Raw genomic sequence first — 60,948 nt, forward strand, 5'->3', positions numbered from 1 at the left:
TTGTTGGCGACCATTTCAGTTTTTGTTTTCTCTTCTTTCAATTTTTGTTTTTGTTATTTATCATACATAAATATATGCATAGTAATTATGTAGTCCTAATTTTAGATGTTATATTAGTTTTAGCTTTCAGCTTATTGCTCAATACCACAAACTAACGCCTGGCCCTAACTGTAAGCCGCCTTTTGCTGTTTAGTTTTCTGTGTTTTTCTCTACTCCATTCCTCACCCACCCCCCGCGTTTTTTAATGGCGTTCATATGATTAGTTCATTTTAATAAAAGTTTTTTTTATGCTTCAGAAATAATAAAACATTATTAAGTTAGAAATTGAAAGCTGCAGCTAGTTTAGCTAGTTTATGATTTTTTTTTATAGTACGATTTCAGTTTGTTTGAATAATAGTCATAAATTGACTTCTTGGTACATAAATAAATTTTTATCTTAAGATTAACAAACATTTGGATGCTTTTGATATGATTTACTTGTTGTAAGTTTTATTTACTGAAACATTTCTTAACGGAGTTCATGTCCCTCCTATGATATATAGGAAAGGGATCCACTTTCTCCAAATAACTCTTTTAGAGTTATTTTTCATCCTCGTCATTCATTTTCTTTGGATGGGTTGTAATAAGTAACTCTACAAGAAAATGAATAATGACAATGAGGAATAATGCTAAAAGAGTTAGTCTTGGAGTAAGTGGATTCCGCCTTATATATATATATATATATATATATATATATATGAGGCTGCTGCCAGTTGTGATAAATCAAATCTGAGATGTTGTTTTTATATTTAAAAGTCATTCAGATCATTGTACTGTTAGAGCCCTTTAGTTGTCTCATAAAATTAAATACACAAAGTTTTGCTTTTTTGGGTAACCATCTAATGGCTAAAGTAGCTACCTTAGTTTTGCTTTATTTTATTTTTTTCAATCAAATTAGGGTAAGGGGATCAAGTAAGATAGGATACCCTCCACATTCAAAGAGTATTTACAAAAGATTGATATTATATCTCAAGGAGTCCTCTGGTTTCTGACAAAAAATAAAATCTTCCCTGTTTGACCGAAATAATTTAAGAGGGAATTTTCAGTTAATTATCACTAAGTTTATTGTTGTAGTGAATATTAGTGTTGCAATTGCAAATTGGATCTCTGGTGCTTTTTTTCCCCCTTTCTTTTTCCTATTATGTAGGTTAAGTCTTACCTCCTAAGCTTTAGAGGAGTTAACTGGGAACTGTGTTTCTCTCAAACATGATTAGAAAGCTTCATCTGCAACTTACAGGCTTGAAATAGATGTTTTGGGCCTCTGAAGATTTGATTAATTGTTATTTGTTATTTTTAAGATGTTTTGATTAATTTATTGGCCACGTTCTCTACCTACTTGTCATTTTGAATTTAATAATTCATCGGATCCTGAATTTCCAACTTGTGGGATGGACATGGACCCACATGCCTATCTGTTTTGGATTTGAGTGAGAAATGAGCTGTCATTAACAAAAAAAATCATGATATTCAGAGATCCTTTGAATCTGAATTAACACTAAGTTCCATCTCATGCATCACGAGGTCAAAGTTACGTATGAAGAATAACTTATTATACAATTACAAGTTGATATTCCTAGTTGAATTGTGCTATCACTTTTAGGAGGTCCCTACATCTTACGTACATTTCCCTTTGTACAGATTCATCCAGTTCTTATTGTTATTGGCTTACTAGTTCATGGGGGTGAAGGTAATTCACAAGGAACTGCTTTATGAATCAATTCCATTCGATTTTGTTGACCTACTAAATACTAAATTGTTTCTCTGATTTTTCTCATGCGTGAAAAAACATGCAGCTATTATAAGTTACAAAGCTTTTCCCCTAAAGAAGGAAGTGAAGAAATTGATACACCTTGTTTTCCATGCCATCGCATTAATACTTGGAATAGTTGGAATTTATACTGCCTTCAAGTTTCACAATGAAAGTGGGATTGCCAATCTCTACAGCTTGCATTCATGGCTTGGAATTGGGGTTATTGTCCTTTATGGCATTCAGGTAAACAAACCACTGTATAAGACTAAACTAAACTATCCTATAAATGTAGTATACCTTGAAGACATGATATGATTATGGTTAAGTTTATAATTTCAGTTTAAGCACCAGATATAGAGTCTATGGTGCAAGCTATAGATTGAAAATGTGGACTTTGCTTATCTCCAAATGAAATTCAATTATCTACTAACATTGTGTTGGTTCCCTGAAGTGGATATATGGGTTTGTGATCTTTTTCTTCCCTGGTGGGACTCCAGACATTAGACGCGCCTCACTTCCTTGGCACGCGCTATTTGGGCTGTTTGTATTTGTCTTGGCTGTGGGCACTGCTGCTCTTGGGTTTCTGGAGAAGCTCACTTTCCTTGAGAACTCAGGATTGGACAAATATGGTTCTGAGGCTTTGCTTGTCAACTTCACTGCCATTATCACAATCTTATTTGGTGCCTTTGTTGTGTTATCTGCTCTAGCTGATGCTCCCCCAGCCCCTGCAGCAGATGACTATGAAGCCATATAGACACTTGTAAGTTTGTATCATATTTTTATTTTATGGAATAATCTCATGTCTGCTATAAAAGTTTGTATTGGGAGTTGGAGGAAGGAAATAATTTGTTGTTTGTATTCTTGGATCTAAAGCTTGTATTTAATCATCAATTTCAATATATTAACCCTAAAATGTGAAATTAGTCATTGGGTTATATCAGTTTTTCTTTTTGTTTTGAACTTTTCCTTGATCAGCAGTTGAGATTAGCTCATATAATTTGTGTGACAGTACATTGAAAATTCAGTGTATCTTGTAATTTTATTCCTTTGTGAAGATATGTACACATCATATATTTTCACGTTTATTATTATTATTATTATTATTATTATTATTATTATAGATGCTAACGAGGATGGGAAATGGCCACTGGTATAAAAGGATATTGAGTCACAAACAAAGAGTGAATTTTTGGCAATTTTTTAGGAGGAATACTTGAATGAATTGAATATATACTAGAATAATGGAGATTAAAAAACTGTGCCGGTAAAAAACTGTATGATTAATTATAGTTTTTTTAGAAGATAATTAATTATAGTTTAAAGGAATTATAATATTACTTGTACCAATTAGATACATTCTCGAAACTTATAATAAACCTCAGAAGTTTTTTTTTTGTTGTTGTTGAAATGGACCTCAAAAGTTAAACATATTTAAGTTGGAAAATTTTGGAATGAGTGATTTTAAGTTTCTTAAGATTTAAGAAGCATGCTAGTAAAAACAAAACAAGATGAATGGAGTTGTTTTGCTTTGTCCAAAGGGCAAATATTTAGTTCCTAAAGTAGGCATTCGATAATAATTTAGTTCTTTCACTTTTAAGTCAGTAATTTAGTCTATAAATGTGACATGTTACAACAAATTAGAAAAACTGTCAACTATTTTATAATTTGGTCCTTAAAGTATCATCCTTAATATCAGAGTAGTTCTGAAATTATACTATTTTCTGATAAATTAGTTCATGATTTTATAATAAATACTTGGATTAATTTGTTACAATATTTGAATATTTATAAACTAAATTGATGATTTAAAAAATATAGACTAAATTGACAATGAATACATAATTCAAAAACTAAATAAGCTAGCCATAACTGTAGTATGAGTCCAGAAAGGTTGCAACTGAACCTTGTCTCCAACTAGATTCATGGAGTAGTTAAATTGTTACAAATGGAAATTGTTTAAAACTCCAAAATTAATTTTGATAATTCCCAATCACTTAAAAGAAATGTACTTGTAAATAGAAAAATAATACTAAGTAAGAAGGGAAATCTTATAATGATGGATTACTATCTTCTGCAATTTCCAGCAGAAGTCGTAGTTAACTTAATACCATATTGGTTTTAGAAAACCACAAATAGTCTACTTATTGATTTAATAAATGCTTGTTAAATTATATAATTCTTACCCATTCATTTTTTTTTATAAATTTTAAGATGGAATACAAGTGACCCATGAGGCCATGACCTATTTATCGACGCTATCCATTATTTATTCTCATCTGGCATCATTGCCCATGGAAGGTGGCTATGAGCCTACGTTGACGATGGCTCCACCTCCATTCGACCAGTAGCTTGTAGGTGACATTTTCTCATACCAATAAGAACGTGCCATTCAATTACAATCTTTTAGAAATGGTCGAGTTACAGTAGAGATTTTGTGTGCACTATCACTATATGATAACATAACATATATTATTATCTTAGCTATTTGAAAATTCTTTTCCTTCACAGTAACTTAAACGCGAAGTTTTTATGAATTTTTTGAGAGTACTAAACTCAGTATGATAAAAATATAATTCGTAAATAATATAATCATGCAGCCAAATAAATTAAATGACTGATATTAATCAATAAATTTAAAATTAAAATTAACCATTGATAATTACTTCAAATTTTCAGTTCGTTTGTTGACAATCAATTCGATTCAAATCGAACTGTTTTGTCTATTTAAAATTGAATGGCTACATGATTATGTATTCAAGAATTTGTACGAATTATGAATTTATTATTTTTGGTATATTTATAATTCTTTGAGAAATTGTAATATTAATTTTAACTTATAATTTGAATTTGTATTTTGAACTATGTTTGATGTGAGATTAATTTGTGTATTTTGCAATTTATTTTAATATTTTAAGCTCTTGGAAAACTGAAAATCAATTCGATTTAAATAGAAATAAACTGGATTCAATAGAATAATGATGGTAAGAACCAAATAATTAGTTTAACCTTTTAAATAACAATAAAAAATAATAGTATTTACCATTTAGTATGATACTTTTATGCAGTAAAAAAAGTATGATATTTTTATTATATATATTGGTTATGGAAAATGTTAATAATAATTTTAAATATAATATTTAAATGCAGTTTTATTTATTAAATGCAAGTTAGGTGATGCAAATCCCACTCTCTATTTAACAAATCACACATAATTTTATTTTATAATAAAAATATATTTAAAAATGTATTAGAGCATGTTACTAGTTGGCTAGTTGCCCCTTTTCCTATTAGAAAATTTTAGCTCAAAATAGATTATCATTTAGGGATGGATTCGCGGGCAATTTCATGATTCCAACACAAGGGACATGCACGTACACTTGATTGCGACTATTCTTACCATCAATTTTACATTTTGTGTTGTTTTGATCGACCAAACGTTGTCCCACTGTCATGTCTTCTATCTCTTTTTTAGTATGAGGCCATAACACCACTCTCTGCACTAGTTTTCGTGGGTTAGCACCCGTGTAATCCACTTTATATTTATTTCAACGATTTTATAAAGGAAGGAAAAAAACTTAATTTTAACTCTTACCCCAATTCGAAAGTGAAATTAATTGACATAATACTTCATAACACTTCTTTTGAGGTGAAAAAACGGGCAAAAAGCTGTATACATAAGTTACACAACGTGCGAATAGACGCTGTTTTCAATTAGGCTTGAGGCCCAATTCATATCTCAACTTAAAACTTTTTTTCTTCTTCTTAATTATCAATTTATTCTTCACACTATTTTAAATGGTTCAATTAGATCTTAAAATTTTAAAAATAAATCAATTTTTTCCTCTAATTTTTTAATTTTTTTAATTTGATTCTCAAGTTCTTAAAAATAAATTAATTTAGTTTTCAAATTTTTTAAATATAAATCAATTTGATTATCAATTTTTTTAATACTTGAAAATCAAATTAAATCATAAAATTGATTTATTTTTAAAAACTTTTGGTATCAACTGCTTCAACAATCATCTGCTGAAAGGGTCAAAGCCAAGATGAAACTTCAGCTTTCTGAAACTGATAAGGCAAACTTCATAAATACATTTTCACCATATATTATGAAATAAATTACTTTTCTTGTTGTTTATAACATTGATCTCAGTAGCACCGATATTAAATGTTCTAACAAATTCTTCTGTAGTAAACTAGTTTAAGAATAATTTTCAAAAAATTATCATGTTAATCTATACATGGAAAACTTAGTTTTTGGCATGAATGGTTGGCTAGCCTTCTCTGATGTTCTTGTAGTGTATAATCATTTGATAATAGAAACTGGTCAACGTACGTTGCTACTATCTACTAATGATATATATGAATAAGGGTATGTATTACGAACCAAAATTTTAACATTTAATACTTGAAGTGTTGATATAAAATTTGCTATATATCTAGCCTGCCAAATGAGATGGTTTATCCAAATGGACCATTAGTAGAAGACCAAAAAAGAAGGAAGGGAAAAATTACACTTGGTTATCAAACTCTCAAGTTAACTCTTACGAGTTTACAAATTCACTTATTCTCTGTGAGTTGACTCTTGAGTAAATTATTTTTTTAGAGGCAAATTCATTCTATAAATTTTAAGTAAACCCGATAGACTTGAGTTTACTATCTATCGAGTCAACAAGTTAACAAGTTAAAAAATTAGATCAAAATGTAAGTTTTTTTTTTTGTTTGTTTAACATTCAACATATATTCATTTAGTGTGTTATTCTCAAATACAAAATTCTTACCTTTAATCATATCAAACCCCTATTCTTTAATAACATTAAATCCTCAATGAGAATGATCTATCACTACTATAACGTCTGCAAGTTATTATCTAATAATGATGTATTATTACTAGACTTGGTTATTTAAATATTTTGAACTTTATGATTTACTATTTTATTTTATTATATTGTTGAAATATTTAATTAGTATGTTATTTATAAATATTTTATTATTATTTTTATATGAAATAGACTCTTACAAATTTACGAGTTGAATCCATGAGTCAAGTCTATAAAACTTTTACAAATTTACGTAAATTGTCGAGTCATAGTGATAACCTTGGTGCCCAAAGCATCTATTGCAATCAACTCCATAGGAGGAACATCTATCTCTGTGAGAATAACACCTGAACTTCGCAAAGAAATCCTTTATCTTCACCACCCTTTGAGTCACGCAACCACCCTCCAAACCCAGCTTGCCCAGGGTTGCCTTGGCAACTACCACCACATGCAAGAATATTTGGTTCCCCGTAGCCTTACTTTGACTATTCACACACATTGTCAATAAATATATTAATGATAGGAGAAAAAAATTAACTAATTATAATTTTTCAGACAAATATTGACAAGTGTCATTAAGACATTAATTAAGAAATTAAAAAGAAATTTTTTTTAATGAAACGAGTGCAAAATTATGTTGTCATAATTTTTTTATGTTTTTCTATAATTTTTACAATAAATATTTCATTCTTTTAATTTCTTAATTAATATTTTAAACACATTAGACTAGTTAGAAGAACCAATTTTTTTATATACTATAGATATCTCAAGTATCATTTGCAATTTGAAGTAGACAATGTTGTTCAATTTGAGATGGAAATAATATACGATATATTATTTTAGTATTTATATAATATGAAAATGGAAATGTCATTTAAGATTTGTGTAAGTATAATATCATGCATAGTGAATATAAAACTCAAGCGTGCAATATAACACAAAATATAAAATATTTTAATAATTAAAGTTATTTTAAAAATATTTATTTTATATCAACTTTTAAATAATTTGAAAATAAAATTATCAAGCTCATGCACCATTTATATTAAAAAAGAGTATTTAATTTTTAAGAAATTATTATTTCATCAATGGTCCCGGATCTTTTAATTTCCATACTCAACAATCATATTGAAGATTGCTTTTTATAAAGAGTATCATCCGTAATAATAACATCAATTACTTTTTCTTGATCTGAGTGTACCGTTTTTATTCCTATCAACTAGATCCGTTTGAAAATGTTTGGTTTATTTGAATCATTAAATTATTCAGTTAGTAATCACTTTAAAAGGGTATAAATTAAATTGCAGATCATAATATTAAATGAAATTAAAAGGGAATAAAGTAAGTTGCAGATAAAAAAAGGAAAAAAATCAAAACAAGTACCAAAGTCTAGAAAGGATATACGAATTCGAATTGATTAAAATTGAAGTAATCCAAAAATAATAAAAAAGAATAGGTGGTCTTAAGATCCGTTGAAAGAAGTGACTCAGGTTAAGGTATTTAATGTATTTGTTACATGGTTACAAATTCGTTATGCTTACGTGCACGCAATAGTTAATTATAATATTGTTATTTTTCTCTCACGTATATAGAAAAAAGACTCATAATAATTCGTATAAAACTGCTACTTGGTACAAAAAATGACAAAATTAACCAAATTGTGCGTGACCATACATTAATGGGTTGGAATAAAATTAAATTTCAATCAAATGATTTCATATGTCCAATTCGTATCGCCTATCTTTACCTTAATCCATATAACAACAGTAAATCAATCCTTTTTTCTTTCTTATTTTTATACTTTAGGTTCTCTCAATGTTCTATTGCTCTAATCTTGACTCGATCATCTTCAAACTCAAAAATCAAAATAGCCTCCTAACCTCAGATTTTTTTTTAAATAACAGTATGGTATATGGATTATGGAAAGCTAATTGTTTTACAAGTTGAGCAAGAAATTAACAAATGTACTAGTTGATATGATTGATAATTGATTGCAAGAGATAATGAGCATCTTTACGAGTTAGGTCCCACATAAAGATTCCTTTGCCATCAAGAAACAAAAGACGAAAGAATCTCCGCGAAGCACAGTAAAAAAATATCTCGATGTAGAAATGAATTTTTGGAACATGATGAAGCTCAAGGGTACTGAAATACTGAATGCAGTGCCAACTTTGTCATAAACACGCAGGCTGAATATTAATTAATAATACGACACACTGCAAATATCAAACACCAACAGGTTTAGAGATGGAAGAAAAACCTCCACCGGCGTGTAAAATTAAAATTTGTTGTGGAACAAAATTAAAATCACTAAAACATTTAATAGATAGTAAGTTTTTAATACATATCAAATATTTTATTTTTCATTATTAAGTTATTAAGTAGGTGTATTGTTGGGGAAAGGATGATGAAGTTTAATAGCTTTAATATTTGCTTTTTTTGTACAATATTTGTTTATTTGAATTAATGCTTATATTTATTATATTTTTAAATTAAAGATACCAGATACAAAAAATAAAAATATATTTTCATTTTTAATTTAAAAGTAACTAAAGTCAAAACAAAATAATATTTTATATTTTTTGACAGAAATAATAATAATATTTTATAATTAATAAATTTGAATATATTATTCCATTTATTATTTTTTAAAATAAATCTATTTATTTAATTAAATTGATTTGTTATATTATGAATTTTATTTTAGTAAATCATAATATCAGATGTAAAAAATAAAATAAAATAAAATTTGCTTTTAAAAAATAAATATTGTTCAGTAAAAAAAGTATTGTTTGGAGACTTTTTTCCTAGTTTAATTGATATTGTTTAGTGGATCATTGGAAAAGTTTTATTATTGTAATTAATGTATTTTATTTTCAATAATTATTTAATGTGCTTCTCAAATTGGAGATACTATTTAATCATCTAATGAGTTATTGAGAAATCGTTATTTTTATAATTAATGTTTTATTTTTAACATTAAAGTATTTAATGCTAATGAATTCAATGATTGAAAATTCTTTAGAAACATGTATTTAACCTTTCACAAAAGATGTGACTCTGTTTTCATATTTTAAATATTACTACTTTAATTAGAAATAATTTTTCATGTAAATTTTGTAATATTAATTTTTTTTACCAATGGACAGTTAGATAAGAAAAGTGTGAGTATTATAAATATGTTCATTTTTAATAATTCTTTAATGGAGTATTTTAGATGCAAGACTTTTTGGTAATCAACAATTTACGGTTAATTAATGAGCCATTGAAAAATCTTCATTTTTATAACTAACGTGTGCTATTTTTAACATTAAATTGTCTAATGTTAATAAATAAAATTTAATCATTGTTACACAAAATATGTGACTGACTGTTGTCATATTTAAAATATTAAAATACTAATAAAAATATTTATACTTTAATTAGAAATATTTTATTGTTATGTAGTATTTTGTAATATTTTAAATGTGTAAGACTTTCAAATGTTTAGTACTATAAAAATATTTATACATTTATTTTAAATATGTTGTTGTAATGTAGTAATGTTTTTTTTTTTTACTTATTTATGATTCAACTTTTGTTCTACAACATGTTTAATTATTTGCATTTTTTGTTCTTAAGTTTTATACCCAATAAATATTAAAAGATTTTGCATATCTCTTATGAAATATATTTTATTTTTATAATTTTTTTTAATTTCTTCAAAATCCAGTCAATGTTAATAAAAGCCTTTTATTTATACAATCATGCCTTGCATATTAGGAAGAAAGTCAAAGTATGCAAGACTTTCAATTTAAAATTCCTTGTCCATCAAACGGAGACATATTTGTGTAAAGTTCATTTATTTATAGAAATAAGTAAATTAAAATAAATTTTATTAATAATAATAACATTACACTGATAAATCAATGTAATTTTTTAATTAAAATACTACAATTAAAGTCTTTGATTCTTCAATAAAATTCTTAAATATTCTCACAAAATTTACTTTTTTCATTGATTATGAAATTAATCATCAATCTTTTTTGGTTACATATATTTTTTTTGTTACAAAATTAAGCCTCAGTCTTAAACTTAATAACCTTAATAATCCTCCCCTCTAATACAAATTAAATAGGCATAGGAGCTGTCTCCATTCGTGTGCTGTGCCAACTCATAGGAGGCCACTTGTACCTACCACAGTCACCCACTCAGCTAAGCTTTTAGAATTTGAGTTAAGTTACCTTCCTTCAACCATAATATCCCAACCAACTCTGTCCTGTTCCTCAATCTCTCTACATATCTATCTATCTTTCTATCATCACAGTATCCTTAATAAGTCAGAACTTTGTCACAACTTTTTCCCATCACTTTGTGGAAAGATATTCATTCTAAGGGAAAAATGACAGAGGAGCAATCCAAAAAGGTGGCTGAGACTGAGAGTTTTCCCTCTAATCCTGCACCTGAACCTGTTGTTGTTCCAAAGGAGGATGTGGCAGAGGAGAAATCTGTAATTCCACAACCCTCTCCCTCTCCTGCTGATGAGTCCAAAGCTCTTGTCATAGTTGAGAGTATGATACTATAATTCCCCTTTGGCTTTCTCTTATCATTAATTTAATATCTGCTACCAAAAGGGTGAGGTGATGATATTATATTATTATATATCTGGCCAGGACATGATTTCAAAAACAAAATTATAAAAAAAAAGTCATTGCTTATGTTTTATGCTTATCTGTATCTGTTTATCTTTTTCAACCATTAATTAAGGTGACCACCAGTTTTAATTTCTTTTTGAGTTACATGAAGATTTTAATATAAGTGAAATTATTTCTACCTACCAACATGTGTGTCAGGATGTGTAAGTGAATCAGTTGGTATATTCAAGGTTTTAATTTTTCTTCAGTTTTGATGAGAATATTAATTTTTAACGCCATATATTTGTTTTCCTTTGTCTTCTGGTATCTGTTCTTTTTAACAATTATAACACTCTAACTGCAAGAAGTAGTTTTCTTGTGCTGAAATTTTCCGTCGTAGTTCTATGCGAAAGAGTTGTTTGACCAAATTGATGTGTTACCATCCAACCGAAAGATAATTAAGATTCTGGCATTCAAGTAAAATCCAATTTTGTATATTTGAGACAAAAAATTCAAGGAACCATCTTCGCCTGGTCTTGTGAATCGTGATCCATTGACGATTTTAAAATCTTCGAAGTTGATATTTTTTACTTAACCACATTTGTCACCTGTATACAAGCTGCTTAACGTGGTTTAATAATCTTACAAAGTCACTTTAACTTACAAGTCACCCTGTCTCTTTAGTTCATCACAATGTACGTTCCTATTTAATCATCACAATTACTGCTGTAAAATGTAAAGGCTCAAAGATAACAATTATTGTGTTTTTTGTTGTTAAATTGGTTACTGTCAGAGACTAGTGAAGTTGCTGAAGAGAAACCGATTGAGGGGTCTGTGAACCGAGGTGTGTTTGATTGTCATTGTGACACTTGATTTTCCTTTAGGCATTTCATATGCTGACATTACATCCTAATAATTCCTATGCTTTCTCAATCTTCTTCAGATGCTGTGCTTGCAAGAGTTGCAACCGAGAAGAGGCTGTCACTAATCAAAGCATGGGAAGAAAGTGAAAAGTCCAAAGCAGATAACAAGTAAGAGCTTGCACCACCTCCATAACTATCTATGCTGGTTTAGCATTTCATGTGGACTCAGTTCTATTCATAACTATGGGGATCAATAAAAAAAAAGGGAGGCAAAGAAGCTATGCGTAATATTGTTGCATTCTCTTTTCAGCTCAATAAAAACTGGCCTGATCATTGGCAGAACAATCTCTTAGAAGCAAATATATCTGGCATTGCAAAACATCATTAACGTGATCATTGTGAAATTAAGTTTGAGAAGATATGTAAATATGGAATTCTAATTAGAAGTTTAGAACAGATGACCACTATTTGTTTTGCCCAAAACTAGTTTGATAGTTCACATCAGATATTCATATTATTTTATCAGGACATTGGGTTCTTTGATGTTATTTAACAGAGTTTTTTTTTTAAAAAAACTAATTTATTTGAGCTTGATGATCAGGTCTCACAAAAAGCTTTCAGCCATTTCAGCATGGGAAAACAGCAAGAAAGCTGCAGCGGAGGCAGAATTGAGAAAGATTGAAGTAAGAACTTATTTTATTAGTAGAATTGTAACTTGTTTAGTGAGTACTGTTTAAAATTGTGTCCAATGCTTTATTCTTTTGGGAATTGGCATGAAATTTGCTCTTATCTTTTAAATTGAAATAAACAAACATGTTTCCACCCACCAATTGAGAGATTAGATTATTAGAAAGGAAGAGAGAGAACTAATATAGTGGTAAGAATTTGGGCGTAAAAAATAGAGTTGAAAGAAAAATATGGCAAACTCAAACATGCCTTATCAAAAGCAAAATATTCTTTTCAATTTTCATGCCTGAGATAAGCTAAGCTCTAACACATTGAACTTGGCAAAGATGGGGAGGAAAAATTGACTTTTCACTGTGTTTGTGAGCAGGAACAACTGGAGAAGAAAAAAGCAGAATATGGAGAGAAATTGAAAAACAAAATAGCTACAATCCACCGAGAAGCTGAAGAAAAGAGAGCATTTATTGAGGCCCAAAAAGGGGAAGAATTCTTGAAGGCAGAGGAGACTGCTGCAAAGTACAGGGCAACTGGAACAGCCCCAACGAAACTCTTTGGTTGTTTCTAACAAGCCTGATCATTAAAAAATGCTGTACTATTATTATTATTATTTTGTATTTTCTTTGATAGTTCATGTCAGTACATCGTGTGTGGTTTGGTTGTCTTTTGCTGAGTTGTAGTTCATGTTCATTTATTATGTTTGCATAGTGATATCACTGATATGTTGGTGTGAATATAACAATTTACTTTGTGTATACACAAGAAATTGAATTATTCAATTTGGGTATTACGAATTTCTTGTAGCATTAGGCCATTACCCCCTCTGTCCCAGATGGTTAATTTATCCAAGTACTTTCTGCCTTATGGGACAATCTCATCGTTAGTACGGGTATATTTCATGACCCAACAGTACAATTTTTCAGAGGATTTAATTTTGATCTAAAGTTGACGTGTCACCACGTTAATAAATAAGTTTGCCGATAACAACTAGTCTAAAAGTTAAATTATTGTAAGAATTTATCAAATTAGGACATTACTTAGGATTAATTATTTTTCTTAAGTTTGTATTAAAGTACTAAATAATTGACTTAGTTTAAAACGTAATGTGATCTTATTAAAAGTAAAACATATTTACTCAGTTAAACAAATTTAGTTTAGACGAACTAATTGTTTAATCAAATAATTAATCAAAAAGTGTTGTAATATTCTTTAATGTTTCTCGTTAGTTATTGGCATGCCAACACTGTAATTCCTACTCATGTGGCATATTTCACCCCTGTACTTATGTGAATCAAAGAACACATCAACTTCACCCTTGTCTGTACTTTGGTGAATCAAAGAACACAGCAACAACAGCTTGGTCCATCATATACACATAAACAGAAGCAGTTGAAGGGCAAGAACAATATCATTAACTCTGAATTCATTAATGTTAACTTTTAGCTACTGCTATCAAGTGGAGGGTAAAACTTGATCTCTAAGCAACTTTTCTTCTATCTACCTTTTTTCCCTTCTAGACCAACTATTGAAAACCAGCTACATGGTGAGTGCATTTACAAAAAAGAAGAAAAGGCAAAGAAAATTTTCCTATCAGTTCAACTGAAGGAGACTATCTTAGTCACATGTACCATCAAGGAGATTTTGGAAATGATCATTCTGTCCCAAGAATCCCATATCACTATCAGGCATATGTAGAAGGTGCTTCAGTGTTGAATCAGAAGTATCAAGAAATTCATAATTGCCTGAGTCAGAACCAGCTGTGTCATCATCAAGCTTTGGTTTGTAGCTACTTGTTTGTTCATGAACCATGCTCACATCCTCCAGCTTTGGAATGCAACTACTATTTCCAGTGTTGTTTTTCACCTGCAATGACACATCTGAACAAGACTCCAATTTTGATGAGGATGAAGGTTGTGAGACAAGGCTTTGACTCACTACTCCTTCTTCCTTTCCCTTGATCATGCGAAATGACTTTCCAACCTCTGAATTCCAAAGTTGAAGAAAGTGATCAGGGCATGTTTTACTCGTTGGCCATGAATTGAGCATTGTGGATTCCATTGACAACCTTGCCTCTGCCTCAACTCTCACACTCTCCCATTGTACCATGTGACGCGTCGAAGGAGATTCAGACTTCACAATCGTTGGATCAGGAATCACACATAGCTGTTTTGCTCTTTGGGAATAACATGATCGAAGGAGACGCTTCTTCAGATGGGTATTCCAGTAGTTCTTAATCTCATTGTCTGTTCTTCCAGGTAGTTGGGATGCTATAGAAGCCCACCTAAGTGAATATAATATCACAAGTACGGATTAATGCAACCAACTATCAAAGTATGGAGGTCTAAGGTTATTTATGAAATTTGAAAGTTCTCCTTTTCCTTAAAAGTTCTAATTAGTATACAAGGAATCCTTGATGTCAAAAGGGATTGAAAGAATGACAATTAAAAAAATGAAAACACTATGCATTGAAACTAAACAATATCCATTGGTAGTGACACATTTTTTAGTATCCAACAATGGCCAAGATGAATATACTATGCAGCTTATTAGTAAAATAAGCCTTCAGGACCTAGAGGGTTTTGGTATTGCATGTGTATAGTGTACATGTTGAAAAAAAAGAGCAAATGATGCAATGTGGTACCTGTTGCCAAGCATGCCATGAAGTTGAACAATTGTACTTTCTTCTTCACTAGTAAATGGGCCACGCTTGATGCCAGGACGAAGATAGTTTATCCACCGAAGCCGACAGCTTTTTCCACATCGTAGGAGACCTAGTTGTAAAAACACATCGATTAAATGGTTTTTCGTTTAATAATTCCTCCATCTTTATAACCACGCCTTCACCTTTCTCCTTCGGACTGTGTCAATTTTTCACCCTTTTCACATAGCACGCTTCAAATCCCCCGTCCAACAAAAATTTCCAAAGGGGAAAAATCCAATTGGATCAAAATAAAGTTCTATGCATATGCCAACAAATTTGGTTACAGTAAGTATTGAATCAGAACACAATTAAATTAACAACCAAAATAAAGTACAATTGGAACTGTACTAATTACTTAAACGCCAAAAAAAGTTGTACAACATGCAGAAATTGCTGCTAGGAGAACACAACCAAAAGCAACAATCGGGGGTTTTCTTCATTATGAAAACAAGTCACATTGAGATTGGAGTTGATTCAAGAGTAAGCTCAGAGTTTTCACTAATTAATACCTAAAACCTTGAAGAAAAATGAAAACTTTAGCGATAAGTAAACAATCCCTATTCTTCTTCCCCGTCTTCAAAATTTTCCAAAAAGGCAAACATAAAAGTACTCTTAGCTTTCAAGAAATGAAAAAGCAGAGAAGAAGAAGAAGAAATAGCACCTGCATGTTTGGGAAGTGAACGCCAACTTCCATGGCCATGTTTGTGGATGTAGTCAACCAAAGATTGGTCTTCTTCAGGTGTCCAAGCTCCCCTTCTGACTCCATGTTTCTCACAACAAGGTGCTTTACCCATCTTCACCACTCATTCATTAGCATTACCACACACCCAACAATTAATAATATTTAATACTAACACAGACTTTTTTTACCTTGCAGCTGCACACACTGAAGTGATGACAGTAACAATTGGGGTCAGGGTCTATTCATCACAGCCAAAAAAAGGAAGAAGGAAAGAAGAGTGTTGCAGAAGGAAACGGGAAATTAAATGCATGTGTGTATGATAATATAATAGGACAATGGGGCGGCTTAGAGGTCCACTAGTACACATTTATATATAAGTATAAAAACATATATACCTCTGTAAAGCAAAGTGGTGTGGTTCTTAATGGCGTCATAAAAAGCAAATATATGGAGAGATCAGTGAGAGGGGATGCAGAAAACGAGGGAAGTGCAATGGAAGTGTGAGGATGAGGGAGAAACGTCATGTAACAACAAAAGCAGAAAGAGAGAGAGTGTTGAAACTTGGGTTGGAGCGGTGGAAGAAAAGACAAAGAGAGAGTGATGGCAATGGCATAATATCTAATGAATGTTCATTGGTTAAGGTGAACTGTGTTGAGTTGACGAGCTGCATTTATGTTCTGAACTGCCCCGTCAAACCTTCGTCAACGTGCCTTCTACTAGAAAATGCCTTGGCTCTTAACTTCATAACTGAAAATCAGCTCTAGTCTCATTTGAATTTCATAATTCACTCCCAAAGGATGATATTTTTGTCTACTTCTATTATATGATTTGATTACAGAATTAGTTTTTTAATTTGGATATTTTCTTTTAGTGTTTGAAATTTAAAAATATTTTTTTTAGTTTCTGAATTTTGATAATTTGTTTTTTTAATTCCTATCTATCTGACAAGTTTTTAATAATTTGTGGGTTTTTAGTGTTCTATCTTAAAATACAAATTCAAACAGCTAAAAAATAAAAGTTAATTTATAACGGCTAAAAATTATTATAAAATATTGATTTATTATGTCATAGATTAAAAATTTTTTGTCAAAATTCAAGAAAAAAAATTTAAATTTTAAGGAATAAAGAAAATACACGTCCAACTTCAAAGACCGAAACAATAATTAAATCTTATTTAAAGCTAATTTTTATACTTATTTTAAAAATTATTAAAATTGATTTCATAATATTGATTTTCTAAATTAGATCATAAGACTGATCTATTTTGAATTTGTATTTTAAAATTGTTACAAATGTTAAAAAACTATCACAAAATACTAAAACACAATCTAAACTATTAATTTATTATGTCAGAGATTAAAAAATAATTTATTAAAATTTAGGGATTAAAAAAAATTCAGATACTAATACATTAACTAATTAAGCCTATAATTAATATATAAGCTTATTCTTTTAATGATTTTAACCAATAAAAAATTGTTTAAAATAGTGTGTATGTTATTAACACTTCTATTAAAATTTATAATTTTTTTTAATTAATCATATGAGAATCTTTAATTAGAAACTACTTTGTGCGATGCACATATTAGTGTGATACAAATGTTAGTTTCAGAGCAGTAAAGATAATAAATATTTTTAAATAAGAATGTAAAAACAAAAACTAAAAAAAATTGTATTAACAACAATAAAATTTAAAAATAAAGAATATTTTTCTTGAATAAACATCCATAAAATTTTAGAATTTTTAGACATGTTCTCATTTCAATGATAAAAAAAGAAGACCTGTTCTCATTATTTTCTAACAAATTTTTTAAACCATACTGGAATGCATTATAAAAAAAGTAATGTGAATAAATACATGTCTTGAAAGATGTAGTCCAACAAAAGAAAGTATCTAAACTTAAAATTTATTAATTGTCATTGCAAATATTGGATAGATATCGAGTTAGTTTGTCTAAATTTTTAATTTTTTTTTAGAAAAGTGTTTTTTAGATAAAAGTTGTTTTTAAAAAAAAACATATCAAATTTGCTTCTTAACTTTCTTTTTAAAAATTTAAAATAAAAGAAGTTTAGAAAAATACAAAAAAGTAGAAAAGTGATAATTTTATTAAAAAGCACTTTTTTAACAAAGGAATTTAAACAAACTGATCAATTATTTATAAACATTTCATTAAATATTTTAAATATATTTTGTATTCTTAAGGCGTGGGTTAAAAATTATTTACAATCAAAATAGACTATATTATAGATATGAAAAATATATTTAAGTATTTTTTAAATAATAAATCAATAAACATTCTCAATTTTTTTTAGAAATATCTTATTTTTTATTTAAATATGATTTTGATCTTGTTTCAACTTTTGATAGTTGTTTCCAAAATTAAAATTCAGTGTATCGTTGTTTACTAAAAAATTCGTTACTCAACTCTTCGTATCAAACACATTTCAAATGTATGCACGTGGTTGCTTTTATCAGGCTTCTAAGAGAAATGTTAAGGCTTGAACATTTTTAAATAAAGTGTAATAGCAAGGGTATATTATTCTTAATTTATTTTAAAATATACATGGTATACCTTTTGTGATTGTGGATGATCGATTACCCAAATCACAATACTCATCTTGCACCAAAAAATGAAAAAAAAAACACGAAAAATAACAATTTTCCACGAGGACCATGATAATTGAAAGAACGGAGAAAGTGCTAAAGAAGGGAAATGCATGTTCTTATTAAGGGGTTTATCATATAAAGCTTTTTTGCCACCCCTTATCTTTTGTCCACCCATAATGATTCCTTTTGCACACACTAGGAATAACTTCTTTTCCAAGTTCTCTGACTCATTCCTTAACCTCACACATTCTATATAAGGGCCCTGCAATGCAAACAAATTTATTTATCTGAGTCATTAAGAAAGGAGAACAAAACCATTATCCATTATTTGAGATAAAAGAGAAATTTCCAGAGACTTGTTTAATCTCAAAGGATATGGTTAAGGTAACTATAGTTGGAAGGGTAAGCGATGGATTACCTCTAGCACAAGGATTGAGATATATGAATGAAGAGAATGGATATCTTTCATGTTACAGGCAACAAGCAGAGTTCATACTCCAAGAATTTTCAAGGGGAGCATTAACAGCTTCCAAGATGACTATTCATATTGATAATTTCTGCTTTAAGTATCCTTCCTTTTTAGTTTTTTCTCTTCTTTTAATTTATTTCAAATTCAGTTTTGTTTCTGTTATCGATGAAGTTGTTGTCATGCTTGCAATTTTCTGTTATGCCTCATATTCTTCATTTACTTGTACCCCTTTATCACAGGCTAATCTTTCAGAAAATAGAGTTTATGTTGAGTCTATTAAAATTCCATTTAAGCCATAGACTTTAAATTAATGGCACTTGCCTTTTTTTGGCTTTTTATTCCTCTCTAGTTCCTGAAGTTGCATTGCATTAAATTTGATTATGATTATACTCTTTTGGTATTAAGCTACTTGGTCGAGAATGGAGTTGTTTTCATTGTGTTGTGTGAGTTCACGTACCCAAGAAAACTGGCCTTCCATTACCTACAAGATATACAAAAGGAATTTGAGAAGTTTGATAAAACCCTCATAGGCAAAATCACAAGGCCATACAGCTTTGTCAAATTTGGTAATTCCCTTGAACCACTAGTCTGCTACAATGATATCATTGTCAAGCACTTGGTGTTAATGTTTGCTAAATAAGGAAATGGAGGTCCACTTTTTTTTTTCCCCAATATTTTCTCTTTGTGAAATTTTTGTTTTGTCATATTTCCTTGCCAAACAAGTCACAATTTCTTTGTCAGATGGTATAATTGCAAACATTAGCAGACAATACATCGATACAAGAACTCAGGCCAACCTATCAAAACTTAATGCTAACCGGAAACAAGATTTAGACATTGCCACTGAAGACATTTACAACATTTTAGAAAGGAAGAGAAATTCAGGTAAGGTAATTCCTCCTCCCCAACTGTTCATATTGATACTTTTGATTGTTTGCACTAAGAAAACAAGTTATGTAACTTTTTGGTCACACGCCCATATCTTATAATGACAGAAACAATGAGAAGCTCACCGGTTACTCTTCTGCCTGAATCCACAATATGGTGTTCCCCACGCCTTGAGGTATGCTAAAGTTGAATGCTCTAATTAATGTTACTTGTTATACATTTCATATCGACTAGTGATATGACTAAACAATCCTAACCTTGCATGCTAGTTTTATAGGATTAAGTCTAAATATCCAAATTTTAAAATGAAATCAGTCCTTGCACGAGGGAATGTGTTGGTTTTGTCAGGTTAAATCAGACCCAAACCCAATTCTACCATTAATTGTTCATTTTATTCTTTTGGAGCATAGGTGATTGCGTTGAAATGGACACCTGTTATGATCATTGTCATTACTTCTATGGCTCTTCTATGGGCTAGCTTAGCCGACTTTATTGTTTAAAGCTGGTGACTATCCCTGAGATCATGACTAAAGAAGATGGTTTAATACCATAAAACTTCAATGCGCTGCAAGGACTTAAATAATATGTCATGGTCCACTAGTATTGAATATGATACAACATTGATGTGGAGAAAAAAATAAAGATATGGAGTGGTCCATTGCTATCCCTTCCCCAGCACATAATCTAGGGAAAACAAAGAAAGAGAGATACAGAATGAAGAAGAAAAAGTCTGATTTGTCACGGAATTTCTACTCTCTACCTTGAAAGTGAAAATTTTCCTTTTGATACACTCGACTGACACGAGTTGCCTTTGATATTTTTATATGTACTAAATCATTTGTAAACATGGTAATAAATTGGTATTTGTCAAATTTATTATATAATTTATGATTATTATATATATTATTAAGTTGGTGTCCATCTTTCTCCAAAAAAAAAAAAAAGAAGTTGGTGTCTCTCTGTGTCGTCATATCTACTTGTGGTGTGTTGTTAATAAGGATGGTTTGCACAAAATTGACTTGTAGAAATTTATTTATTTATTTATTTTTCAGAAGACTTGTAGGAATGTTAGAACGAATCAATTTGTTTAACTCATCTATATGAATTGGATTTAGAAATGGAAAACTGAATCAGGCTAACCAAATTGACCCAAACTTGTTCGATAAAATATAAGGAGCGTTGCTAGGTGCACCCAGCACTAGCCACGAAAAGATAAAAATACCCCTTACAGATCAAGTTGATCCGTAAGTTAATTTTTAAGACTTACGAATCAACTTGATCCATAAGTCTTTTACAAATCAACTTGATCCGTAAGTCTTTTACGGATCAAGTTGATCCGTAAATCTTTTACGGATCAACTTAATTCGTAAGGGGAGAAATTAACAGAGACAGTTTTATCATTTTCAAAGAATGTTGGGTGCACCTAATAACACTCAAATATAAGGTTTAGATTTAATTTTTTTAACTTAAATTAAATACAGGCTCGCAATCGTATTGAACCAACTCATATTGGACTGAATAACCCATTTTACCACCTATAGTTAGGACTATTAGGTTAAATTGCATAATTGAATTCGTCAATCCCATAATAATCTCAAATCACCTAATAGTTTATTCAGACTTCACAATTATTACTTAATAGTCATGAATTTTCACCCAAAAAAAACTTTAGTCTATGAACCTTTAAAATTTTGCAACCATCAGGTATAGCAGCTATGTAGTTGTGATATTTTACAATCATATCATATTCATATACATGGCCAAATTTCTACATATTAACCCACTAGCACTTAATCAACGCCAAAAATGTTTTAAGATTTTCTGTAAAAACATTGAAGACCCCGGAAGTTGACTTCTTAGTTTGAAACGAAATTACATATATGTATGCAACGACAATGAAGTGGGTAGGAGTATAGTACATACAACTTGCAATGGAACTATTATTTTATATATATTGCTAAAGTTTGATTGTTTTCAGTATGTATAAAATTAGAAAATAATATTATTCCTTGCTGACCAGCCCTGAAACTTAGCTCTCATATGTACATTATTGCATCATTGCTCATGCTGAAATTGCTACTTAAGTCAAACCCGGGCATACAATGAATGTAACCATTTTCCACCATTTGATTTGCATACTTTAGCTGTGAATTGAACATCTCAGGGGCTGGAATGTTACTTACACATCTATTATAGTCTCCACCAAAGGGCACCTCTGACATATCATGAATTGCAGCTTCTTGAAAAGTTGAATTATGATCAAATCCATTCCTCAAACCCAAAGACTCCACTGAATTTGCAGAGTTTACATGATCCAATGAAAGCCACTCGGCAAATAACAGTTTTGGTAAGGAGCTTTGACAAGACTCTTTGGTGAAGTTATAGATCTGTTGGCCTTGAGTTGCAAGTTTTTGGATAGAATTTGAAGAGTCTATTGTATCTGAGCTTGAGCTAGCATACTTAATTTGGTTATGAGATTCCATTTCCTTAGCTTTGGCCACTCTCTTTTTCAAATATGAATGCCAATAGTTTTTAATCTCATTGTCTGTCCTTCCTGGCAAATGCTGTGATATCTGTGACCACCTAGCCAATATAATTCAAGTTGCTCTCAGCAGTCTTAATTAAAAGAGGAAGAAATTACACTGCAAATTTTATTTTACTGGAAAGTAGTGTTGAATTTCTGTTATAAAGTTTGGGATTTCAGCTGTAAATTAATGTTACCAAGTCACACACACACAAATTCTTTATGTGAATAAATTATTTTCAATGTATAAAATGTTTGATGATTACTAATTGGAATATAAGAAGGGGCACTCTGTCATTCTATAAAATGGACAAATAAAATTGGGCTAGATTTAAATTAAATATACAGAATTGAGGAATAGTAGAATAGACTTTTTTTGTTTTCAATATTCATCCCTCTTAAAAAAAAAGGATCATGCTTTCTAACTTCTAAGCCAATTCGTGGCTTGACTGACTTGTCAGTTCTTCCATCTATTTTTTCATTTTTAAAAGGACCCAGTTGCTTTTATAAAACAGAATTAAATATTAAACTACTTCCAATCCAATTACATTCCCTAGCTTAAGCCTCAGATATTGAATAGGAGACATTTTTTTTTCCTTGCATCATTTTGTACTAATGGAAACTTAATTTAACACTTAACACCTATTCCTGACAGGTCTTTATCAATATTTTACAAAGTAAATTACAAAATTTACTTATTCCGCATCAACTTGCTCATAAAATTGAAACTATTAAAATTTGATAAAGTGAAGAAAGATGTACTCTTTCTGGCTTACTTGTTGCCTAGCATGTCGTGAAGGGTGAGGATTGTCTCCTCTTCCTGTTTGCTGAACTTTCCTCTCTTTAATCCTGGCCTTAGATAGTTAATCCACCTTAATCTACAGCTCTTTCCATTCCTTTGCAAGCCTGCACATAAATGTATTTGCCCCAACAGTGTCAGGTAAAATTTTTAAAAAATTATATAAATACCTGATGGTTTGACTATAACACTTTGTTTATTACCAGCAGAATTTACTGACTCAATATGCCGGTCTGGTCTACCAAAAGGTGTAAAAATTACGCAAGCCAGAATTGTCAAATTAATTTAGCAAGGAGGATTATGAAATTCTAATAACTACCAAGTCATGCATTTCACAAGTGTTTTTAACTGTTAGTGTGAATAAAAAAAATGGATGACATTAGTTTAATTAATAGAGTATTATTTGACTGGTAATTAAAAAAATTAAAAACTGAATGAACTGAAAAAATTAAAAACCAAAAAAGTAAATGGAATTGGATTGGTTTTCAAATTCAAATTTAAAAGCCAATCGTACCTAAATCTAACAAAAATTATACTAATATTTTAGTAAGAATATTTTTATAATGTCCGTGATTACTTGAGTTTTTTTTATAACTACTTAAGAATTTTCTTATCGTGCCACAAACACCTCTTCGTAGAAGTATTATTTTCCTTATCAATACAATCTTTTCATACCCAGAATTGATTATTAATTCAAATAAAGGGAAACGAAAAGCTTATTAAGACATTTCAAATTTATAGATGTTAAAATCAGTGAAACATGCTCACATTTTCCATTTGATAACATAATCTGAGTTCAAATAAGTAGTAGGCATACTTTCAAATCAAAGAAGAGAAACCTTTTTCCAAGATGACCAATTAGATGTCTCCATTTAATAATATAACAGTATCAAGAGTATGGAATAATGTCCCTTTGTCAAGTACATATCAGGAATATGCTCACTGTGGTATGATTGAGGATTGACAAAAGGTCACAAACAGGGAAGAAGAAAGAAACCAACCTGCCTTAATGGGGACAGAACTCCAACAGCCATGACCATGTTTAAGGATGTGGTTTCTGAGCTTGTTGTCTTCTTCAGGTGACCATAACCCCTTCTTATGTTTTGCTTTTCCCTTTTCCATTGGCTGGAACCCCATTTTACTTAGCCTCACAGAATTTCACTTCAATGGTAGGCTTGGAATTGTATTGGATTCTCTACAACAGAATACACAGAGCAAACTAAGAGAAGGAAGGGAAAATATTTGGTAGGGAAACAGTGCACAAAGAGACTTATATATAAAAATAAAAGGAAATAGTCGTGCTTGTGCATTTTATTTTCCATTACTTATTCACAAAAAGCGTTGAAATAACAAAATAAATGTATAAGCCAAGAAAGTTCTATTGAATAAAAAATCTCTGTCCTGCCCCCAAAGGGTTGAAAACTTGTTCCACCTTGCAGAAGTTCACCTTTACAGATTCAAAGGGTTCCCAATTTAGAAAATGTTGGAACTTATGGGATCATCATTGCTTGCTATCAACTTGATTTAATACTAGATTATATGTCCAAAATCCCCAAAAGTTACATTTTTTTTTGGTACAATATAGATGGAGTTTGTTTTTTGCATTTAAATTGCATATTTTAAATATTTTTATGACAGTTATGAAAGTGTAATATAATGTGAAGGGCTTTAATTCGTTAAAGATAAGAAAATAGTGTGTAGTCTTCACGTACAACATAAATTAATTTAACTGATGAAACTCCCTAGCCAGGTAGACTGAATAATGGCAGTGAGGTAATAATAGCGTTTCAGCTATGGGTTGGAGCATACTATTCATTGAGCTAGTACACCTAATAGCTTATGCTTATTCAAGTCAACTTCATCTCGTGCCGACACATTCTCTACCCTTTAAGAGCAATCAACAAAGTACTTCCTAGTAATATTAAACTTGATCATTATCAATCGTCACATTGTTTTTAAGTGTAACTAGTTGTACCCCATAAACACAATAACCTGTTAAGTATATATGCTTTTTAGATTATGGATTTTGATCTTTTTTCATTTCGGGCTTTTTCATTTACCTTTTGAAATATCAGGTACTGCATAACTCATTTTCAAATATGGCCAGAAATGGTAAAGAAACCTGCTTTTGCTGATGTTGCTTGCATGTTTACCGTTCTTTTAACTGGTATCCACTTTTGAATTGAAAAAGATCCAGTTGAGTATGATTAATTTTGGGAATATATGAAAAAAAACCAAATAATATAAGCTTAAAGGAATATAAGATATGGTTAACAAAAACAAAAACTAAGAATTGGGGGGGGGAGAAAACTAATATAAAGAAGAACTCATCAAATTCTTTTATATTCTTTGATAGAGTCAATTTTTTGTTACAAACTTAATGCAGTTAAGAAACCAGTCTTTGTCCTGTTTTTGTGGCTGATGTGTGCAGTTGATGAAATAAATGGCAGCAACAGTGAATCAGGTAAGCGTGAAGAATCTACAAGCGTGTGCAAGTTGAAGTTGCTATAGGAGAAAATTGTCCTTACAAGGGCCATTACACTTGCACTTGCATTATTGCAAAAGGAACGTTTGTACAAATTTGGCAGATAATAGAAGATGATAGCGTTGATGGTGGACAACATCAGGATAAAAACAGTTAACTTGGGTGAAATTGTTGCAGCAATTTTCAGCACAGAGGATCAATTTCTGTTGCATTAGTTCATATTTCGTATGTGGGTTGTATTAACTTGTGATTGTTGTCAAGTATTGTTGATACTATAAAATATAGATTTTAGTTGATTTTAACAAATGATGTTTTCTTCTGATTTTAACATATCCCCTCTTCTATGGGATTATTTTTCATTTGACTAGTTTACCAAGTCATCGTATTATTACAATAAGTCATGAACTAAGTTTGAGAAAGTTACCGGCACCAAAAAAAAGTTTGAGAAAGTTACATTACAATAATCAATTACTTAGAGGTAGGTAAACGTTAGGATTAACTTATTCTTATGATGGCGGTAATAGAAGGTAATCCTCTCCATTCCTAAAACTCGTGTTTGGTTTAGCAAATTTTTAAAAAATTATTCGCTTCTTGAACTTTTTTAAAGTTAATTATTTCACTAAAACGAATCTGAAGCAAACATATTGCTTTCCTTGAACACTTATCTACGGAAGCTAACGATGACTTCACTTTGCTTTTGTTCAGTTCAGCTGAAAAATAGAGCATGCACAACATTTTTACACCGTTAATCAATAAAAAAATATCATATATAATAATTTTATTATTTTTTATATTAATTATGTTAAAACCGTTTATAACATGGTATTTACACAATCATTTAACAACGGATTGTCATGTATGATACTTTTATAATAATAACTTAAAAAAATCAATTTTAGGATGGTTTCTAATAAATTGACAATATAAATTCTTCACACCTTTTTTTTATTTGGTACACTCATAGTATATTGAAATTAAATTAACCCATAAAATTGATGTAATGGTATAAGATGTTGCTAAGTAGAAACAACGTGTATTCTCAGACACACGACCATAAGAAAAAAATATGGAAATTAAACTCATAAAAATTAAATACATTAGGTGATAAATTGATTACTTAGTTGGCACATGCACATGTATCCCCCCTAACTTATTCCAGAGATGGAATCTGAGGAGTTCCCATGTATATCTTCGAGTTGGTAGTGTCCCTTCAATCAGGCATATACCCAAGCAAAACAAGCCATTTGACTAAGAAAATGATCCCCGATTAGTTTGTCAAGGAACACAGGAACCCTAGCGAGACACGACAAAGGTACAGCGTTGGACCGTTGGTGAAGAAATTCCCAAGCGCGTATGTTTGTGTTACATTATTATTCCGAATTTGAGATTATTGAACCAATTAATGACTTGATGAGATCAACAAGGTATCACAATTATTGTTGAGAATTGGACAATGTGGTTCTTCAATACATAAACAAAACAATATTTTATTTGTATATTTAACTAATATACTCCACTGAAATCCCTTTGCCAGATTGCACTTTCATTAGCAAAAAAAAAAATAGAAAAAGAAAAAAAAAACTGGTTGAAAACTACACACACAAAGTTCAATAGTGATAAAAAAATTGTCACGCATGGTCGAAGGTTGGCCTCCTCTAAGTAGCAAGAATTATTCAGTTTGTCAAATAATATTAAATAACAATACTGATGAGAACGAAGAAACATAAAACTACCTTTTACAAAAACTAATAAGATAGATATTTAGAAAGAACTTATTAAAATAACTCTAAACCTGCAATGAACTTAATTTCACAACTATTATAATTAGCTAGAAATTAAATTGTAGGCGTGCCTGAAGCTCTAAATTAAAGGGTGTATTATCATATTATCATATAGCAAAACTTGAAGCATGATGTGCTCTACAGTTGTTTGCTTCTGCCTAAACTATGGAACAATTAAGTATCTTATTCTCCCTGAACTTGTGGAAAGGAGCAAGAATCATTATCTGCCGACTACTATCCTCTAGGGCACAAGGGAATCTTACAATTGTTGTTGTTATGCGCTTTTAACTAAGATTATTCATGTAAAACTTTGGTCCCATGAGAGAAGATATTTTGATTTTATCAACAAAAGGATTAAGATATAACAATTAGAAATTAAAAATCATATGTAAGGACTAAAACCATGTGCTTTTAGTTCTTAAAAATTAAAATTCATGTACTTTTAGTTAATATAAAAAGGATTAAGATATTTTGTTTTATTTTTATTTAAAAAAAATGTAAAGAGGCACTTCTCTTTTTTTGATAATAATAATAATAATAATAATAATAATAATAATAATAATAATAGAATTCGGGAATATCGTGATATAAAAATATTAAAATGTATTTTTAAATATGAAAGTACATATAAAAAAAAAATCAAAACTCTTCCCCTCAACATGAGAATTTAAACATTCTTAAAAATTCTAGACATTGTTAATCAAACTCTTTTACAAGTATATAACATTTACTATATATTTTTATGCTCCCATATCATACTACATTTGTCTTCCATGACATTATTTGATTCTGATATGTGCTATGATCAACTTATGATTGGGAATACGACAAATTAAATAAATTTAAAAGATTGATGACGAGAACTGTGTACAATACATAATAAAGCCATCTAGCCAATTCAAAAGTGTTCGTTAGTTACATTAGAGATATTGTTCTATATATATGCAGCCCCCCTACCCCAATTAAAAGAAAAAAGATATTGTTCTAAATTCAAATCGTTGCTTGTTAGCAATAAAATCTCTAAACAAAGAATACGATGCCATGCCAGAATATAGTGCACCAAAGTTTTTTATATGCAATTAGTATTTGAGAAAAAGGGTTACGCATAAACATTAGTATTTTACTATATGCAATGGATAAATTCTTTTTTACATAAATAAAATTTAAATTTAATTTATAATATTGTCAGTGTAAAAAACTTACATTGTCCACCGACTAAAATTCATAATTGATATTATTTTAAAAATAATTTATCATAAAAATCAATAAATTTATCATACTTTACTGTTTATAATTTAAAAATAATATAAATACCTTTGACATTGTTAATGCATAAACTATTTATTCTTAAAAATTAGTAATTTAAATTATTTTATCATTGAAATTGCTTTCTTCCATCCCCTATACTATGTTTCCTGTCTTAATGACGTTTTCTCATTATTAATATCAATAAAAGAAATCACAAAAGGCCTTGGACTTTATATAGGTGACGCAAAACGTAAGAAAGATAGTGAGCTTACAAATATTTGAATTTGGTGGTACACAACTTCACCAACTTCCAGAAGTAGCTCATGCGCTAAAACTGTCTTTAATATGTTAAAAAAAAAATTACATTTGTCATTGTTTTATACATTTTGCCACGAGGATTATGTTTGAATTTTTGCCTCTAATATGGGATTATATATAATTTTTGACATTCAATGCCTTTCACCAAAATAACTAGCAATGAAAACCAATGTCCATTCCTTGACCCTTTCCAATGCAATATGGCAACCTGAGCAAGGCAGAAGCAACAGACATGAGATAAAGACACTACCTGATCACCTTGATTTCTACTAGGGCATTAGGTGTATAGCCTAAGAGTTGATTACTTGATTCCATCTTGGGTTGATTGTTCATAACCGACATCAACCCATAGTGCAATGAATAAATACAGACAAACCATGTCCCAACACAGCTACTCTGTCAGAAACTCACTTCAAAACTCAGTTTTCTAGCCAGTCTATGCAATGATAAATCTTAGTCCTAGTTACGAAAATAACAAATGAAAGTCGTAATTTATCAGCATGTAAGCTTCAAATTTCCGTTCAATTAGTGATCATTTTAAACTGGAATCTGGATAGCTGCTGAGGAATAGTGGATATAACTGGCCCGTATCTCTGCAAACAAAAGATACACAAATTTCATGACATGGAATAAAAGTATAACATATTTTTATTGACAGGCTTAGTTATGTGAATAGGTTTCAAAATTAATACCATGATCAATTGTCAGATGAAAACTTTTAAGATATGCTCAAAATAGAAAGCATTTTAGATAAGCCCTTAATTACTTGACACAGCTTCAGTTCATATACATGTTTTCCATTAAACAATTACTGATAACCATTTCAAATTTCAATATTTCAAATTTCAATTCTTCACATTATAAAGAGTTCATTCCACGATCCAGTAACAGAAAAGAACCATATTAAGTACCATACCTGAACATTATCATAGAGTTCAAACAATGGAACAGCAAGAAGTTTTAAATTTTTGGGCACTGCAAAGTATTCCCTCTCAGATAAATGAACAAGGAAAAGCTTTTTGCACTCCTGCATACAAGATATTCAATGATATTATTGTAAGCATGGACCAACTGACCAAGGGAGCCAGGAATTCAAGATATTCAATGACATTGTTTTCTCAAATTACCTTGGGTTTTGTTATATGAGGAGGGCAGTATGGATACATTATGGTTTCAAAATTTGGCCTCCACCAGATTGCTACACACTCACTTATCTGCAGTTTTCCATGGATAAGTGCAAATGAACAACAAAAAACATGGGGATAGTCACCAATGCCAAATTTAACATGTCTCTCCAGAGTCCATATGTCTAAAAAGTAACAATACCTGCCAGTCAGGCACAAGAGCTGGTGAATTAGCACCAAGCTTGCTAGTCAACTTCCTCTTCAAGCCCTCAATTTCTGTAAACCACATCAAATAACCCCACAAAAAAGTTTATTAAGATGATCATGAGCTGCTATTTTCAGACTATCATATTCAGAATAAAGAAGCAAGATCTTACCATTCTCTCCTGGTTTGAGACGACCGCCTGGGAGTTTGCAGAATGTGTTTCCAATTTGGAGAAGAAGTATATGAGGATGATTGTGCTCTTGTACCTGGAAATTTAAAAGTATAAAGATGAGATAGGACAATAAGAAGAATCTCAAAGGGAATTAGATGGTCTTTCTCTATGAAAGGGAATTAACAAGAACACAGTGAGAAACCATATTATAGCAAAAAGTAACTGAAAAAGTAAAAACCTAAGTGACCTAAATGAAGTTAGCACGGAATTGATCAGATGTAAGTAAAGGGTCCCACTCCCACCAAAAATAGGATCCACTTTTCCCCCCTCTTAGATGGGCCCTTCTGGTCTCAGTGTGTCAGTTTTTTTTCTGGGGGAGGGGACATCTTCATGACTAGACCTTATGAGTCATGGCCACCAGGTCGAAAGTTAACAATCTTATTGTTGTACCAAGACTCACCCTCATAATGGGCAAAACAATGCATAAGGCTCTCACCATTATGAGATTTGTAGAGGCTCAAATTTAAACAGTCTACTATCCAATCTAAATATAGAATTCCAAATGCCCGTGACTGGATACTTGTCAATTCTTTATTACTGACAAAACAGCAACTAAGATTAGTCCCCGTGTTCCATAATGTATGTCTATTCTATTACATGCAATTATCGGGAGAAGATGTGGTACCACAAGTGTCTAAGTTTAAATATCAAATTATCAATACTACAAAATAATGGTGAAATTAATGAGGATGTCACACATAGGATACAAGCTGGATTGCTAAAATGGAGAAAGGCATCAGGGATTATTTGTGACTACAAAGTACCTACCAAACACAAAGGCAAGTTTTTTCATAGTACTATACATCTGGCTATACTCCATGGTAACAAATGTTGGTGTTTACAGGGACAAGAGAAAAGGTCTAAGTAGTAGAAATGAGAATGCTAAGATGAATGTGATCATATAACAAAATACAAGATACAAAATGATTAAATGATTGTATACTAGGAACAATTGGTGCGGCACCAATTGAGAAAAAGATAATAGAAAATCAATTAAGATGATTTGGACATGTACACAGAAGGCCCTGGTGAGAAGAGTAGATTGTAGGGTTTTTAATCCTATGAAGAGAAGGAGAGGAGTGCCAAGAACTACATTGAAGAACGTGGTCAAGAGGGATCTCATGGTAAATAGCATTGTTAAAACCTTGGTCTTTAACTGAACAGAATGGTCTTTTTAACAATGTTGTTGTCAAACCAAATTTACCTCACTGTGTAGTTCAAAGGGTTACTGTAAGAAAATGACTCAAGTAAAGACAAGTAATGGCAACATATGATTAGGACAAAGTTGAAAAATATTTTACATATAGGAAGCAAATTGAACAAAATAAAGTAAAGAAAGAGAGCAATGACTTAGCACACCAGTAAAATTCCTTCCACACTGGTCCTCATTCCCTCCTTCATATAGCTGAAACAAAGGAAATAATCATATTTCAGAAAAGTTTCGGAATTTAACTAATTCGAGTAGCACACAGGACAGGGAACGAGCAAAATAAGTATATAAGAGGAAGAGCAGTTCTAAGTTTCATTTTCATTTTTCGAACAGAAGAGAATTATTGATTTTAAAACCATGTCTATGATAAAATTAAAGTATTGAAATTACTAGCTACAAAAGAAAAAGAGAAATTTTCGGTTGTGTTCTGCACTCCATAAAAAATATAATGAAGAAAGTGTGGTTTGCAAGAGAAAGAGGTAAAAAAGGGGGTGTAGTCTAGGGTTTGTAAAGAAAGAGGAGAAAGGATACGAACTTGACTTTCATGCGAGCGAGACGATCCGCGACGGAGGTATCCTTCTCCATCTTGGGCTCCTTCGTGCCGAACGTGTAGCTGGACAACGGGTAAGTATTCACAACCTGCGACGACACCATTTTCAAAACTCAACAACACCAGAGAGAGTGTGTGTGAATTTGTATTCTGTAAATGTTATTTCAATTTCAATGTCCGCGTCTCATGTCTCATACTGCTAGATCTCAATCACGCTGGATCATGGGCCGCTGGCCCGCTTCTATTTCATAACTTTTTTAAAAAAAAAAAAGAAAAACACTTACTAAATGTTATGTGTCAGACTTTTTTGATATGCCAAAAAGACAAGAGTGGTGGTCGGAAGACTTGAGGCCGGAACCTTTTCCACCTGAATTTTGATAGGTTAGGCTTATTTGTTTTCAATTTTTTGTATTTTATCCCCTCTAGTTTATTATATTGGAACTCATTATTCTCAATTTTTTTACTCTTTGATAACACTCTTTGTAAGTAAGCTTTTTTGTTTCCAGTGACCTAAGGTCCTAGATTCGCCATTGCCACCATAGAGTCCAAACTTGACACCTTTATTTTAAGGGCAAAAGCGTGAATGTTCAAACCAACTCAAAGTGAACAATATCTCATCAGCAGTGATCCTAACCATGCAGCAGACTTCAGGTCGGAACAAAAATCAATTCTTAAGTTTGAATTTTATTAAAAAAAAATATTTGATATCATTTTATTAAATAGGCTATTAAATGAAAAAATTAATCTCTACAGGAAATTGAATACATGATTTTTTTATAAAAAAAAAAACAAATGTTTATTTTAATATTTCAAATAAGTGATTCATTTAAAAATATAATCAATTCCACTACTTTATTATAAATTTGGCTCCTTACTTTTAAACGAAAACATTTTTAAGGATGATTTTTTCTCATAAAATCAATTAACTTTTCCTGAATTAAATATTTAATTTTAGGTTAAATTATTCTTTTCTTATTATAGTTTTATGATTCCTATCTTTTAGTCTCTATAATTTGAAAATGATTTTTTAATTTCTATAATTTACATGTTAATTTTCGTTTGATCCCTGTCATTTAAGAGTATTTTTTTTAGTTTTTAGTCCTTATCACTTATATTTTAATTCTTTTCTAGTTTCTATAATTTTTTCGACCAATGAGTATGAATTATATTAATAATAGCTCAATAAATGCATCCATTTCCCCGAAAAATGAGTGATATTTCAATAATATGAAGTTTTGAACAAGTTTTGATTGTCATTTATTTTATTTTTGGCTGCAGTTATCAACTGATGTAAAGGTTCCTTCAAACTGGATCAAGGTAAATAGCACAAAGAAAACAATTCGGTATCACCCTCCTAAAGTAGTGACAGCATTAGACAAGTTATCATTAGCAGAAGAGGAGCTCACTGTTGCCTGCCGAGCTGCCTGGAATAGCTTTCTTAGGGACTTCAGTAAACACTATGCTGAGTTCCAAGCTGCTGTTCAAGCACTAGCTGCCTTAGATTGTCTGCATTCATTTGCCATTCTTTCAAGAAATAAGGTTTGTTCTTAAAGGAATTTTCAACTGCCTTCAAATGTTTCTGGCATTTTGTAATATAATTCTCTATTTTCTGTGACAGGGTTATGTTCGCCCAGTGTTTGTAGATGATCATGAGCCTGTTCAAATACAAATTTGTTCTGGTAGACATCTGGTATGAATTTAATGGCTTGAACTTTCGTATGTAATTTCTCACCTAGTGCCATAAGGCTTTCGTACTTTTGTACAAATTAACATTAATGTTTTCTTGAATCCATTTGAGTTGCAAATTCTTGCCTGTCATATTTGTGGTTTTACTGGTTTGTGTATTTAGTATACGTTATCATGTGCATTTTTCCCCCTTCAAATTGGTTCTTGGATGGCTTAGTCATTGGCTTGTGCATCAGAAGAATTGTTTGACAGTTGCAAATGTAGTTGAAATGACTTTGCAACATTATCTAGTGTAACAGAACCTGAATACTCTACCCTCAAAATTTTTGGGGTTGCTATACTTTTGAGTTTTGACTTTGACTCATTTGATTCAAGTTCCTCATTGTTTATTGGTAACCCGAGGCTCATTATTGTAAGTCATTTCTCACCAGGTTTTAAAGACTACCTTACAAGACAATTTTGTCCCAAATGATACAAACATGCATGCAGATGGAGAGAACTGTCAGATTGTTACTGGACCCAATATGGGGGGAAAAAGTTGCTACATTCGCCAGGTGGCTCTGATTGCTATAATGGCTCAGGTAGAACCAATGCAGTGTGTGCTATATTTATGCTTTAGATTTTCTGCCGTTAATGCATCAACCTGTCGAGGTTGTGCAGTAGAGCGTATGCTTTACTTTGTTAATACTGAAAGCCAATTATCTTTTCTGTCAAAGGTTCTGATATATCATGTCTTGAAATTGAGTTAGCTTTTTGTTTCAAATTTTCTGTATTTTCAGCTCAAGTTGTTGAACTATTTTCCCCTCTAAAATATTTAACCTACTGCTTTTCTTTGACAACCTTGTCCCTTCGACCTGTTGCTTTATTGAAATATTTCTGATCTCTCTAGGTTGGTTCCTTTGTACCAGCATCATCAGCAAAACTTCATGTCCTGGATAGAATCTACACCCGGATGGGTGCTTCTGACAGTATTCAGCAAGGGAGAAGCACCTTCCTAGAAGAATTAAGTGAGACTTCACATATACTCCATAGCTGCACAGAACATTCACTGGTTGTCATAGATGAGCTTGGGAGAGGTACAAGTACACATGATGGTATGGCCATTGCTCATGCGACGTTGTATTATCTTCTGAAGCAAAAAAGAAGCATGGTCCTCTTTGTCACACACTATCCCAAGATTGCCAGTCTGGCAACTGAATTTCCTGGCTCTGGCAGCGTATCACGTGTCACATCTGACCTCACACGATGCAAGTAAAAATTCCAACTTGGATCATGATATCACTTATCTATACAAGCTAGTACCTGGTGTTTCAGAGAGGAGTTTTGGATTTAAGGTTGCCCAGCTTGCACAGGTAATAAATTCACGAAATTATATATTACTATTTAACACCTGTCAAAAGATATATATATTACTAGTGTACTGCTGTCAGAGCAATTGGTTGATTTTGTTTGAGTGGATAATAAATATGTGATGCATAACTCTTCCTCAAGTAGAGCTAGTTCATTCATTGCAGACTAACATTAGGGCTAGGAATTGGAAATTTGGGGATTGCATTAGCATCTGAGCTTGATTGCTGAGGTTTCTAATGTTTATAGAAATTTCTTTTATTGAATTTCACTAAGTTGGAAACATCATGCTTTTCAGTTACCATCACATTGCATAAGTCGAGCTATTGTCATGGCTTCTAAATTAGAAGCACTAGTAAACAGTAGAATACATGGTAGATCAAGAAAGGAGCTGTTATTGGACACGCTGGTGATTGATCAAGAAAAAGAACAGCTTATGGCTCAACCGCATGATCATCCACATAAAGAGAAAGTATAGCTTACAAAGATTTCTATTTAAACTTAAAAGCTGCAACACAAGATGACGATGGTGCTAAATGCTTTCACCTATTGGAACATGCTAGAAGCATTGCAAAGAAATTAATTGGCAGGTGAGGTACCTTGTCTTTTTTTTCATTATTTTAAAGAAGATGAATATTTTTATCTAATTTTGATCTCATTACTACTTATTAGCTCCCTTTAGCGTTACTAATGCATGGTGATAAGATTATCAGTTTAGACCTTTGACTCAATTTTCCCGTCATATATTATCCATATAATGCAGTTATAAGATTGGCTTAGTTGTGAAGGGTAAGAGGTCGTGAGTTTGAATCATCCTACTAACACAACATTAACAACTAACACCTAACAAACAAACAAACAACAACAACGCCTTATCCCACTAGGTGGGGTCGGCTACATGGATCAACTTCCGCCATAATGTTCTATCAAGTACCATACTTCTATCCAAATCATTAAGTTCGAGATCTTTCTTGATAACCTCTCTTATAGTCTTTTTGGGTCTTCCTCTGCCTCGAATTGTTTGCCTTCTCTCCATCTGGTCTACTCTCCTCACTACAGAGTCTACCGGTCTTCTCTCTACATGCCCAAACCACCTAAGTCTATTTTCCACCATCTTCTCTACAATAGGCGCTACTCCAACCCTCTCTCTAATAGCTCCGTTTCTAATTTTATCCTGTCGAGTCTTACCACACATCCATCGCAACATCCTCATCTCCGCTACACCTACTTTAGTCTCATGTTGGCTCTTGACCGCCCAACATTCTGTACCGTACAAAATCGCCGGTCTTACCGCAGTCCGATAAAACTTTCCCTTTAGCTTGATCGGTACCTTTGCATCACATAACACCCCCGATGCTTTTCTCCATTTCATTCATCCTGCTTGAATGCGATGATTCACATCCCCTTCAATTTCTCCATCATCCTGTATTACAGACCCAAGATATTTAAACCGTGTGACTTGAGGGATAATATGGTCTCCTATTTTCACCTCTGAGTTAGATACCCTCGTACTTTTGTTGAACTTACATTCCATATACTCCGATTTGCTTCTGCTTAGGCGAAAGCCATGTGTTTCTAGAGCTCGGCTCCAAGTTTCCAACCTCTCATTCAACTCCTCCCTCGACTCTCCAAGGAGGACTATGTCATCTGCAAAAAGCATGCATCTTGGCGCTATCTCTTGGATTTGTTCCGTGAGGACATCCAGAATTAAGGTAAAAAGGTAGGGGCTAAGGGTTAACCCTTGATGCAAACTAATTGTGATGGGAAAATCGTCTGACTCTCCACCCTGTGTCCTAACACTAGTCGATACCCCATCATACATATCTTGGATAGCTCGAATATATGCAACCCTAACCCCTTTCTTTTCTAGAGCTTTCCACAAAATCTCTCTAGGCACTCTATCATACGCTTTCTCCAAGTCAATAAAAATCAAGTGCAAGTCTTGTTGGTCCATGCGATATTGCTCCATCACCCGCCGTAATAAATAAATCGCTTCCATGGTCGACCTTCCCGGCATGAAACCAAATTGATTCTCAGTAACTTGAGTCTCCTTTCTTAATCTCCGTTCGATCACTTTTTCCCATAATTTCATGGTATGACTCATGAGCTTGATTCCCCTATAATTTGCACAATTTTGTATATCCCCCTTGTTCTTATAGATTGGCACTAACGTGCTTCTCCTCCATTCCTCCGGCATGCGTTTTGACCTCATAATTTCATTAAAGAGTTTGGTGAGCCACTCAAGACCTCTATCTCCAAGAGTTTTCCACACTTCAATAGGTATGTTGTCTGGCCCCACCGCCTTACCGTTACTCATTCTTTTCAACGCTTCCTTTACTTCCTGTTTCTGAATCCGACGATAATACTTATAGTTCCGGTCCTCTTCTCTTGTGTCTAGACTGCTAGAGTCATATCCATATCCATCATTAAATAAGTTGTGGAAATACACCTTCCACCTTTCCTTGATATCTTTTTCATGCACTAAGACTTTGCCTTCTTCATCCTTAACACACTTTACGTGATCCAAATCTCTAGTCTTCCTCTCTCTACCCTTAGCAAGCCTATATATAGATCTTTCTCCGTCCCTGGTTCCTAGAGCTTGGTATAGTCCGTCAAAAGCTTGGGCTCTTGCCTCACTCACCGCCTTTTTGGTTTCATTTCTAGCTATCTTATACTTATCCCAAGTTTCAGAATTTCTACACCTAGACCACTCCTTGAAACACTCCTTTTTTACTCTAACTTTGCTCTGAACACTTTCATTCCACCACCACGATTCTTTACCCCTAGGTCCAAAACCTCTAGATTCATCCAACGTCTCTTTAGCCACTTTAATAATCTCTTGGGACGTCTTGTTCCACATATCATTTGCACTTCCTTGTGATTGTCCACACCATCCCTCCCATATCTTTTGTTGGAAGATTCCTTGTTTCTCACCCTTCAAGTGCCACCATTTGATCCTTGGTGCTACCATAGGACTTCTTCTCTTTGCCCTATCTCTAATTCTTACATCCATAACCAAAACTCTATGTTGGGTAGTCAAGCTCTCTCCCGGGATAACTTTACAGTTCAAGCAATACTTCCTATCAGACTTCCTGATAAGGAAGAAATCTATCTGAAAACATGTCTCTCCACTTTTGTAAGTGATAAGATGTTCCTCTCTTTTCTTAAACCATGTATTGGCTATAGAAAGATCCAAAGCCTCCGAAAACTCCAAGATGGATTTACCCTCCCCATTCATCTCCCCTAGGTCAAAACCCCCATGCACCCCCTCAAAACCTCTATCCACGCTACCTACATGTCCATTGAGATCCCCTCCTAGGAAAACTTTCTCTCCTTGGGGTATATCCTGAAGTACCCCTTCTAGATCCTCCCAAAATTTTACCTTAAAGTGTTCTGCCAACCCAACCTGAGGTGCGTACCCACTAATAACATTAAAGGTGTCCTGCCCCACTACCAATTTTAAGGCTATGATACGATCTCCTACTCTTCTTACATCTACGACATCCTTCTTCCACTGCTTGTCCACAATAATCCCTACCCCATTTCTTGATCTGATTTTTCCCGTATATCACAGCTTAAATCCCGAGTTGTCTAATTCTTTCGCTTTTTCACCTGTCCACTTAGTTTCTTGTAGGCACATAAAATTGATCTTCCTCCTCACCATAACATCCACTATTTCCATAGATTTTCCAGTAAGTGTGCCTATATTCCATGTACCAAAGTGAATCCTCCTGTCATGAACTAGCTTCTTTACCCACACTCGTTCACGAAAATGTGGGAACCCTTGCTTACTTTTCACTACATCCGGGCGGCGATGCAGCGGCCCTTGCTCTTTTGACACTGTACTCGAGCCATACAGCGCGTTGCTTTCGGGCAACGACCTAGCATTCACATTATTACGTAATTGATCCATGTCATAGAGATTCGACAAAGTTTTACGTTGGCTGTCGAAAGCCTAACACAATCCTCTCCTTTTATCCGGGTTTGGGACCGGCTAAGAATAGCAAAGCTAACCTAGGCAGGATTAACAACTAACACCTAACATGTATTGATAAAAAAATATTATCTATATAATATTTTTACCATTAGAATAGTTTTATTAGCTATACATATATGAGAGCGTAGCAAAGAAGCTTTGGTAATTATGTTTGGAGGGATTAGCTAACTGATTTGTTTGTGGTTGACACGAGTTACTTCTAAATTTTCATCACAACTATAATGAAGTTTGCTTGTGCATTAACAGATCAATGCAGTATGTGTAAGTGAGGATTACATGCAGAAGCAGGGTTCGGGTCTCCTCCAGCGTTGTAGAATGTAGATAATATTTTGCATTAAAAAAATTGTTTATTCGTTTAAGTTAAACCTTCCAATTTTTGCTTCTTTACCTGCCTCCTGTCTCGTTTATATTTTTGTAATTTCGGTTGCGCTTGGGAATTGATCTTATATTGATGTCCTAATTTGAGCCAACGGAAGTAAAATCAACGTTGTCACTATAAATTCTATCTTAACATCCTTTGAAATGTTTATTCAGCCGTTAACTTTTTAGTTCATTTATATGTTTATGCTAGTCTCGTAGCATAAAATAATTAGGCTCCCTTAGTCTTTCAGTGCGGCATATGGTCGTCCTCAGAGTGACCCTTTAGTGTTTCTTTGGACTTTGTAGAATATTTTCTCGAAATTAACTAGCCAGTGATTGGGCTAATAGAAGTGTTAGTAGGTAAAATGTCTATTTCTCCAAAGATTAATTGGCGGAAAGGACCAACAGTAGCTCATGCAACGGAAGCTTCAACCCATGTTTCGAATGGAATAAACTGCGAATAGTCATAATCTCTTTCAGCTCTTTGCAGTAGCTAGCAAAATTAAGCATGCATATCATATAAGACTTAGTTATTTAAATTATAAAAACATTTAATTACAATTATTATTTATTAGATTGCAACTTAGATTACGTGTTTAATTATAAAATTCAGTTTTATGCTTTTTAATTAAAGGGTATGTGAGACTTTTTAAGATGTTTTAAAAGTCCACTGATTTATAGTTAAATATGTAATTTAAGTCACTAATTTTAATCTAATGGTTTAAATTAAATTTCTCATTTTTTATAGTCACAATTAGAAGAATAAAGTGTGTTAAGATGTGACAGATAGTAAGAACAATAAAGCTAGTGACAGATAATGAGAGCAGAGGAAAGGTTTGATAAATGATTGATGTAATAGAGATTAGAGAAACAAGTACACACAAATTAGATAAGAATAATAACGTGTGATAAATGACAGATAATTAGAACATTAAAGTGAAAATAAGAGAGGAGAAAATGTGTGATAAAATGATCGATATAATATTAGAGAGAAGATTATGTCGTAGAGTGTTGTAGTATCAATTATATAACTTCAAAAATCCTTATCAGCTATTATATTACTCAGTCACCATCCATTAAAAAATGAAATAGGAATGGTGTGTATCACAGGTTCTGATGGAAAGTTTATGTTTTATCTCAGACCAACTTTAGTCACCATGCATGGAAAGTTTGTGATTCAATCAAAATCTTCATAACAACTATTCATTCAAATCTTCACAGGTTCTGGTAGATTTGTACATCAATCAGTATTAAATAATAAGTTTAGCAGATAGACCCGACCTCTCTCAAATTGAAAGAGTGAGGGATACATGTATGTATCTTGATCAGTGGGTAGGTTCTCATTGGTATTGACCCTATAGCCAAACTATGAAATCATTTTTATCATATGCACGCTTATTGACGATTCGTGAACAGTAAAATGCAAATTATTTTTACCCCTAAAAAAAGAGTATGCGATAAAAACATTATTTATTTTTTAATCTTAAATCAACCGCATGTTACTTGAAACCCGGACACTTCAATTCGATAAGAAGAACATAATCCATAAGAGGTTCATATTATATTAAAAATATGTTTTATGAAATAATTTAAAATTAATGATTTATATAAGTTTTAAACATATGATTTTTATATTATTAATATAATGTTCTAATCAACTGAATTAATAAATTAATTAATGTCAATATATATATCACTAAAAATATTAGGTGTAGAAATTTTTTTTCCGTATATTTATTAACAGAAATAATTTTAAAATATTTCCAAAAATATTAGGTGTAGAAGATTTCCTTCACCATAAAGTTTGGCTAACTTAGAAACTGGGCTTTGTCACTCGCCGCCTAGAATCCAACAACACCCAAATGACAATTTAGCTTAATCTATAGCTGAACCTGCCAACCTGGTATTTTAGTTTGAGTGAGAACAAATAAACCAATTATCAATTATGGATGATTTCGCATGTCCAGACGACCAGACAAAACTGTTGATAATTTTCTATCACAGATGTCTTTATTAAGTTTATTGACATTTACATTTCTTCAAAAAAAAAATTGTGTAGACACTTCAATGTGAATGGAATTGTATGAATTACGTACCACAACATGTCAACATGCAAGCTAAATACCGGATTGCATGCATGGCAAGACAACGCATCAAGGTAATTAAATAGTTTTGAAATTTTAATTCATCTGAAATTCAAATTAAATATATACGCTTAAAAAAGAATCAATTTATAATTCCCTTACAGATTACATGAAACGTAAAGCTTGGGTTGCAATTTGGTTGTACGACCTAGAGAAGCATAGAAATAATAAACTTCTTTTTTTAAAAAAAAAAAAACAACAACAAAACTTCTAATTTAAACGAGGCTAATCAAGACAATTTAAACTTTGCATATGATTTTAGAGTACATTTATACTTTATGTAAATTTGCATATTTTATTATTTTTATTAGAGTAAATAGTGTATGTATTGATAATATAAAAAATATACCATTATTCAATAAAAAAACTATCATATATAATAAGTTTGTTAAATTTATAAAAGTTACTTTAAGGACAACACTAACAATGATTTTTATTGGTTAAACAATGTAAAAAAAAATTATATTAAAAATATCAAAAAATTAAAAACCCTTTGTTATCCAAATATTGTTAGTTTTACCTCGACTTTGTTTGCCCACCTACTCTAGCTCCAAATTTACTATTATGTCATGGGAGAGATGATGCTTATTGCATGCATTAAAGAGAGCCTGTTCATCATTTTATTTGAGAAATAATATAGTTGATTTAATAATTCATACCAATAAGAAAAGAAAAATGAAATAAAATAGGTTATATAATAAATAATATAAAGATGAAGGGAAAATGTTCTATAAGTTATGATATAAATACAAATGTAATGGTCAAGCATTAATAATATAAAAAAAATTACATCATCAATCAATCAAATAATGATTATTATAATTTTTAAAATAATTATTATAAAAGTTAACAATAATAATTTATATTTAAATAATAATTTAAAATTATTTAATACTATCAATGCATAATTCATTTTCTTTATAATATAATATTTTATTTTATTTATTAATATATATTCACTTTTTTTAAGATTGAAATATGTTAACAAACTACAATTTAAGTGTATTCTAAGTTTTTTTTCCTTTTTTTTTATCTTTATCTTAAATTTCTTATCACATAATTTATCATATTTATTATTTTTTGTCTGTAAATTTTTTCCTTCAAATCCTTTTCTTCGTTGAACTTCAATCCACCAAAACGAGGCAAACCAGTATTCTTTTTATACTTGATAGTTGATACCATTAAATTAAAGCCACAGATCCATACCTGACGAAAAGTTGGCATTAGCGGTTGGTAAAGTACATATAATTAGAGAATGTTAATGAATATTTTTAAAATATTGATTAAAGCATTAAAAAATATAAAATAGTATCATTAATATATTTTTATTGTGTTTAATAAAAAATCATTTATTACATTTTAATAAGTACTAATTAGTATAATTTAATATAATCAATTTTAGTTTTGTAAATTAAAATGTGAGGATGGAAATAGGTTAGAGAGGTAGGTAATAGACATATAGCATAGGCAAACAAATCCAATAGATTCACTGACATTTAATGTAATGTAGTTATGTTTTTGTGGGCAGTCAACTTCAAACTCACGACAACATTTGTTGCTGAACTGAACCCACCAAACCACCACCTCGGACATCAATTTTTTATATAACAAAAATATAAATATACATTTTACATTTTTACAAAAGTTTTTATATTTGTCACACACAAATGTATCTAAAATGAATAATTTAAAATTTTCTTACAAGACTTTCTATTAAATCTCCTACTTTCCTTATACGAAAAGTAGTAAATATGCTTTATATTTTTAAGATATTAGATATAATTATCTCTTCATTTGATATTTTCTCTATAAAGGAGGAGTAACAGGAAGATTTGTAAGAAAATGAAGAAAATAGTACATCATTACTCATAACATAAATGAGATTCTATTAAGTTTTTATGATATTTACAAAAATAGATTTTACGTAATTTTCTTGAGTATCTTTGAGTGAGAGAATATTTTTTTAACAAAAATTAAATACAATTTTAAAGTTATTTTTTAATCAAAATTAGATTTTTATTTTGATATTCTATGTCAATTTTTAGGAATTTAATTAAAAACATTAACATAAAAAGAATTGTATTGTCATCAATGACAACTTTTCTCTTTTCTTATCTCAAGTATTGGATAAAAGCTAATAAACTTATTAAATATAATTAATTATATTTGTATGATTGTATAAAATTAATTTATAACTAAAAATGACTATTTAATATGTTTTTCAATTCTATTTTTTATTATGTAGATTGTGAATGTGGAACTCTAATTCTAATTTTAATAGCAGAATAATATTAAAAATATCTAATTAGTAATTAAATGTAATTATTTTATTTTCCTAAAAAAAGTTTTATTTTGTTTGGTTTTATCGGAACTGACATTTCATGACCTAAGCTAAGCCTTTTTCCGTAATTTCCCACCGCCCCCTTGGAATCCGCATCTACATCCACCTTTCTCCTCACAAATTACATGTTTCTGTAACATTTACATACAAATTATAAGAAAAAGAAAGGAAAAAGAAGTAAAGCATGAACGAACACCTCAGAACTTTTGCACTTCAACTCAGCTACTCAACAACGACGCCAAAATCCTCTTCCACACCGCACACTGCTTCTTCCGTTCTCTCAAGGTATGTCTCTTCTCACTCTCTCTCCACACAAAAATAACAATCACAAAGCACACACGCATGCACTTCTACATCTGCCTATGTTCTTGTGTGTAAAACAAGGTGGAATTTTGGGGTACCGGGGGTTTAGATCTTCATCTTATACGAATGACCCAGAATTTGTTTAGTTTCCAAGAGTTTTTTTCTGTGTGTTTTCATTTCTGGGTGTCTGGAATCGAGAATTCAAGATCCTAGGCTGATTGGTCCTTCATGGACTGCTTCGGTTTTGGATTTGGTGCTTTCGAGATATGGTGTGGCTGAGAGTTACGATTTATTTTCGTTGAGGCTTTTTTGTGAAACATGAGTAATTGTTTTGACATGAAAGTTTTGAAGTTGTCGTAAGTGGTGGGTGAGTGAAGCACGAGTAATTGGAGAGTTCGATTCAATGAGCGCCAATTGTTTTGTAAGTTTGTTCGGTCTGATTAATTGTTCATTCTCCCACTCATTTAACATCCAATTTTCATTTTCGATGACCAAGTTTTGTTTTTGAGTGAATGTGGTTTGGACGCCTAATCAACTCTACTTGGTATTTGTTCGTCTTTTCTGTTCTCACATCTCTAAGTTTTTTTTGTTTTTTTCTACTCCATGAGAATCATGGAGTGGAATTAATGATGTTTAGTGAAGAGTTCATGGGAATCGTTAATTGTTTTTGGAGATGCCATGTAGGTGATTTAGCATTTTATCTATGTCTAATTTGTAAGTTCAGGCGAAAATGATTGAGTTCAATAACCATGGGCCAGAGTTGTATCCATGATGGTTCTTGAATCTTGACGATGAATGTGAACTTCTTTCTCTCTGTCTAAATTTTTTTTCACAGGGTGAAGGTAAAAAATTATTAGCCCATGCACATTAATAAGGTGCTGATACTCGGTATTTCCAATTATTTAATTAACTAATGACTAACACCGTATGTTAGAAATGAGGCGTTTGGTAGAAGGACTCTTTTAGGGTTCACAGAAATCTTAAGTTGGGGATGTGAAATTCGTATTATTCATTGGAAAAGTCTTGAGATCTCCGTTGGTGGCAAGATGACTTCAAGTTGGGACTGACGGTGGAGCACAACAGTGGCTTTGGCAGAGCAGATGGTGGTGGTGCTCCTGCAGAGACTATGATGCCGAAGTCACAAGATAGAGGTGAGTGAAAAAATGAATGGATGAATACCTGTTGAAGAAAGGATGTCTTGCATAGTGTGGAATCTGGCAGGAAAAACGGATATTCTGTTATCAAGCATGTGGCAAGTCGGTCATTCTTACATGTGGTGGCGTGGCAACGAGATAAGTGGATGAGAGGGGTTGGAATGTCGTCTTATGAAGGTCGGGTGCTAGATGTCAGTTAAGTTATGATCGATGGCGGCCAGGTGACGCGAAGCCTATGGCGGTAAAGTGAAGGCGGAACATGTCCAGAACACGTAGTTTGGTATGATTTTTTAAAAAAATATTCTTAGGGACTAACATTTCGAGGATTTTATTTTAACTATTTCTCAAATCTTAATAAAATATTCCTATAGAAGGAGGTAGAAATTCAAGATTCTTATGAAGATAGGAAAGTTTTAGCCATACTCAAGATAACATACTAAACACATTTATTGAGTTTTAGCCACACTCAAGAAAATAGGATTACTAGGAAACATGATTTTTGAGAAACACAATTCATGAATTCTTAGAAATATTGTCTACATTTTTTGAGAATTCTTGAACATACTAATCATTTTTTGAGAATTTATATGCATATTGTCTACATTAAAAAAACTATATTAATCTTTTTAGAACAGTGGCTATTCCACTATAACGCTTTTCGGGTTGGCCGCTACATGCTGCTATCCGGGATTTAAAAGCTTTCTTGTAATTGCTATTATCCTCTGTTTATTTCAGCACTTCTATTCTTTTCATGTGCTGCTATTAGTTTTTCACTCTAATGGTTTAAACTTACCACTGATTTTTGTAGGTTTCTTTACACTGAAATTCAGTAAGAAATTTGGAAAACTGGCATAATGGAAGACAACGACTACATAAGGAGATGGGAGGATCTGGACATAGATATTTTGGTGAAGATTTTTCAGTTGCTTGACATTTTTGAGTTGACATCCGGCATCTCTCGTGTTTGTAGTGCATGGCGCTTGGCATGTTGTGATCCACTTCTCTGGAAAACACTAGATTTGTCGATGTTAAGATCTAACTTCATCAAGATCCCATTAGAGCCATTTGTTTATGTTGATGGACGATCTGATAGGACATTAACGCGTATATTGAAGATTTCCCTGAGTCTCAGCCAGCAGAGTATAATGACTTTGATCTTCCATTTCAACTTGTACGTAAGTGATGAACAGTTGACATACACTGCTGAAAGGTAACTTCAACTTTCAAAATCATTATATCTATGTATTAAACATATAAAGTTGCATGAACCATATCAATTCAGACAGGTTGTGTACAACCTTGTGGAATATGATATGCTGATTGATCATCTTTCCATTTAGAGCTCACATCTTAATGTTGCTTGATATTGGATCAATAACTTTATTAGGACCAGCTTTTATGAGATTTTTTACCCTGGATTGCTGGGAAATATTTGAAAATCAGTAGGATAGTGTGGTTGTATTTCAATTTTTAGAAGAGTAGGAGGGCAACAATTGTCGGTTATTAACACTCCTTCAAAATGGAGGTTGCATATGTAGTTTGTCCAAAGAGCTAATCATGTCCCTTTTGTAGGTGCCCACAGCTCAGGCGACTCGTTCTGCCAGCTTGGAACAGAATCAAGAAACCAGGAATGTGCAAAGCCATTCGTGGCTGGAAAGAGTTAGAGTCCCTGACAATGCCTTGTATAGCAAATCCACCATATATTTTGGAGGAAATCTCAACGCACTGCAAGAACTTTAGCGAACTCAAGATTATGGGGCCATGTGACATTTTCTTTGCTTCATCACTTGCTGCGTTTCTTCCAAAATTAAGAGTCTTGAGCCTACGATGCTCAATGCTATATAAGGATGTTCTCATTCTCATCCTTGACAGCTTACAACACTTGGAAGTGCTCAACATATCACATTGTGTTCTGATGGAAGCCCTCCCAGCTCCTCAACAGAAAAGAATCATTAAAGAAATTGATGTGACTATTCGTCAGAAGGCTTCTCGGTTACGTGAATTTCTCACATGCATGGAAGACTCATGTGTCATGTGCCAACGAACAAGAACTGATGAAGGACTGATTAGGTGGTACAAGTACGAGGAAGGGCTTTGGAAAACAGATGAGGTGAGGTCTCTCTCACTTTAGGCAATCGGAAGCGATCTAGTTGTTAATGCTCATGTCACATTTTCTGTTGTTAAGTAATGCTGCCACCTTAAGTGTAGATCCAAATAAACAAAGTTTAATTCTTACAGATGAATGCTGTTGCACCCTCTAGGAGTTAGCCAAATCTTGTAACTGTATATAGGAACAATAAGTTTTGTTTCTGTAGTTGGTTTCATTTTGAGAAGTGTTCTAAATCATGAAAATTTGTTAAGACAGTAATTATGGTTCTTTATAGAAGTGTGATGAGATTAGTTTTGGGCTATTCTTCTTTAGTTTCAACATTTACAAGTAGTCAACTAGTCTTTACGGGTTCGAAATGACAACATTTACATGTGCAGGGTGAGTGTTGGGGATATTCACTGCAGAATGAGTCAAATGCTATTGTTTTTGTTCGTTGTGGTAGATTGAAATTTTGCACTGCAATGAGTAAATAGTTCACTCACTGACAGTGTAAAAGGTTTTTGCTATGTCATTCAAATGCTATTGTTTTTGTTCTTGTTCGCTGTGGGAGATTCAAATGACATGTTATGTAGTAGTATCTTTGTACGTGATAACTTCTTAACTTTTACAAATTATAATAACTACCTTAAAAGTCAGCCACACTTATTCATGTGTAATTAGATAATTTTTATATTTTTCAAACAAATTTAAGCTAATTTTTAATGAGATATACACAGTTTTAATAATATAAATCGTAATGTATCATCAATGTTTGTTTAGTATTATCTAACTTTTTTTGGTGAATAAAGATTATCTAACCTATGCACCAAGTATATAGGATATATCGAATTCTTTTTTATCCAGGGGATAATTTGATTTAACATTTATCAAACTAATGTAAATTGAAAAACATTTACCTAAACGAGATAAGTTCTACATTAGACAGATGATTTGCAAAAATAAAATCATATTTCTTGTACTCGACTTAAAAATTTTCTATAATGGAAGTCCAAAAGTCGTACATACCAAGTAAGACATGTCTTGTTTTTATTTATTTTTATTAAAATTAAATTTGAAGTTGTATACGACTTCCCTTCTACAAAGTCATAATTCTCGATGGAGTTAGTACAACTTCAATTTTAATAACTTCAACGAGAAGCAACAAGCATTCGCAGTTTACTTACATTAGTATGCATTCTATATTTGCAGTTAACAGTGGTGAATATTTGCAGTGTTAAACTCTTGTAAAAAAAATAACAAAATCTGCCGCTTATACTTGGACGTTTAGTTCAGTGATTATTTTATTAAAGTGGTATTTTATAATAAATATTTACTTACTAAATTAAAATATGAATTTCTTGACATGGGATCCAAGATCTTTTTGGAAACAATACTACTTTATTTTTGGTATAGCAACTAGGTAACTTTCTTTTCAGTCTAAAATGTTTCATTAGTTAATAATGTGCTTAGAAGTTTTGTACCTGAATGTTAGTCAACACTTACGATTTGAAGCTGACTCAGCTCTTTTGATCAAGGTGGCTCACTAGTCACTACACAAATTGAACCTTAAGGCTTGAATTCAGTCCAAAATACTGTGCAGATTAAAAAAATCGTAGATAATTTTGTAATTCCAATTAACTTTTCCATCATATGCAAGTTTTTCAAAATTTTGCGCTATAAGATCTTCATCAGCCAGCACATTGTCCAGAACAACAAATATAATTAAATAAAAATAATGTTTTATTTCAAAATCTAAATGCATATTAATAATAGTAGCAAACTAAAATTTAAATTGACTATATTAATAAACACAATAATTGTATTTTCAATTTATACTACTATTAATGTGTACTGTATCTTCATTGAACAATTTTGCTATCTTTTTTTTTTTTTACTGAAATTTTGTTATCTTGTTACCAATTCAAATACTTTGACCGCTCACAATAAGTTTAAGACGAAGGCTTTTTTCTTTTCCTTTGAAAATTATATATTTTGTTTAAAATTCAGCTCACATATATTTCGTAATAAAGGTATTGCGTAGTATTTTATAATTCAAAAGAAGTTATTTTAATAAAATAAAATTTAGGAGAACAAAAATCTTAATTAGAAATGTTTGTGAGACAAATTGGAACGACTTATTCATGTTCTTACCTTCTAATTTTTTTTTATAGAGTTAATATGTAAATTGAATATGACCCGATTAAAACCTTAAAAATATGAGACAATATCAGGTTAACTCGACTTATTAATATATTATATTAACCTATTATATATAGTTAAATCATAAAACTAATGAAACACGTAACTATAATTAAGTCGTATTTTATAACATATATTTTAAGATAAACAATATCAATATATCCATAATATTATACAAAACATTATTTATTAAGTTTAAAAGTTATATTATTAATATATAATTATTTAATAAATTGTACTAGTATTTTTTAAAACAATACATGACGTGAAACTAGGTTGAGTGGACTCAAAATATAATCCGAATTCATCTTGAAAATATAAGTCTAAGTTTTTAAATTTGAACCTATCTTCTCAAGTTAGATCAGGTCAATGCAACAAATAGAATAATTAACAATTTAACACCCTTAGTCTTACGGAATTTCTTGGTGCACCCACCAAATTTCATAAATATCATGATATTTTTGGTTATAAATAGCAGTAGAATTTTTTTATTTTTGCAGCGTCATTTTTTTTTTTTTTGCAAAATTTCCGTAAGTCAGTATACATTGCTTCCATTAAGGGCGATTTGAAAGCGTATTTATTTTCCGGTGGTGTACGTGCGTTGGTGAAGAGTATACGGTGGATTGTGGTCGATTTTCGTTGCCAGAGAAGAAAATGTATGCGAAGAACATACGAATTGGTAATCCATATGACCATACAAATCACCAGTCTGTATGGGTCATACAAATTAGTGATCCAGTCACATGCCTCAATCTTCAGCTCATACAGGTCACGCAACCACGATAGTCGCACATAAGATCCATGACACTGAAAGGTCTCAACTTTTGCCTTTGCAGCGCTGACCTCGAGTAACTCCATCAACATCTCGACAGCGTCGTCGACATGAAGTAGCTCGAAGCTGTGGAACGCCCCTACAACGACGCAACATCATCCAAGATGATAGTCACCTCTCTGACGGGCAAATGGAAACTACTAGTTTCCTTATGTCAGCGTTCCACAAAAGCATACATTAGCCCCCGATCGCCCGTATCTAGGGAACAAGTGATCAAAGGACTAAGTCCACTGGCCACCACAAAGCCTTCAATCTTTGGGGCAGGCCTCCCAAACTTAGTCATCTTCCTTCCATGGGAAGATAGCTTCAACTCAGAATGTTCCTGCAAACAATATTAGGGATGATGTAAAAAAATAATTAACTAGTAAACTACGTTCTTTATGTTTTTTAAAAATTACATACATCTCCATTCCACACTTTCAAAGCAATGTGATTTTCAAAATCACTCAGAACTGATGTGTCATGGGGTCCGCCTAGAAAACCCTCAACATCAGTAACACCTTCTTCAACAGGTGCTTCTGGCTGGTCGTCGACCAATTCCTCCTCGGTCGTAGGAGGGTCCTTGACAACAACCTGTTGTTGTCGTTGTCTACGGGCTGATGCAGTAGGCTTTCACCGTTGGGGGCATCATCGTCACTATCGTCTCTCCTCCCCAACACTTTTCCTATTGCTCGCCCTAAAGCCCAACCAAGACTTCTAGTTCTAACCATTATCTACATAATAATTATCCTATTTTTTATATTCAATGGCCTAAATTTTAATAAACAATTCAATCATTTTTAATATCTTACAAATTTGTTATACAACTAAAATATTTGTTTCAATGTTTTGTATGATAATTTTTTTTTTATTTTCAATTCAATTATTCTTATAACCAATTTTAATTAATTTAAATATAATCTTACTTTTGGAAATCTTAGATAATCTAATCTTAATCTTAATTTGAGAAATATAATCTAATCTTACTAGTTTAATATTACTCTTAATTTGAGAAATTCAATCTAATCTTACTCTTAATATGGGAAATCTAATTTAATCTTAGTAATCTAATCTTACTCTTCATATGGGATATCTAATCTAATCAAATTTAATGTTATATTACCAAACATAATTAAATAATAAAAACTAGGCAAATAATATAAATAACGGAGACTAAAGAAAAATAAACAACAACACTAACCAAATCAGTCAATACATAATAAATTTTTAATAACGATTAAATTTCAAAAATGATTACGATACTACAAAAAATAATTACACTAAAAATCATTTTAGAAATGATTAAATTTCATATATAAATTTTCAAAAATTAACCATACAGATCAGTGATCCGTATGGTTCACAAAAAAAAAATTAAAAATAAAATCATACAGATCAGTGATCCGTATAGTTCATACGAATTCACAATTCATATGACATAAAAGCAAATACAGTTTTAAAAATCAATTTAAGCATTTTTTTAAAATTTAATTTTTGTAAAAAAACCATACGGATCATTGTTCATAAAAAAACAAAAAAAAACACAATCCAACTTAAAAAAAAAATATGGATTTGTATGCAAAATCACAAGTTTCCAGCAAAGCTTCACAAAAAATTCAAAACCAACAGCAACAACCATCCAAAAAATAGTTACAAACAAAAGTACAATCATGCAACAACATCACAATACCAAAAAATAGTGATCGCTTGAACAAAATCACTGAACAGCTTCAAAGGGAACGTACCACTTATCTGGAAGACGATTACTCAACGACCGGAACAAAACCAGAACCACCACCAATGGAAGAAGTGAACGGCGAAAGAACACGAAAACAACAACAACCACGATCAGATGACCGGAATCAGAACACGAATGGACGACCGTAACACACGCATAGGCAGAAGAAGAACAAGCGGATGAGAGGAAGATGAAGAGCAAACAATGCTGCATGAAATGTGAGAAGCAAATGCACTGTACGGACGACTAACTTTAGGATTTTATAATAATAGAATTAAGGGCATTTTTGACTTTTCGTCATCGGTGTTGGTTGCACCAAGTAACACCCCTAGTCCTAATGTACTAAATTCGATAAAACGTTTTGTATGGCATTTCAACAAAACATGTACCCAATATCTATGGGTGAGCATGGCCTAATCAGGCCCAACTCAAGCTTCACTTGGATGAGTTTGAATTTTTAAAATGCACAATATATTTTTCATAAGATAAAATTAAAAGTAATTTATTACAAAATTTATTTTTTAATTTTAACGAAATAATAATTATATCATTTGAACATATCATTATTATCTGATTTGTTATATGATGTGTGATAAATCATAATCTTACTAATAAAATAAACACAAAAAAAATCCAGTATACAACTGCATTTGAAGCCATATTAATTTGCCGAAATGAAGAGGTGCGTAGATACGACAAGAAATGACCAAACCCCTGTGGTCTGAAGATTCTGAGTATATATAACTACTATTTTATTTTCTCTTCACAGCCTCCTTCACTTTCTCTCTCTTCTTGCTTCTCTCTCTTCTTGCTCCTCTCTCCTTTTCAATTACTCTCTCTACCAAGGAGTGATGGCTGTGCAACTGTGGGAAACCCTGAAGGAGGCCATCGTGGCCTACACCGGCTTCTCTCCTTCCACCTTCTTCACGGTGCTGGCGCTTCTTTTTGCCGCTTACTACGTCGTCACGGGTCTTTTTGGTTCCTCCGACGACCACCACCACCGCCACCGCCACGCCCAGGAGGAGGAGATGCCGCCTCTGCGCCCCCCGGTTCAGCTCGGCGAGATCACGGCGGAGGAGCTCAAGGCCTACGACGGCACCGATCCCGAGAAGCCCTTGCTCATGGCCATCAAGGCCCAGATCTATGATGTCTCCCAGAGCAGGTTTACTGTCTCACATAAAACCCAACCCTTTGTTCTAAATTGCAATTTTTGTGTTTTTTTCTCTTCATTTTGATGGTCTATGCTCATTTTAGGTTGTGGGTATTTTTTTTATCTTGAATAGTCAATGCCTACTTTCCAAGTTGGAGTTTTTTTAGGTTATCCTTGTTTTTTATCCATATTGTCCGTCTTTTTTAACTTTTTTTCCCATTTGTGCTTTTTCTGGTGCCCTTCTGTGTTGATGATAATTGTATATGAAACTTTTGAGTTTGAGGTACTTTTGCTTTTGGGAAGGTTTTTCCTTTTGTGCATGTGGCTCCTTTATGTTGTTCTTTTACTCTTCCTGTGCCAGAGAAGATAAGATGCTTCTCGTATGATTAATGACCTGTTTCCTACTTTGCTTTTGAATTTGAGAAGAATTGTTCTTGCTTTGTTGAACGACCTATATCTAAATGAATTTCAGTCAGAGATTAACATTGGAACTGGTTTTTTTTATTGGAAAGTGTGAGGATTGACATTTTACCATTAAACAAAAAAGCAATATCCGTGGTTTGAGTAGAAACTTTAGGTTGTGTTGAAGTTCTTTTTCAGTTTGTAGCACTCGATTTTGCATCATCCCCATCTATATTTACTTTACTGTTTGCTGGAATGAGTGTGTGTGGAAGGTGGAAACATCACTGTTTACTCCTTATTTCTACATGTTTGTGTACACCTTGATGCATGTCAATGTTGAAGAAAATGTAGTACTCATAGGATCTTTGTTTTGAATTGGCTTAATTTTGATTGAGTTGGAATTAGGTACTGTTTTGAGAGGCTGAGTATGTGTCATATCAGTCATTTTCTTCTTTTGTAAATGTAAAATTTCTCTCTACTCTCTGCTAAGATTGGACTTGTATTAGTTTCTTCTGGAAGTAATGTTTTAGGGTTATCTCTAAATCAGTCCTGTTGCCTTGGAGTGTCCCATTTATTATCCAAAATCAACTTGTCTTATAAGCTAGTATTTTCATACAACTTTTTATGCAGTATGTATCATACAAGTCTCTGATCCCCGAGGATTATATGAATATGTCTATGAAAGGAAAACAAGAGCATCTGATCTATGTTTCTTTTGATGCAAAGTGCTTATACCCAATTTATTTGATACAGTAAAAAAACATTGTCATTGCAACCTATACTTATTTCTTCTGAAACTTGCCCATTTCTTACCCTTCTATGCCCTGATGAGCAAGTGCATATTTTGTCCTCATTGCGTTTCATTTGATTTTGATTACAATAAGCATCATTTGTTTTTCTGTGTGGTCTGCTCTAGCCACTTTAGCTCAGCTGGACTTTCTCAAGTCTTAAACAATGAAACTTGACACAAAATTGAGTATGAACCTTGGCCTTCCTTAAGAAATGGAGATATCCAAGAAACTGATGTGATATGTGGCTTTGCTTGACAACATGATACATTCTCTATTATGTGAGAATGAAATAAGTATATTGTGCTGATGCTTTTTTCTTTTTTTTTCATTACATATTTTAATTGATAGTGCTAACACTGCTTCTTATTTTTATCACGTGGAATTGTGTCCCTCCAGGATGTTTTATGGACCTGGTGGACCTTATGCCCTATTTGCTGGCAAGGATGCTAGCAGAGCCTTAGCGAAGATGTCTTTTGAAGAGAAAGATCTGACTGGGGATATTTCTGGTCTTGGCCCATTCGAGATTGATGCCTTACAAGACTGGGAATATAAGTTTATGAGCAAGTATGTAAAGGTTGGAACTGTTAAAAGTGAAGAAGTTCCAGTAACTGAACCAGAGTCCACTGGTGAACCATCAGAATCTACTTCTCGTGATATTGATGCTGCTGCTGCTGCTGCCAAGCATACTGAGGATGGCAAATCAGAAACTCCTGCGGTTAAAAGCGATGAAACCCCTTCAAATGTTGATGCCGATATAGAGTAATGGTTGAGTTGTGCCACAAATACCCCTGCGGAAAATGAAGAAAAAAAGAACTTCATAGTAAAGACTGAGCAAATGTAAGGCAAGTTTTCGAAGATAGTCTGGGCCAACTCTTCTGCACCGTGCCTTTGCTTGAATAATGAATTGTCAGGGGTAAATTTATGTGTGGATCCATAAAAAAAAGGTAGTAACTTTAAGTTAGATCTTCTTTTCGAATTCCATAGTATGCATATCATTTAAATGCAACAGAGCAATACATCTGTGGTCGTATCTTAGTCCGAGTAATGAATGATCTTTTGTTTAATTGAGTAATACTACATTGGTCTGTGGCAAGAATAATTGTATAATGCTACATTTGTGGTCGTATCTTCTTTTCGAAATCCATAGTCTTTTGAACTATGCATTGGTCTAGCTAGTGACTTCAAGTGCCGTGACTTTCTTATCCCAGAAATTGATAGGGATGGTGTGATGTTGCTTTCTGAATGCCGATAGCTCTCAATTGAACGCACTTATTACTTTGGAACTGAAACCTTGGAAGATGGATTTTTTTTATGCGCAATTGTCAACAGAAAACAGAACTTTGTAGCTAGATGTATGCCGGCTAGATTGGTTTCACTTTCATCTGCATAAAAGTCATCTACATCCAAAAAAAAAAATCTGTATAAAAGTCAAATAAAAGCAGCAAAGAAAAAGAAAATTATGTGGTGTAAATGTCATCAAAGAAAATAGTGTTCCAAATGACGAGTGCCATAGGGACAGCTTTGCGCGGATACGGGAGTGTCAAATGAAAAAAAAAAATACTTAATTTCAAACTTCTGGATGAGTTATTCCCTATTTATAAATTTAGCTCTGTTGATTTTCCCGCTCTATATTTGTGTGAGGGAGCAATGAAGGTAGTTCAAGAATAAGAAACAAGGTATCCTGAGTGATAATAGGTCAATTTCCAGATTAGTTTTAAATTTTATAACCATTTGTTAAAAAATATATTTTATCTATAAATTAAGTTTTAGAGAAGTTTTAATTTAACTTGGAAACTTATTTTTACCTAAAAAAACTTAGAAACTTATTTTATTTCTGAAGATAAAGATAATTATCCAAACATAATCTAAGTTTCAAATTCTCAATCATTTTAATTTTAATAATTGTAAAATTTTACTTAATGAAGAATGAAGTAAAATTTTAATTTTAATTACTCGAGAGTTATTGAAATCTACCGGAGAATTGTCCTCTTTCAACATGCTTTTTCCATGAAGCTCAAATTAAACCCCTAATAATATGCTTAAGAGACAAAGTACTTTGTCAATCTTATCAGAGATTTACTCAATTGAAAATGTTTATATGAATTTTTTAATATTAATTTTAAACCAAGTAATTATTTTCTGCCCGATATGATTTTTTTGTGTATAAAGTTGATACAAAATTTAGGGTAATTCATGATGAGAGTTTCATCTTTGGAATAATCCTTCTAAATCGTTTGATTGAAAATTTTCATCAGATCCCATGTTTGTATTAAGGCAAGCAATTGATACTGGACAGTTTGTTGTTGCTTTCTAATTTTAAGTGTTCAATGGGATTCACTTGGATGCTCCCATTACTCTTTTTGGAACTAAAACTTGTGGGTGGAAGGGATTCACCTGTCATTTGTCAACAAAAACCTCATATACAGCTAGACGAGTCAGGGAAAATGGTAAGTGTACATTTAAACAGAAGAAACAAATATGAAACCAAATTAGTCTTTATGTACATCTATTTAGTGTTAAATGCTAATAGTGTTTCAGGATGCCAATAACGTTAAGTATGATTGCGTGAAATTTTGAACCTCCACACTTTTTTATTTAGTTTATGCGTATCAATCAACTGAATAATACAAAATTAGAGCTTCCTTCATACTTTTAGCCTAGACATGATCGCCCTACAGTTGCTACAATGATTTGTGGAGATAGAATGATCTGACATCCTATTCAATTCATGAAGAAATGTATTACTGCTAACATGCATAAGAGATCCCCGCATACTTTCTTTTGTCACTATTTTAGTTACAGAAAGAAATAAAGGATTGATCTCTATTAACATTAATTACTTACCACTAAGTTCCTATCAATGAATTGGGACCAATTCTTGAATAAAAATTAGAGTTTTAATAAAAATCATGATGGTAATGCATTAAAAATCACAGTGGGAATGCATTGATAACATTTTTTTTACTTCTAATTCTTTAACGAGGGTCCTGAATCTTAAAATCCCTAATAATTAAAGTTGTGTAAAGTGCCATGAAAATTCTAGTACTCCTTGCACATTTGTTAACCTCTTTAATAGACATTCTGAGTGCATGTTTCAAATTAAGTTTGTAAACTTAAGTTTAGGTCAAACTTAAATTTACAAATTGAGTTTGCAAAATTATTTTAATTCTTATCTTTTCTAAATTGAGTTTGTTGGCAAAAAATTTCTCCCAAACGTACTTTTGAAGGGTAGTTAAATATGATCTTAAATTAATTTCACTCTCAAATGTACTTTTGACTCTCTCACTAGAAATCCAAACATACCTGATCTCAAATTTTATATAGCATTGTATTCGGGGACTCAACACCTTCACGGTTGGAAATCATGAATTTTGAGAGTAAAAAATTCACTTGAAGAAACCAGCCAATACAGGTGCTGAATAAAATGAAACCATGAGATTATGTTGAAGACCGGGCCAAAAGTTCAAGTATCAAGTAAGACTTCTTCGGCTTTAGTAGCCCTGTTGGAATTCTCCTTGTATATAAAGTCAAGGAGACAGTTCTTAATTCCTTATCTCACACGAAACATGCAATCCAAGTGCAACAAAAATCTTTCAATTCTAGTATTCTACCTGTGGACCCATTACCTATTTAAATTTTTGGAACCAATATTATGTATTTTTCTTGTAAATTAGCGTTTACAACCTCTACAGGTGCTATAGATGATTTTCTCTCTACTTCAATCAAGCTATCCTTCAAAATACTTTCAGCTTTTCACCCAAAAAGAAAACCACTTTCAGCGATATATTTTATATGCTTCTCCTTTACTTCAAAGTGCATACCCTTTCTCAAGTAAATTACCTTTTAAAGTGTTTGATTCGATCAAGCTATCGAGCGTAGATTAGTTTTAGTCAATGGAAGATTGGCAATAGAATATTATGCAATAATTAGCTAACATTGTCAAGAATTTAGGTTGTTTTTTCCTAAATTTAAAACAATAATGTCAATTTCTTGATTATTTAACAAAGCAGCCTGCATGCCAGCTGACTCCCCTTAGTCGTATTAGATTTATTAAAATACAAAAAAAAATTATTAAAACGTATACTTATGTGCATCATTGTTCTCTTTTCTTTTCGTATTGGGATTTGTATGTGTTTCAAAGAGAAACACTGAAATACGGCAAGGAAATTGTAACCTAAGCATACATGAATCTAGCTTGACAAAGCAGAAGTTTGAAAACAACTTTATGAAATCAATGACGTGCATTTTCAAAGAAATTTTCACACAGAAGAATTGACAACTTGGCACCATGCATCATCAATGAATGGATTACTTAGGCAGCCACTCATCGCTTTCTGAAAAGTCAAGTTTCGACATTTGGCAGATGTGAGTCACAGAAAGTGCTCCTCATATTGTCAAATTAAGTATATTTATATTTCAAGTTATCTTAATTTTTCTCAGTATAGCCTCTAGTTTTCATATCGTCTAATGTCTACACGGTTAAGTATAGACACGCCATTCTGCCATAGACTTGTATTCTGCCAACATATTCATAGAAACAGTATTTCTTCTTCCCATTTCTAGCTCAAAATCTCAATAAAAATCATGAGAATTCCAAAATTCTCAACCCTTTTTCTGCTTCTCATCGTTCTGATGTCTTCAATACAAGATTCAGATTCAACCTCTCGTTTAGAGAGCCATGTCGAATTGGAAAGGAGATTATCAGAAAGAAAAGTTTCTTCCATGTTTATTCAGAGCTATTCTGCTATTCTCTCCTCTTTGAACTCAAGGAAGAGTAAGTTCAAGCAAATTCATGCCGTTTCTCACCGGCTAGTTCCTAGTGGACCAAATCCTCTTCATAATTGATCACATATACTCACAACTCTAGATGGCATGCATATAAATAAATTAAGAGTTGGTGGTTGCCGCTAAGGCTTTTTCTGGAGTATAAGAGCAACTTCTCTAGTGATTATAGATAAAAGATAACTACAAAATACATGTTTTTGGCTCTGGTCTCTCTAGCTGAATATATATATATATATATATATATATATATATATATATATATATATATATATATATATATATATATATATATATATATGTGTGTGTGTGTGTGTGTTCACTGTATCATGTAATCACATGTTATTTAAGTTTTAAATTCTTTTTTAATCTTGGTACCAAGAGTTCAATGACGTATAATATGTTATGATGGGTGCTTCATTGCACGCATCATTCAAATTTTAGTTCCAAATATCATTGATTTCTCATATGTATCCCCATCACTTAAGAAGTCCAGAAATTCGTTGGCTAAAGACTTTTCACATTGCAAAGGTTAATTTTAATTAGTTGGTTTGGTTTCATCTTGAAAGAAAGAGCTCATGCGAGAAGAGAAAAAGCGCGAACTATGTAGCAGTTTGCTCCATTCCTTTGGAATTATTATCTACCGTAGATTGTTGCCTTTGAATGTGTTTCTCTTTGTTGACCGAAATTTTCTCCATGGTAAACCTTTTATCTGTTTAATAGTTGAGTTTTATATTTTTAAGTACAATAAATATGGTTCTTTGAAAGTGAATGGTACATCGTGATGATAAAAACAATTACTAGTATATATTTTTTAAAATCATAATTCTTTTGTAATCATTAATAAACATTGAAGTATATAATCAACTTTGCAAAAAAAAAAGTATATAGTGATATATATAATCCATATGTGTAAACAAACGAAGAAAATTGAGTAGAAAAATATATTGTGTTAAGAGAATTACATAATATATATAGAGAGAGAGAGAGAGTGGAAGAGAGTTTTAACAATAATATGCTCTATTTACATTTTGTTAAACAAAAAAAAAAATATTAATTAAGTT

At 31.9% G+C, this 60,948-nt stretch overlaps 9 protein-coding genes across 13 annotated transcripts in view; 6 read left to right on the top strand and 3 right to left on the bottom strand.

Moving 5' to 3' along the window:
- Positions 1–2,874, top strand: part of LOC114371918 (transmembrane ascorbate ferrireductase 1-like) — a 3,349-nt gene extending 475 nt beyond the window's left edge. The window contains exons 2-4 of the mRNA XM_028329237.1: positions 1,678–1,726; positions 1,833–2,032; positions 2,241–2,874. Of these exons, the coding sequence (XP_028185038.1) occupies positions 1,678–1,726; positions 1,833–2,032; positions 2,241–2,543 (552 nt within the window). The 3' untranslated portion in view covers positions 2,544–2,874. The remainder of the gene's footprint in view (positions 1–1,677; positions 1,727–1,832; positions 2,033–2,240) is intronic.
- Positions 2,875–10,752: 7,878 nt separating this feature from the next.
- On the top strand, positions 10,753–13,572 carry LOC114369423 (remorin-like). The gene is made up of 5 exons (XM_028326657.1): positions 10,753–11,159; positions 12,016–12,066; positions 12,166–12,253; positions 12,687–12,768; positions 13,140–13,572. Exons 1-5 carry the CDS (start codon positions 10,991–10,993, stop codon positions 13,332–13,334), a joined length of 585 nt encoding a protein of 194 aa, XP_028182458.1. The 5' UTR covers positions 10,753–10,990; the 3' UTR covers positions 13,335–13,572.
- A 587-nt stretch (positions 13,573–14,159) lies between these two features.
- Positions 14,160–16,784, bottom strand: LOC114369433 (transcription factor MYB41-like). Its single transcript, XM_028326667.1, has 5 exons — positions 16,545–16,784; positions 16,338–16,353; positions 16,129–16,261; positions 15,408–15,537; positions 14,160–15,047 (listed from the first exon to the last, which is right to left on the bottom strand). Exons 3-5 carry the CDS (start codon positions 16,259–16,261, stop codon positions 14,381–14,383), a joined length of 930 nt encoding a protein of 309 aa, XP_028182468.1. The 5' UTR covers positions 16,338–16,353; positions 16,545–16,784; the 3' UTR covers positions 14,160–14,380.
- A 2,176-nt stretch (positions 16,785–18,960) lies between these two features.
- LOC114369435 (25.3 kDa vesicle transport protein-like) lies at positions 18,961–21,033 on the top strand. 2 transcript variants are annotated; one of them, XM_028326669.1, is made up of 5 exons: positions 18,961–19,323; positions 19,632–19,792; positions 19,968–20,111; positions 20,222–20,289; positions 20,525–21,033. In XM_028326669.1, exons 1-5 carry the CDS (start codon positions 19,133–19,135, stop codon positions 20,612–20,614), a joined length of 654 nt encoding a protein of 217 aa, XP_028182470.1. In that variant the 5' UTR covers positions 18,961–19,132; the 3' UTR covers positions 20,615–21,033. The 2 variants fall into 2 exon arrangements, 1 of the variants encoding a protein (XP_028182470.1); XR_003657628.1 differs by having other exon boundaries at positions 19,187–20,116.
- A 917-nt stretch (positions 21,034–21,950) lies between these two features.
- On the bottom strand, positions 21,951–24,708 carry LOC114369434 (transcription factor LAF1-like). Its single transcript, XM_028326668.1, has 3 exons — positions 24,439–24,708; positions 23,415–23,544; positions 21,951–22,697 (listed from the first exon to the last, which is right to left on the bottom strand). Exons 1-3 carry the CDS (start codon positions 24,572–24,574, stop codon positions 22,151–22,153), a joined length of 813 nt encoding a protein of 270 aa, XP_028182469.1. The 5' UTR covers positions 24,575–24,708; the 3' UTR covers positions 21,951–22,150.
- A 4,551-nt stretch (positions 24,709–29,259) lies between these two features.
- On the bottom strand, positions 29,260–33,014 carry LOC114369499 (pre-mRNA cleavage factor Im 25 kDa subunit 2-like). 2 transcript variants are annotated; one of them, XM_028326732.1, is made up of 8 exons: positions 32,875–33,014; positions 32,576–32,679; positions 32,190–32,235; positions 30,771–30,864; positions 30,596–30,669; positions 30,397–30,483; positions 30,186–30,296; positions 29,260–29,862 (listed from the first exon to the last, which is right to left on the bottom strand). In XM_028326732.1, exons 2-8 carry the CDS (start codon positions 32,623–32,625, stop codon positions 29,791–29,793), a joined length of 534 nt encoding a protein of 177 aa, XP_028182533.1. In that variant the 5' UTR covers positions 32,626–32,679; positions 32,875–33,014; the 3' UTR covers positions 29,260–29,790. The 2 variants fall into 2 exon arrangements, with proteins under 2 accessions (XP_028182533.1, XP_028182532.1); XM_028326731.1 differs by lacking the exon at positions 32,875–33,014 and having other exon boundaries at positions 32,576–32,780.
- Positions 32,878–35,531, top strand: LOC114371827 (DNA mismatch repair protein MSH3-like). Its single transcript, XM_028329152.1, has 5 exons — positions 32,878–32,886; positions 33,869–34,129; positions 34,209–34,280; positions 34,708–34,857; positions 35,166–35,531. Exons 1-5 carry the CDS (start codon positions 32,878–32,880, stop codon positions 35,529–35,531), a joined length of 858 nt encoding a protein of 285 aa, XP_028184953.1.
- Positions 35,532–44,586: 9,055 nt separating this feature from the next.
- Positions 44,587–48,333, top strand: LOC114371950 (F-box/LRR-repeat protein At3g48880-like). 3 transcript variants are annotated; one of them, XM_028329289.1, is made up of 4 exons: positions 44,587–44,750; positions 45,604–46,202; positions 46,731–47,132; positions 47,495–48,333. In XM_028329289.1, exons 3-4 carry the CDS (start codon positions 46,777–46,779, stop codon positions 48,051–48,053), a joined length of 915 nt encoding a protein of 304 aa, XP_028185090.1. In that variant the 5' UTR covers positions 44,587–44,750; positions 45,604–46,202; positions 46,731–46,776; the 3' UTR covers positions 48,054–48,333. The 3 variants fall into 3 exon arrangements, with proteins under 3 accessions (XP_028185090.1, XP_028185089.1, XP_028185091.1); XM_028329288.1 differs by having other exon boundaries at positions 44,587–46,202; XM_028329290.1 differs by lacking the exon at positions 45,604–46,202.
- A 5,170-nt stretch (positions 48,334–53,503) lies between these two features.
- Positions 53,504–56,345, top strand: LOC114371267 (membrane steroid-binding protein 1-like). The gene is made up of 2 exons (XM_028328739.1): positions 53,504–53,921; positions 55,499–56,345. Exons 1-2 carry the CDS (start codon positions 53,611–53,613, stop codon positions 55,863–55,865), a joined length of 678 nt encoding a protein of 225 aa, XP_028184540.1. The 5' UTR covers positions 53,504–53,610; the 3' UTR covers positions 55,866–56,345.
- Positions 56,346–60,948: the final 4,603 nt, after the last annotated feature.

The sequence above is a fragment of the Glycine soja genome, chromosome 10 (assembly GCF_004193775.1).
Source record: "Glycine soja cultivar W05 chromosome 10, ASM419377v2, whole genome shotgun sequence".
Taxonomy (NCBI): domain Eukaryota; kingdom Viridiplantae; phylum Streptophyta; class Magnoliopsida; order Fabales; family Fabaceae; genus Glycine; species Glycine soja.

What these genes read in the sequence shown, in the direction of transcription:
- LOC114369423 (XM_028326657.1), top strand. Translation starts at nt 10,991, where the DNA reads ATGACAGAGGAGCAATCCAAAAAGGTGGCTGAGACTGAGAGTTTTCCC. An exon ending in AGCTCTTGTCATAGTTGAGA is followed by an intron (nt 11,160 to 12,015) that starts GTATGATACTAT and finishes GGTTACTGTCAG; the next exon opens with AGACTAGTGAAGTTGCTGAA. An exon ending in TGAGGGGTCTGTGAACCGAG is followed by an intron (nt 12,067 to 12,165) that starts GTGTGTTTGATT and finishes AATCTTCTTCAG; the next exon opens with ATGCTGTGCTTGCAAGAGTT.
- LOC114369433 (XM_028326667.1), bottom strand. Translation starts at nt 16,261, where the DNA reads ATGGGTAAAGCACCTTGTTGTGAGAAACATGGAGTCAGAAGGGGAGCT. An exon ending in TTCACTTCCCAAACATGCAG is followed by an intron (nt 15,538 to 16,128) that starts GTGCTATTTCTT and finishes TTTTACAACTAG; the next exon opens with GTCTCCTACGATGTGGAAAA. An exon ending in CATGGCATGCTTGGCAACAG is followed by an intron (nt 15,048 to 15,407) that starts GTACCACATTGC and finishes ATATTCACTTAG; the next exon opens with GTGGGCTTCTATAGCATCCC.
- LOC114369435 (XM_028326669.1), top strand. Translation starts at nt 19,133, where the DNA reads ATGGTTAAGGTAACTATAGTTGGAAGGGTAAGCGATGGATTACCTCTA. An exon ending in ATTGATAATTTCTGCTTTAA is followed by an intron (nt 19,324 to 19,631) that starts GTATCCTTCCTT and finishes TTTGGTATTAAG; the next exon opens with CTACTTGGTCGAGAATGGAG. An exon ending in ATACAGCTTTGTCAAATTTG is followed by an intron (nt 19,793 to 19,967) that starts GTAATTCCCTTG and finishes TTTCTTTGTCAG; the next exon opens with ATGGTATAATTGCAAACATT.
- LOC114369434 (XM_028326668.1), bottom strand. Translation starts at nt 24,574, where the DNA reads ATGGGGTTCCAGCCAATGGAAAAGGGAAAAGCAAAACATAAGAAGGGG. An exon ending in TTCTGTCCCCATTAAGGCAG is followed by an intron (nt 23,545 to 24,438) that starts GTTGGTTTCTTT and finishes ATTTATGTGCAG; the next exon opens with GCTTGCAAAGGAATGGAAAG. An exon ending in CACGACATGCTAGGCAACAA is followed by an intron (nt 22,698 to 23,414) that starts GTAAGCCAGAAA and finishes TATATTGGCTAG; the next exon opens with GTGGTCACAGATATCACAGC.
- LOC114369499 (XM_028326731.1), bottom strand. Translation starts at nt 32,694, where the DNA reads ATGGTGTCGTCGCAGGTTGTGAATACTTACCCGTTGTCCAGCTACACG. An exon ending in CTCGCTCGCATGAAAGTCAA is followed by an intron (nt 32,236 to 32,575) that starts GTTCGTATCCTT and finishes CCTTTGTTTCAG; the next exon opens with CTATATGAAGGAGGGAATGA. An exon ending in AACTCTATGATAATGTTCAG is followed by an intron (nt 29,863 to 30,185) that starts GTATGGTACTTA and finishes TTTTGTTTGCAG; the next exon opens with AGATACGGGCCAGTTATATC.
- LOC114371827 (XM_028329152.1), top strand. An exon ending in TTTGTTCTGGTAGACATCTG is followed by an intron (nt 34,281 to 34,707) that starts GTATGAATTTAA and finishes ATTTCTCACCAG; the next exon opens with GTTTTAAAGACTACCTTACA. An exon ending in TGATTGCTATAATGGCTCAG is followed by an intron (nt 34,858 to 35,165) that starts GTAGAACCAATG and finishes TGATCTCTCTAG; the next exon opens with GTTGGTTCCTTTGTACCAGC.
- LOC114371950 (XM_028329288.1), top strand. Translation starts at nt 46,777, where the DNA reads ATGGAAGACAACGACTACATAAGGAGATGGGAGGATCTGGACATAGAT. An exon ending in TTGACATACACTGCTGAAAG is followed by an intron (nt 47,133 to 47,494) that starts GTAACTTCAACT and finishes TCCCTTTTGTAG; the next exon opens with GTGCCCACAGCTCAGGCGAC.
- LOC114371267 (XM_028328739.1), top strand. Translation starts at nt 53,611, where the DNA reads ATGGCTGTGCAACTGTGGGAAACCCTGAAGGAGGCCATCGTGGCCTAC. An exon ending in TATGATGTCTCCCAGAGCAG is followed by an intron (nt 53,922 to 55,498) that starts GTTTACTGTCTC and finishes GTGTCCCTCCAG; the next exon opens with GATGTTTTATGGACCTGGTG.